Genomic DNA, 67,896 nt, shown 5'->3' on the forward strand with positions numbered 1-67,896 from the left:
GTGGGGTGGACAACCCCCTAACCACCCCTCTACCCCAGTCTGGTGGGGTGGACAACCCCCTAACCACCCCTCTACCCCAGTCTGGTGGGGTGGACAACCCCCTAACCACCCCTCCCTAACCACCCCTCTACCCCAGTCTGGTGGGGTGGACAACCCCCTAACCACCCCTCTACCCCAGTCTGGTGGGGTGAACAACCCCCAAACCACCCCTTTACCCCAGTCTGGTGGGGTGGACAACCCTCAAACCACCCCTCTACCCCAGTCTGGTGGGTTGGACAACCCCCTAACCACCCCTCTCCTACAGTCTGGTGGGTGGACAACCCCCTAACCACCCCTCTACCCCAGTCTGGTGGGGTGGACAACCCCCTAACCACCCCTCTACCCCAGTCTGGTGGGGTGGACAACCCCCTAACCACCCCTGTCCTACAGTTTGGTGGGGTGGACAACCCCCTAACCACCCCTCTACCCCAGTCTGGTGGGGTGGACAACCCCCTAACCACCCCTCTACCCCAGTCTGGTGGGGTGGACAACCCCCTAACCACCCCTCTCCTACAGTCTGGTAGGGTGGACAACCTCCTAACCATCCCTCTACCCCAGTCCCCTCAACCCCAGTCTGGTGGGGTGGACATCCCCCTAACCACTCCTCTACCCCAGTCCCCTCAACCCCAGTCTGGTGGGGTGGATAACCCCCTAATCAGCTCTCTCCCCCAGTCCCCTCAACCTCAGTCTGGTGGGGTGGACAACCCCCTAACCACTCCTCTCCTACAGTCTGGTGGGGTGGACAACCCCCTAATCAGCCCTCTCCCCCAGTCCCCTCAACCCCAGTCTGGTGGGGTGTGTGTGAGCGGCCTCGTCTAAGTTTTCAACAGTGTGAGAGTTGAGGGGGGAGAGGAGGGGCAGGCTGTACCCCTCTGAATATATTAGACCAATCTGCTGGTGGGGGCCACCTTCCATGGGTACGAGAGGCATTGTGCCCTAGAGTCAGAGCAATGACTTTATATGAGTGGGCAAAGCCATCGGTCACTATGTGAAGACTCAATAGCACATTGGTGTTTTGCAGGTACTATTTAATGAAGCTGCCAGTTGAGGACTTGTGAGGCATCTGTTCCTCAAACTAGACACTCTAATGTACTTGTCATCTTGCTCAGTTGTGCACCGGGGCCTCCCACTCCTCTTTCTATTCTGGTTAGGGCCAGTTTGTGCTGTTCTGTGAAGGGAGTAGTACACAGAATTGTACCAGATCTTCACTTTCTTGGCAATTTCTCGCATGGAATAGCCTTATTTCACAGAACAAGAATAGACTGACAAGTTTCAGAAGAAAGTTATTTGCTTCTGGACATCTTGAGCCTGTAATCGAACCCACAAGTGCTGATGCTCCTGATACTCAACTAGTCTAAAGAAGGACAGTTAGATTGCTTCTTTAATCAGGACAACAGTTTTCAGCTCTGCTAACAACATTTCAGAAGGGTTTTCTAATGATCAATTAGCCTTTTAAAATTATAAACTTGGATTAGCTAGCACAACGTGCCATTGGGAACACAGGAGTGCTGTTTGCTGATAATGGGCCTCTGTTCACCTATGTAGATATTTCAGAAAAAATCAGCCGTTTCCAGCTACAATAGTCATTTACAACATTAACAATGTCTACACTGTATTTCTGATCAATTTTATGTTATTTTAATGGACAAAAAATGGGCTTAACAAACTATGGTTTTAGTAAGTCGGTTAGGACATCTACTTTGTGCATGACACAAGTAATTTTTCCAACAATTGTTTACAGAGATTATTTCACTTTCACACTGTATCACAATTCCAATGGGTCAGAGGTTTACATACACTAAGTTGACTGTGCCTTTAAACAGCTTGGAAAATTCCAGAAAATGATGTCATGGCTTTAGAAGCTTCTGATAGGCTAATTTACCTAATTTGAGTCAATTGGAGGTGTACCTGTGGATGTATTTCAAGGCCTACCTTCACACTCAGTGCCTCTTTGCTTGACAAATCAAAAATGGTAGATCTCCACAAGTCTGGTTCATCATTGGGAGCAATTTCCAATTTCTCATACCGCTCATGAAGGAGACGCGTTCTGTTTCCTAGAGATGAACGTACTTTGGTGCGAGAAGTGCAAATCAATCCCAGAACAACAGCGAAGGACCTTGTAAAGATTCTGGAGGAAACAGGTACAAAAGTATCTATATCCACAGTAAAACAAGTCCTATATCGAAAGGCCGCTCAGCAAGGAAGAAGCCACTGCTCCAAAACCGCCAGAAAAAAGCCAGACTACGGTTTGCAACTGCACATGGGGACAAAGATCATACTTTTTGGAGAAATGTCCTCTAGTCTGATGAAACAAAAATAGAACCGTTTGGCCATAATGACCATCATTATGTTTGGAGGAAAAAGGGGAGGCTTGCAAGCCGAAGAACACCATCCCAACCGTGAAGCACGGGGGTGGCAGCATCATGTTGTGGGGGTGCTTTGCTGCAGGAGGCACAGGTGCACTTCACAAAATAGATGGCATCATTAGGAAGGAAAATTATGTGGATATATTGAAGCAACATCTCAAGACATCAGTCAGGAAGTTAAAGCTTGGTCGCAAATGGGTCTTCCAAATGGACAATGACCCCAAGCATACTTCCAAAGTTGTGGCAAAATTACTTAAGGACAACAAAGTCAATGTATTGGAGTGATCATCACAAAGCCCTGACCTCAATCCTATAGGACATTTGTGGGCAGAACTGAAAAAGTATGTGCTAGCAAGGAGGACTACAAACATGACTCAGTTACACCAGCTCTGTCAGGAGGCATGGGTCAAAATTCACCCAACATATTGTAGGAAGCTTGTGGAAGGCTACCCAAAACGTTTGACCCAAGTTAAACAATTTAAAGGCAATGTTACCAAATACTAATTGAGTGTATGTAAACTTCTGACCCACTGGGAATGTGATGAAAGAAATTATCCTAACTGACCTAAGACAGGATTTTTTTACTAGGATTAAATGTCAGGAATTGTGAAAAACTGGGTTTAAATGTATTTGGCTAAGGTGCATGTAAACTTCTGACTTCAACTGAATATGTATATATATATCCCCTAGTCTATTGCATTTGGATATTGGTTTATTGTCAAAATGCATAAGTCTGAATTGAGTTATTGTTTTAAACCGGCCATGCCTGCCTCCTTTATGACCAATTATTATGACTATTCCTTATCCGTAATGAACGGAACACACCTATACAACAGGTATTGATGATAGCCTTATGAACATCACAGTGTAGAGTCATAGGGCCATGACGTTGCAAAAGCCAGACAAGAGAAGTGTGTCTCTGAGTGAGTCTGGGATTGTGTGTCTGTGTTTTCCCAGAGGTGTAATTTCGGGGGTCCCAGCTGACTGCCCTTCCTCTAGACGTCCCGTCCCACACCTAGAGGTCAGGGGTTGGGGGTGGGGTGGGGCACAGACACACACACAGGCTGTTTGTGCTGACCTGTGTCTGTGTGCAGACTGAGGGGATCACTGCACTGGGAGATAAGGGTTCGTGTGTGCCCCCCCCCCCCCCCCCCCCCCCCCCCCCACATACACACAAATGCACACACACGCAGGCCAACCACAGGACTGATGGTAGGAGATGGGAGAAACACACATGCAGCGACAGTGACATAGGTTCTTAGGTTCACCTAAGAAAAAAAGAGGGGGGTCCTTATGCACATCCCTGCAATCATTACCCACTGCGCGTGCACACACACACTGCATCATCACCCTGTCATCAGCGCTGCTTTACTAGCATATTGAACTGATAGCAATACTATCTTACTGCATTTATGTGTTCAGTCCAAAGTGTGGTTTCAGTATCATTTTAACCACATAACAGCACTGAACAATTGAAAGAGCCACATATCATCTAACCCATTGTCTTTGTGTCCGCACAGATCAACGTGTGAGAGTGAAAGATCGAAGGTCGCTTGTTTGGACCAACCGGATCACATGAGACCTTGTGGAGTGCTCCCATTGGTTCACCTTAGAAAAAAAAGGGGGGGGGGGGGGGGGGTCCTTTGACTTCAAGCTCGCTATAAAGATTCATAGAATGTGGATTATGATGGCCATGCAAAACTGGACAAAATAACAATGCAGAAGTTGCTTCTACAATATTGACATTGACTTTGTACACTCACTTCAGTTCTTCACAGCTGACTGTTGCTCTCTGAAGACATTCTAGATTGGAAAGCAATTAGCAATGATCATTTGTTTTGCTTTTAAGCTGATATTTTCCTGAGGTGTGCATGATATATGATTTATGCTGTGTACAGCTATAATATAACTGAAATAGATCAATAAAAGTGGTTTGTTTTCTGAAAGTATTTTGTATCTATTTGGTTTGGTTTTTTCAATGTCCAATTATGTTTTGACTGGTGGCTATATTTGATAGTCATCATATGATCATCATCTCCCAAGAGACACAGGGCCTACAGAAAATATTCACATCTTTACTTCTTCCACATTTTGTTGTGTTACAGCCTGCATTTCAAATGGATTACATCGAGATTTTTGTTTCACTGGCGTACACACAATACCCCATAATGTCAAAGTGGAATTGTTTTTAGAATTTGTTACAAATAATGAAAAGCTGAAATATCTTGTGTCAATAAGTATCCCTAAGTAAGTTCAGGAGTAAAAATGTCCCTAAGTCACATAAGCACAAGTATTCACACACCTAAGTCACCTTTAGCAGTGATTACAACTGTGAGTCTTTTTGGTTATGTCTCTAAGAGCTTTGCACACCGGGATGGTACAATATTTTCCCCTTTTTTTGTAAAAAAAAATCTTCAAGCCCTGTCAAGTTGGTTGCTGATCAGTGCTAGACAACCATTTTCCAGTCTTGCCATAGATTTTAACACCGATTTTAGTCAAACTGTAACTAGACCAACATTCAATGTAGTCTTGGTAAACAACTCCAGTGTACAGTATGTTTTGCCTTGTGTTTTAGGTAATTGTGCTGTGAATTTGTCTCCTAGGGTCTGTTGGAAAGTAGACTGAACCAAGTTTTACTCTAGGATTTTTCCTGTAGCTCTATTCCGTTCTTTTTATACAAAAAAAACCCTCTGTTGTCCTTACCGATGACAAGCATACCCATAACATGATGAATCCACCACCTTGTTTGAAAAAATGAAGAGTTGTACTCAGTGATGTGTTGTGTTGAATTTGCCCCAAACATACCACTTTGTATAAGCACAAAAAGTAAACCTCTTTGCCACATTTTTTGCAGTGATACTTTAGTGCCTTATTGCAAAAAAGATGCATGTTTTGTAATATTTGTATTCTGTACAGGCTTCCCTCTTTTCCCTGTCATGTATATGAGTATTGTGGAATAACAACAATGTGGTTGATCAATCCTGAGTATTCTCCTACCCCAGCTATTAAATTCTAACTGTTTTAAAATCACCATTGGCCTCATGGTGAAATCACTGAGCAATTTCCTTCCTTTCCGCCAACTGAGTTAGGAAGGCCGCCTGTATCTTTGTAGTGACTGGGTGAATTGATACACCATCCAAAGTACAATTAATAACTGCACTATGCTCAACTGAGTATTCAATGTCTGCTTTTTTTTTTACCCATTTACCCAGCGAACCATTGGAAAACCTCCCTGGTCTTTGTGGTTGAATCTGTGCTTGAAATTCACTGCTCGACTGAGGGACCTTACAGATAATTGTACAGAGAAGGTGTAGTTATTCATAAATCATGTTCAACACTAATATTAATACACCGAATCCATGCAATTTATGTGAATTGTTAGGCACAATTTCACTCCTGAACTTATTTAGGGTTAACAAAGAGGTTGAATACTTACAGATTCAAGACATTTCAGCTTTTCATTTTTAATTAATTTGTAAACATTTCTAAAAACATAATTCCACTTTGACATCATGGGGTATTGTGTGCAGGCCAGTGACATAAAATCTAAATCTAATCCATTTTAAATTCAGGCTCTAACACAACAAAATGTGTAAGGTCAAGGGGTGTGAATACTTTCTGAAGGCACTGTACATATTATGCAAATATTGTGATGCAAAGAAAACCACTTCCTGATTCGAATTCAAATTCCACTTCACACATCATATACAATAGACCCAATCTAGGAAACAGTGAGTTCTACATCCAGTAGAACCCATCTTCTTTCCAAAGCCATGAAGAATGAGCAGATCATAGAAATGAACAAAGAATCTCAATGAATGAAAGGAATAGTATAATGTCTCTGGAACTGGCTCTGGCAGTCCAGTAGGCTTTGCAGGCATTACACAGTGTGCCACCCCCAGGGGAGCCTCAGTGAGCTGGGTGACTGCCCACACAGAGTCCATGCTGAGCAAGGGTGGCATCACCACAGAACAGGGATGGACGTGCTGTCTCTGGCCAAGAACCATCTCAATTTATATTTGCCTGTGCTAATATTAGGCTATTTTTTATAGCTTATTATAGTAGTGCACACTATCATGGTACCTAGGGCTCCCAAGTGGCACAGCGGTCTAAGGCACTGTATCTCAGTGCAAGATGCGGTTCGAATCCAGGTTGTATCACATCTGGCCGTGATTGGCCCGTAGGGCAGCGCACAATTAGCCCAGCGTCATACGGTGTAGGCGGTCATTGTAGATAATAATTAGTTCTTAACTGACTTGCCTAGTTAAATAAAAATAAATTTAAAAAACCTATGGAGCACAAGCACACACAAAACAAAGCATGGTTGATGAATATATTCTACTGAAACGATCTGAACGTTTTTATTGGAATCAGAAATGAAAGTTTATTTAAAGCTTGAAGATTATTTGACTGACATTTCATTTGTAGGCTACTGTAAGGGAAATAACGTGCTAGAATCATAAGGTCATAAAATGACCACAATTTGCAATTGGGGAATATGGTTTGGAAAGTCTAATTGACGACTTTAGGCTACAAATTGATTTACCAACGATACAATTGCTGATTTAGGGGGAATCATGTAATTGATTGTACATTTAAAATGTATTTTTTTGTGGTAAGCCTGACTTTCAAAAATGGTCGGCCTAGGGCTACTGTCCAGTTTAAATGCCAACATTGTACTCATATACTCAAGCCAGGCCTACAATTTATGCCATTTTGGCGAAAAAATAATCAAATTCGGATTATTATATAATCGGTCAAATGTGTATAAAAACTTTAGAAGAATATTGTACTACGTTTTTATAGCTCGTTGATGTTATCGCTACAACTGGCGTTAATTATTTTGTAATAACAAGGTTCAGGCTAATGTTATATCAACTTTGAAATTCAAAATATTGTTAGATATATATGTATACAAAAAGTAATACATTTATCAGTAAAAACAAATCAAGCTCATGAAAATATTTAAGCATCAAAGTCTTATTTTAAACAGTGCTGAAATTGTATTCATTGGCTGGAAAAATTATGCTCCCATAAAGGATCACATTTATTTTAACGTTGTCATAATTTGTCACATATTTCAAGAGCAAGTTTGATCAATTGCAAGACACCAAATCTTCATAGTCAATCAAATAGTAGCATGTCAAACAAAACGTCAAACAAACTAAACGAATACGTTTATTAAAAACGAATAATGAGAAGGATAAGATAAATATCTGAGAGCATGGTTATTATTGTCTAAATGACCAAATACATTTCAATTGGTGCAAGAAACAAAAGCTAAATGTGAGGTCATTTATATATATCATCTTGGCGTTTACTGAAATCACAATTCATATTCCATACCTTAATGTAGTTCTGTAGCCACTGACAATAGCCTGTGTTGACCATGCACATACTGTACATGAATATACCCTCCCCAGTGCTGTTGTCTGACACAAACATCCATCTAATTAGTTAACCTCATTATTATAAGACAGCTCAACACCAAACACTGAGCTTGCCCACCTCAATAACCCTCGAGCTAGTGTGGCCTATTAGCCTATACGTTGCAGGCTGCTAAAGAAGCCGTGTTTATATTTCAGTCAATTCAAATCCTCGAATAGACTACAGATGTTGTTCTCAGAAATGCAAGTACATCAAATAAAAACACATAGTGCGCATAAGACAAATTCATCATTTGGCCTGGATGTATACATTAAAAATGAATCTTCCTCCTTCTAACTGTATGATTAAATGTTTATCTTAGCCTACATGTAATACAGAAAGCGCACACAGCCACATGAACTGCAGATTTATAAAATACACCCCTCAAAAAATCATCCCATTGGACTTGGGCTCTCCCACTGTTGGAATCCACAGAGCTGGACTCTTCCATCCCTGCATCAAGTTCCGTTACGTATGAGCTCACTTTCGGTACATCAGGAAGCCAATGGGGAGCCTTGTGTGTCTTTGGTTTCCTTGGTGTGCCTGATTAACATAATCACCATAACAACGATAGTAACGGGTCTTTTAACGTGGAGTGATAAGGTGGATTGACTATGCATAAAACATCTTACATCCAATGCAGTATTCTGTGCACAGTGATGGTTCTGTAGGAATATTCAAATACAGTATTGCATATACACTGAACAAAAATATAAATGCAACATGTAAAGTGCTGGTCCCATGTTTCATGAGCTGAACTGCACATGTACATAGCCCACCTATAATTTTGCACAAATTTGTTTACATTCCTGTTAGTGAGCATTTTTCCTTTGCCAAGATAATCCATCCACCTGACAGGTGTGCCATATCAAGAACCTCATTAAACAGCATGATCATTACCCAGGTGCACCTTGTGCTGGGGACAATAAAAGGCCACTAAAATGTGCAGTTGTCACACAACACAATGCCACAGACGTCTCAAGGTTTATGAGAGCGTGCAATTGGCAAGATGATTGCAGGAATGTCCATCAGATCTGTTGCCAGAGAATTTGTATTTCTCTACCATAATGTCATTTTAAAGGTTTTGACAGTATGCCCAACCGGCCTCACAACCAAAGACCACGTGTAACCATGACAGCCCAGGACCTCCACATCCGTCTTCTTCAACTGTGATATGGCCTGAGACCAGCCACCTGGACAACTGATTAAACTGTGGGTTTGTAACACCGAAGAATTTCTGCACAAACTGTCAGAAACCGTCTCAGGGAAGCTCATCTGCATGCTCGACGGCCTCACCAGGGTCTTGACCTGACTGCAGTTCGGCATAGTAACCAACTTCAGTGGGCAAATGCTCACCTTCGATGGCAACTGGCCCACTGGAGAAGTGTGCTCTTCACGGATGAATCCTGACTGGTTTTCTGATCTACACCCCTACCTTTTAAAAATATATATTTGACCAACAGATGCATATCTGTATTCCCAGGCATGAAATCCATAGATTAGGGCCTAATGAGTTTATTTCAATTGACTGATTTCATTCTAAAAACTGTAGCTCAGTAACATCTTTGAAATTGTTTTATTTTGTGTTTGCATGTCTGTTCAATGTATAAGTTATTGCTCCTGATGATAGCCCCTCAAGGCATAAATCAAGTCCTGTTGCCTTGTAGTGTATCATAAACTGTCAGATGCACCTGACAGATTCCGATACAATTCTATCATTTGCTTGTTGTAACCTACCTCTACAGTGCATTTGGAAAGTATTCAGAAAGTATCCAGAAAATCTTGCTTCTCGTGGTCTGAGAATCATTTAGGTGCCTTTTGGCAAACTCCAAGCAGGCTGTCATGTGCCTTTTACTGAAGAGTGGCTTCCGTCTGGCCGCTCTACCATAAAGGTCTGATTGGTAGAGTGCTCAGAGATGTTTGTCCTTCTGGAAGGTTCTCCCATCTCCACAGAGGAATTTTGGAGCTCTGTCAGAGTGATCATCGGGTTCTTGGTCACCTCCCTGACCATTTCCCTTCTCCTCTGATTGCTCAGTTTGGCCAGGCGGTCAGCTCTAGGAAGAGTCTTGGTGATTCCAAACTTCTTCCACTTAAGAATGATGGAGGCCACTGTGTTCTTGGGTTCCTTCAATGCTGCATAAATGTGTTGGTACCCATCCCCAGTTCTGAGCCTCGACACATTCCTGTCTCAGAGCTCTATGGACAATTCCTTCAACATTATGGCTTGGTTTTTGCTCTGACATGCACTGTCAACTGTGGGACCGTATATATTCCAAATAACGTCCAATCAACCGAATTTACCACAGGTGGACTCGAATCAAGTTTTAGAAACATCAAGGATGATCAATGGAAACAGGATGCACCTGAGCTCCATTTTGGCAAAGGGTCTGAACACTTATGTAAATAAGGTATCCGTTTTTAATTTTTAATACATTTGCAAAAAAAACTAAAAACCTGTTTTCACTGTGTCATTATGGGGTTTTGTGTGTAGATTGATGAGGAAATTGTTTTATTTAATACATTTCAGAATAAAGCTGCCCGAATGCACTGTATATACTGAAACGCATCCTTTAATGACAGCAAATTCATTTATTTTCCCACCTCTTACTCCCATTCAGAGGTGAGTACGGTTGTGGATGCTCCCAATGATTTCTACTGCAGTTGTTTCTATGGGTTTTAGTAAGCATGGTGCCATGGAATGGTTAAACAGGCAGAATGGTTCAACAGTGTGAGTTATTTGAATAAACGATCATTGTTTTTCCCCTCTACCTGGCACTCCGCCAAGTACCTATGGCAACCACATCTTGTATCTCTTACTTTCCATACCCATCTCCTTTCACCCCACATCAGCCCACTTCCACTTCCGTTATACACACACGTTAACGGTTTTAAACGCATGTCAATTGTAAAGTCTTTTTCGTTACGTGTCAGACCAGCTGTCACCATTGGTGTCCGCTAATGGGGATCCTAATAAATCAAATCTTCTGTTAGGATGACGGGTGCTCAATGTAGACTTAAGATTGGTTGGAGGCCAAGGTGGCCCACCACTCACTATTTATGTATTTTATTTAACCAGGCAAGTCAGCTAAGAACAAATTCTTATTTTCAATGATGGCCTAGGAACAGTGGGTTAACTGCAGAACGACTGATTTTTACTTTGTCAGCTCGGGGATTCGATCTTGCAACCTTTTGGTTACTTGTCCAACGCTCTAACCACTAGGATACCTGCCGCCCCACTATTAAGTTCAAGAGGAAGGAACAGGTGTCTCAGTCTAATGTGGCTTCGTCGCCTTGTCTCATCTGCACTGATGTGAAACAGGAGAAATCTGGTGTCGGCCGCATAGACCATATTGCCTTCACCTTTACACAACACAGATTCAGGTTGTGTTTTGACCCGGAATCAAGGCTGATGTTTACCAAACTAAAATGACACAACATCCATTCATATGACACAGTGCACAGGTATGGGTTTGAATTAAGAAATTATGAAATTAAGACATGATTGGTCAATACTCTCAAAACACCCTCCTCTCTGTGATCATCTCCAATATTACCTGAAAGGGACTGGGTAGGTTTTCACCACAATAGTACACCTTCAGAATCCTTCTATAGAAGGAGAGGCTACTTGAGACTATAAGGACCCAGGTGTGTGTAAGGCAGGGCAGGACCAAGGAAGCACAAGGCCATCACCATACTAAAACATATTTGCTATAATGGTGTTGCACTGCCATCTACAGAAGGTTCCATTCTGAACTTGATTGCTCTGGGTATGATGAAACCAAGATACGGGATCCCACCAGTTTAGCAGTCATATAGCGCTCTCTTGTGGCCACCACAGTTTGTCTTCCTTGCAGTTTAAAATTATGTACATGATGTTCAGATCATTTTAATGTCACCTTTTTTTCAATAATAAATAAGATCGATTTGTTTTGTATTTGCTTAGTAAATCAGGTGGCTGAGATTATTTTCTTTCGACTGAGGTGGGGGATCAGTTTTTCCTTCCCATCCATTTGATTTTTAGGATTGGAAATGAAAAATGAATTCCACTGACATGGTACAAAGGTAAGAGAAACAGAAGACAGCTGTAGCTTTAGGGTGTATGACAACAGCTTTATTTCAGAGATTTCACAATTCTCTTCAGAAGAACACCGTCAATCAAGACTGTACACATATTCCATGTATAGTTCCATAAATCATGTTGGCACAAATCATGGACATTCATAAAACGGTTAAGTTCATCAATGCACTAAAAACAACAGCTAAGGGTTATGTCTGTGCAGTCACATGTATGAATACTGTTTGCAGGTCTGATCAAGTGGAACAAATATGGACTTAGTCACGTCACATTTGCAACCAAGCGCTCTTTATTTTTTATTTCACCTTTAATTTAACCAGGTAGGCCAGTTGAGAACAAGTTCATTTACAACTGCGACCTGGCCAAGATAAAGCAAAGCAGTTCGACACATACAACAACACAGAGTTACACATGGTATAAACAAACATACAGTCAATAATACAGTAGAAAATATATGTACAGTGTGTGCAAATGTAGAAGAGAGGCAATAAAAAGGCCCTAGAGGTGAAAAATAATTACAATTTAGCATTAATACTGGATTGATAGATGTGCAGATGATGATGTGCAAGTAGAGATACTGGGGTGCAAAAGAGCAAGAGGGTAAATAATAATATGGGGATGAGGAAGTTTGGTGTGCTATTTACAGATGGCTGTGTACAGGTACAGTGATCGGTAAGCTGCTCTGACAGCTGATACTTAAAACTAGTGAGGGAGATATAAGTCTCCAGCTTCAGTGATTTTTACAATTAGTTCCGGTCATTGGCAGCAGAGAACTGGAAGGAAAGGCGGCCAAAGTAAGTGTTGGCTTTGGGGATGACCAGTGAAAATATACCCGCTGGAGCGCCTATGGGTGGGTGTTGCTATGGTGACCAGTGAGCTGAGATAAGGTGGGGCTTTACCTAGCAAAGACTTGTAGATGACCTGGAGCCAGTGGGTTTGGCGACGAGTCTGTAGTGAGGGCCAGCCAACGAGAGCATACAGGTCACAGTGGTGGGCAGTATATGGGGCTTTGGTGACAAAACGGATGGCACTGTGATAGACTACATCCAGATTGCTGATTAGAGTGTTGGGGGCTATTTTGTAAATTACATCGCTGAAGTCGAGGATCGATAGGATAGTCAGAACTTACCATAATGCAGCACAGAACACTCCACAAAACCTCAGCCGGGCTAGGTAGGCTCAAAGGTAGTACAATATAGTTGTCCACGGACAAAGATCTAGGGTCAGTTTCACACTTTCTCCCACTAATAATCAAGGTTAGGATTTGGGGAAGTTAAGCTGATCCTAGATCTGTGCCTATGGGACATCTTCAACCTGGAGCAGGCACAGTAGCTACCAGTACCATGTATACAGGACACCAATGCAAAACTATGTTGTAAAGAGACTAAGAATGCAAGCATCACAAAATAATTACACTCAGAAAAGCTGTACAAAGTGGGGGAAGGAAGTCTGTTGCCTTTTCTGTGAGGTGTTGACTTTTATAGCTTCCCTGTGAGGTCATGCTCCCCAATCCTGGACCTGAAAGGCCACTGTGCATGCTGTCCTCGACCTCAAACTGGGCTCCAAGTGAACTACTCTGAAGGAAGGTTGTGCTTTAATCACAGCTTGCACTGAATGATATCACCTGAACCTTATCAGGTGTGCATCCTAATAGTGCTGAAACAATTGATCAACTGCAAATGTCAACCCTGGTAAATAATATACAAATACATTCATAGTTCTGAACATTAATGACAGCCAGCATGCATAGTGCTCTTACAGAAGCAGAATGAGGAAGTGCTGGGGCCTAGGGATACTCACGAGGAGCCAACCGTTGAAATAGATTACAGCAGCTCCAACCTTCTTTATCTATACTGAACAAAAACAGAAATGCAACATACAACAACGTCAAATATTGTATTGAGTTACAGTTCATATCAGTCAATTAAAATAAATTCATTAGGCCCTAAATCGATGGATTTCATATGACTGGGCAGGTGCAGCCATGGGTGGGGAGCCAGGGCCCACATGGGTGGGGAGCCAGGGCCCACATGGGTGGGGAGCCAGGGCCACATGGGTGGGGAGCCAGGGGCCACATGGGTGGGGAGCCAGGGGCCACATGGGTGGGGAGCCAGGCCCACATGGGTGGGGAGCCATGGCCCACATGTGTGGAGGCCAGGCCCAGTCAATCAGAATGAGTTTTTCCCCACAAAATGGCTTTATTAAAAGACAGAAAACAATTTCCTCATCAATCTACACACAAAACCCCATAATGACACAGTGAAAACAGGTTTTTAGTTTTTTTTGCAAATGTATTAAAAATGAAAAACGGATACCTTATTTACATAAGTGTTCAGACCCTTTGCCAAAATGGAGCTCAGGTGCATCCTGTTTCCATTAATCATCCTTCAGATGTTTCTACAACTTGATTGGAGTCCACCTGTGGTAAATTCAATTGATTGGACATAATTTGGAAAGGCACACACCTGTCTATATAAGATCCCACAGTTGACAGTGCATGTCAGAGCAAAAACCAAGCCATGAGGTTGGAAGAATTGTCCAAAGAGCTCTGAGACAGGATGGTGTCGAGGCACAGATCTGGGGAAGGGTACCAAAACATTTCTGCAGCATTGAAGGTCCCCCAAGAACACAGTGTCCTCCATCATTCTTAAGTGGAAAAAGTTTGGAACCACCAAGACTCTTGCTAGAGCTGACCACCCGGCCAAATTGAGCAATGCCTCCCTGACCAAGGAGAAGGGCATTGGTCAGGGAGGCACATGGCAGCCCACTTGGAGTTTGCCAAAAGGCATACTTATTTATGTAAATGTGATAGTGTTTAATTTTTTATAAATTAGCAAAAAGGTCTAAAAACCTGTGTTTGCTTTGTCATTATGGGTTATTGTGTGTAGATGAGGAAAAATAAAAATTTAATCAATTTTAAAATAAGACTGTGACTTAACAAAATGTGAAAAGTCAAGGGGTCTGAATACTTCTGAATGAACTATAAGGATATAGTACATATTGGGTGTTAAGTTAACCCATGCCTGTCTGTTAACCCATGCCTGTCATTCTACAGGTGTGCATAATTCCAGGTTAGTAGGTTAGTGAATAAAAACATCAAACGGCAACAGCTGCGTATGGTCAGCCGCGGTATTCATTGCCCACTGAGTATACAACACATTAGGAACACCTTCCTAATATTGCGTTGCACCCCCCTTTGCGGTCAGAAGAGCTTCGATTAATCTGGGATTGGACTACAAGGTTTCAAAAGGGTTCCACAGGGATGCCGGTCCATGTTGATTCCAATGCTTCCCACAGTTGTGCCAAGTTGGCTGGATGTGCTTTGGGTGGTGGACCATTCTTGATGCACACAGGAAAATGTTGAGCGTGAAAAATCGTGCATGTGACAAATAACATTTGATTTGATTTTGAATCGTCTAAAGGCTTAAAAATCCTTCTTTAACCAGTCTCCTCCCCTCTATCTGTCACGATCGTTATAAGGAGTGGACCAAAGTGCAGCGTGGTTTGGGTTCATAAAATGTATTTTAAATGTGAACCAGCAACAAAACAATAAAGAGTAACAAACAAATGAACGTACAGCCTTGTAGGGCTCAAAAGCAACAATACAAAAACAAGATCCCACAAACAACAGGTGGGAAAAGGCTGCCTAAGTATGATCCCCTATCAGAGACAACGATAGACAGCTGCCTCTGATTGGGAACCATACCCGGCCAACAAAGAAAAAGAAAACATAGAATACACATATAAATAATAAATTAGAACACCCCCCAGTCACGCCCTGACCTACTCCACCATAGTAAATAAAGGCTTTCTATGGTCAGGACATGACACTATCTACAATGATTGACGTGCATTTAATATGAGACATCAAAAAGGAATCATCGTTTTCATCTGGTCTGTCTATGTCATGGAAAGAGAAGGTATCCCAAATGTTTTGAACACTCACCATATATTTCCTCTGAGAACTTCACTGTGCCAAATAATGGTCTTAATATCCATCTTCTCTGGTCATAAATGTGATTATTTACAATGACCTTGTAAATCCTTTGGTATAAGTCATAAAAAAAACTGCAGTCAAACAAAACTAAGTCTGATAGGGGAACATTGTCATTTGACAAACAATTGAAATTCAACTCATATGGAAGGTAAGGAAATAGACTGGAATAAGTCATTTGTTTACCAATTCAAATCCAACTCATATGGAAGGTAAGGAAATAGACTGGAATAGGTCATCTGATTGTCACGTTCTGACCTTAATTTCCTTTGTTTTGTCTTTATTTAGTATGGTCAGGGCGTGAGTTGGGGTGGGCAGTCTGTGTGTGTTTTTCTATGTTGGGGTTTTGAGTTCAGCTGAGTATGGTTCTCAATCAGAGGCAAGTGTCGTTAGTTGTCTCTGATTGAGAATCATACGTAGGTAGCCTGGGTTTAACATTTGAGTTGTGGGTGTTTGTTTCCGTGTGAGTGTTTGTTGCCACACGGTACTGTTTCGGTTTTCATTCACGTTTATTGTTTTGTATTTCAGTGTTCAGTTCGGTTCAATTAAAAACTCATCATGAACACTTACCACGCTGCGCTTTGGTCCGATCCTTCTTCCACCTCTGAATGCCGTTACACTGATCCAGATCCATGTAGTGGGTATAGAAGGTCACCACCCCCTTTCAAATATGTTCACCTTTTCCAGCATTATTTACACTGTAACTTACAATATCCAAGTGAATTTTTTTGGGGGGGAGGGGATTAATTCAAATTAAAAACACTAATACACTCTGTTTGGATAAGTGAACACCCCTGAGTTAATACATGGTGGGTGGAACCACCTTTAGCTTGAATTACAGCCATGATTCTCTTTGAATATGTCTCCACTAACTTTGCACACCTAGACTGTGCAATATTTGCCCATTCTTCCTTGCAGAATTGTTCAAGCTCAGTCAAATTGCATGGTGACCACTCATGGACTTCACTCTTCAAGTCATTCCACAGATTCTCTATGGGATTTAGGTCGGGGCTCTGACTAGTTCACTCAAGGACATTCACCTTCTTGTCCTTCAGCCACCGTACTGTTGCTTTGGCTCATTGTCATGTTGAAACGTGAACCATCATCCCATTTTCAACTTCCTGGCAGAGGGCTGCAGGTTCTCCTCAAGAATCTATTGGTATTTTGCATGGTGTTCTTTGGGTGGAAAGATGTATTGGGTTTTCGCCAAACATATCATTTTGGGTTCAGTCCAAAAAGTTAAATTTTGGTCTCATCTGACCACAGCACCTTTTGCCACTTGGCCTAAGAGTTTTTTTCTTGCCACCCTCCCATAGACCCCAGATTTGTGGAGTACTTGTGATATTGTGGTCACATGCACACATTGACCAGTCTTTGCCATAAAGTCCTGAAGCTCCTTCAAAGTCACCTTTGTCTTCCTGGTAGTCTCCTTGCCCGGTCATCCAGTTTGGAGGAACACACTGATCTATACAGGGTCTGGGTGGTGCCATGCCCCTTCCATTTCTTAATAATGGTCCTAACAGTGATCCAGTTTGGAGGAACACACTGATCTATACAGGGTCTGAGTGGTGCCATGCCCCTTCCATTTCTTAATAATGGTCCTAACAGTGATCCGAGGGACAAAGCCTTTGAAATCCTTTTATATCCACCCTCTGACTTGTGCCTTTCCACAAATGTTTCATTTGAAAGTACCTTTCCGCCCGTAGTGGATTCTTTGCTTTGAATTGCACTACTGAGCAGTGGAGTCCTCTATGAACTACTGCTTTTATTCTGAACTAATCAAAGTCACTACAATTGATTACAGAAGCAAGAAAGGCCTCTAACGGTAGCTAACCCCGTTCCGTACACATTTGTACAACTGCAGTAATGGAAACTAAAAATGGGGCTGTAGCGACTGTGTTGGCATCCGGGTTGTGAACTATGTTTATATTCAAACGTTGATTGACATGGTAACAGCCAACAGTATTGGAGAAGTTTTAAAAATTGACCCCTGACACTGTACATTAAATGGTGACATGTCACTACGTAATGTACGGCATGCATTATTACCCTCATTGTGTCGTACAGCCTCTTTCCACCAGGTGTAGCGCTTCTCACGCAGATTAAAAACAAGAAATGATCAATGGTGAGTGTAATGGGGAGCGTAAAGTGAATTACTCGTGAGTTCATCGATTGTTAAATTCAAATCAATTGTCATTTTTTGGCCACCATGACTCAAAAGTCGTGACAGCCGTTAAATTAAGTTTAATGAAGAACTTTAGCGCAGCCCCAAAAACCTGATTCAAATTCGACAGAAGCCTTCAAATAGGTATGTAATGAGACATTATATAAACTCTTTATAGTGTTTTAATTACATTTTAGAGGTGACAAGTTGGACAGGTGGGGTGAAAAAAGCTGTTTCCCCACACAACGTATCTCCCCTGTTAGGTTCTTATTTTTCAGAGTACATACTGTAACTCACGGACACTAGAGAAGCTTAAGCAAGTTGAATTCTTCCCATAGGTTTGACACCGCTGTATTCAGACAAAAGACATGGCTTCCCCCGTGGTGTTATTCATAACCCACTTTGGGTTGAGTCTCCTCATCTCTTAACATTGCATCCTTCTTGCTAAGCAGGGAACTAAGTGATATGCGCCTTCAACGGTTTCTCCCCTTATCAGTACTGTCCCATGCAATTGTTTTCCCTGCACTCAGCACATTCCAAGCTTAGTTGTCTTACTACAGAGAACCATTAACTTCTCACTTCTTTATATACTATGTGTCTGATCTGTCATGTCTTTAATATCTCAATGTTCAAAGTTACCCCGTATCCAACCTTTCACTCAGTAGCTTTCGCTTCCCCACCCACCATTTAAAAAGACTCAGCGGAGCTCCATTTCTGCCGTCAACCATGCAGAGACGGGCAGCATGAAGGTCTTGTGCTTTACAATGGTATTCACATTACAGTTGACCTGGAAGTATTACGCTTTTGGGGTGCTAAAAAAAAGGTTAAATGTACGGAAGAGAGTACAAAAGTTTGTTAGCTACCATTATATTGTTTTTTCTCGTCTCGATTGGTCAAAGGTAATGCAACAGCAGGGGAGTGCCAGTGCTTTTCAAATGGCAATGCGTTCTCCACACTATAGTCCTCAAGAACATACTCAAGAAAACACCCTCGGAGAACAAACTCGGAGCATGAGAATGTGGAGCGAAGTAGTATGTGTATTGAGAAACACAGAGACAGAGATACAGGGAAGGGTGATAGAGGGACAGGATTCATGTCAGAATGATAGTAGGCTACCTTACATTTAATTATACAGTAGCCAGGCACTACCCCGGTACAGCGTCTTCAAACCGTCCTCACGAGAGATCCGCACAAACAGACTGTGTGTGTGTGCTCTCAGGGGGTAGGGCTAGATATCTTACATCTCCTTGGGCGTGATTGCCACCCTGGCTCGTACCATATCCAGTGGGTAGGTGAGCATGGCAGCTGTGGTACCGGCCATGGAGCCCACAAGTAACCTTGGCACAGGCGGCAGGGCTCTGGAACACAGTAGACATATTACATGCTAAGGGGGGGACTTCCAGTGTGTTCCACAGGGCCTCGGAGGACCCTAATCTCAATCATCAATCACATGTATTTCATACAGCCCTTCTTACATCAGCAGTTGTCATGAAGTGTTTTACAGATACTCAGCCTAAAACCCCAAAGAGCAGGCAATGCAGATGTAGAAGCACAGTGGATGGGAAAAACTCTCTACAAGGCAGGAACCTAGGAAAAAACCTAGGCTCTGGACTAGATGAGTTACGATATGGATGGATACTCGCTTGCCTTGGAAGCCGCTGTATCCTCCCACTAGTCTCTTGTACTGGTCATGGGCACAGAACTGGAAAGCAGGGTAGGGGATGACCCGTACCACGGTGGCAGAGTTGCCCCTCCACAGGCTGAGGAAGCCATCCTCCTAATAGTCTCTTGTACTGGTCATGGGCACAGAACTGGATAGCAGCATAGGCGATGACCCGTACCATGGTGGCAGAGTTGCTCCTCCACAGGCTGAGGAAGCCATCCTCCAGGTAGGTCTGGTAAACCAACCTGTACGCCTCCTGGAGGTAGTGCATATATCATGGGGTTAATAGTCATCATCATCACAAACGTGAATCATCAATCAAAGGTATTTTATACAATACAAGGGTCAAACAACTCACCTTGGCAGAGAATCTTGCTGAGGACACTATAATGAAGGAAATAAATAGACAAAAATGTATGACAAAAATAAATAATTGAAGGCTGACTATTCAGCATGTGAGAAGTGTGACTGCCTACAGTGGAAGATGATCTTGGTTCTATCCAACGGGGCCACAGCGGATTTGGCCAAAGCTCCAACTAAGGTCCCGGAGAGGAGTGGACCTTGTCTGGGGCTTCAGGCCCTGCACAGACAGATGGACGGACAGAGAGCAGGAGGGGACAAACATGACCGAAATTGTCAATAAATTGATAACTACAAATAAAAAAAACATGTACATCATACATTAGTAGTCAATGTATGTATAAGTAGTGAAACTCATTCGACTGAGGTGGTGGAAATGCACGATTTAACGAGATCAAAAACGTTTCCCTGTCTGGGAGTTCCTTTATTCATTCAAAACAAAATGTTGTTAATGAATTAGGTTAACATGACATATAAAAAAAACACGCATTGTAACTCTACAAGTCCAAACACATTCAGGCTGTTACATTGATTTATGCCAAGCCTGCATGCCACCCTCCCTTTTATAATGTAGTTATCCATCTAACTTCATATCCCTACATGCATGACTGCAGGTCACGCCTGCCCTGGTTCCACAGACTCTCCCTAGCTGAACCAAGTCTCGTTTGAGTCGCAGTAGATCAATAAGCTTGGCTTGCAGAAGAATAATATAAAATGGCCGACATCGGCCCACTCAGCTCATGCAGAACAAATTAGAAACAGCTAATCATACAGGTCTATTGTTAGAGGAGCAAACAGTTTGAGGAAAAAACGATTTGTTCACCACACAGGCTTTGACACACAGGACTGATGGGAATACTGTTATAACATCTAATGATGTGCCAGCCAGCAGAGAGATAGAGAGAGAAAAAACAAAAGAAGAGCTGGGGGAGGCTGTGTGTCCAGTTGACTAGACTGGCTCAGTTCATCCCACTCCTCCTCTCCTCATTCACTCCATTCCTGAGATGTCTCGCACAGCAGCCAATATAAAAGACAAAAAAAACACTCACATTGCTATGGAAGAAAAGTTTAAAAACATGTCAAAGGATAACCCAGCCTTTGTCAGTGTGGGTTTGTGTGTGCGCAGGGCTGGCTGGGTGACTTTCTAACTGTTAAACCAAAACCACAAGTTATTGCTGATACATCTGGGTTCCACAGAAGAAATGAGGAAGGGGAGCAGCAGTGACAATAGTTTCTGCTAAAGAAACCATCAGAGCACTGAGTTTAATGGTGTTATAAGTGACACCACTAAAAGACAGACTACTAGTCTGTGTGGGCTACGGAGTGAAGCTACACAAGAGAGACTATTGACTGAAAGTCGTCTGACCTCAAATCAGAGAGAGAAATCACATGCTTCCGCCGTGGCAAAGCGGGACACAAAGAGCTGAGAGAAAACGTAAAAGACTGGAAACAAGGAAGAGACATTCCAACGAAAGAGAGACATGTTCATGCTGTTGAGCAAGAGAAAGTGTGAGGGTTCATTTCTTTACTCTCAAATGAGGAGAGACCAACTTATCAAACAGGTCAGAGTGATACCTAAACTAAATCTTTATTCACTTATTAATAAGGGAGCAGGTGAATACAACACACACATATAAAGTGAATCAATTGAGTCTCTACGATAATGATGGCTGGTCGACGAATCACCCTCCGATGATTCGCCGAGAGCCTCGAGACAAAAGTACTCCCGCCTACTATGTACCTTCCTGGGGTTACTGAATTGCTACTGATGCTTCATTCCAAGATTAACAACAAAGCTGAAGCCGCTGCATCCGTTGCTTCATCAGGACAAAACATGGAAATGGACAGAACAATACGAGGAAGCATTCGTGAAAACCAAGGAAACACTCATGAGATCTGAAGCAGACCCACTTCAAGCCATCATCGCCCATCCAACTAGCTTGTGATGCTAATCCCTATGGTGTGGGAGCGGTGGTGTCCTATAAGATAATTACTTTACCCATGGAGGAAGTTTTGGTTGTGGCTCTGTGCACACATAACACATTATCGAAGATAGACAAAGGACAGAGACAAATACAAGCAATTTGTGAGCGATCAATGGTTCATCTGTACACTATTCACAAAATAACACTATCAACTAGAATGTTAGCTGCAAGCTATATCATGCCTTCCGGTGAAGAGAAGCTGATCGCATCGAGGACATTGAACAAAGAAGAAAGGAAAACACACACAGATGCAACAAGAAGCCCTAGCCATTGTTTTTGGAGTGCACAAGTTTCACGAGTATCTGAATGAAAATAAATCCACCCTGCTTACAGATCATCCGCTGACGAGCATCTTCGGACCGCACACTCAGATTCCTTCACTTGCTGACAGCAGAAAGCTGGAGGAGGGCTTTCTTGTTGTCAGTACACCCCTACGACACCAAGCACCGCAAGTCAGAACTGCACTGCAACACAGATGGACTTTCCAGGTTACCACCGCCTGTGGTCAAGCCAAGGTCACTCCAAGTGGACAATCGACTCGTTAGCGACAACGGACCGCAACTAGAGAAATGGCCACGTCCCTACAGGTGAATGGTGTACAGAACGTCAGGTCCAGACCGTATCATCCATCTACCAACGGGCTGGCGGAGAGGTTCGTACAGACCATGAAACAGGTCTTAAAAGCGCCTCAAGTTCAAAGGACACTGCACCAATGCTTGAACAGCTTCCTGCTATCCTACAGGAACACGCTGCATGCAGCCACCAAGTCTTCGCCTGTGTCGCTACTCATGAAGAGAGAGCTACGTACAAGTGTCAACCTATTCAAGCCTCGCAAAGAAGGCAGTACAACATCAACAGAAGAGTCACGCCAAACGTTGTGAACTGCGAGCCAAACACAGGATCTTTTGATCCTGGAGGAACAGTCTCAGCTAGGAACTACCTCAACGGACCAAGCTGGGTTCCTGCTACAGTCATTGCTCAGACTGGTCCTGTGTCCTACATTGTTTAGACAACAGAGGACATCACATATGGAAAAGGCAAACAGATCAGATACTGTTGAATAAACCCACAACGACAGAACCACCAGTTGTGAGTGGTCCAGAACTGTCACTGGATGACATTCTGACCAAGCAGTTGTCATGTCTTTACTATCATTAAACTGAAGACTTGTGGGTTTTTATCAAAGATTCTCTGTAATTAGTATTACGTGATTGGACTGATTAATCATGTAACCGTAATTAACTAGGAAGTCGGGGCACCAAGGAAAAATATTCAGATTACAAGGTTATAATTTCCTAATATAACCTTTCAGACATTTTCATATCTGATCCATTGTCTTCTGATTAATTAATTATTTACTTTACCTCACGTTAGTCTCATTCCAAATGTCGTAAATTGTTGGTTATCTGCACAAACCCAGTCTTCACTATGAGTCATTCATCCATACATAAATTGTCTTAAATTATTTATTTTTTACTAACTAAGTAATTCACAGAAATGCATAAACAAACAAACAAGGTAAATGTGGTTACAAGAAATGATAGGAGAATGTGCCCTTGTGGGCTAAACCGGCATGGCAGCTTGTTAGACAAAAGGGGAAGTGGGGGTCGACTTAGAAGTCACTACAGAGTGATAATTATAACAATTGAAATGCTAATCCTTTGCACATGAACGCACACTCATTCAGGAACAATTTCTCTCTCTCTCTCTCTCTCTCTGGGATAGTTCAGAGTGACATTCATTTGTTATAGAATAGATGTTTTGGCGGTTGTCGTTCTTCACGTTCAATGATACCGAATTCCTAGCAGCAGACTAGTAATTAATATCAAAGACTTGTTCTTATTCTGTCGGGTATCGATAGTCTAAGAGTTTAACCACGTAGTATGGTTAAAAGATTCAGCAATGTTCTACAACCTTTGTCCTCCCCTAATGGAGAAAAATATGGTCTGGTGATAATTTCTCAAAGTTGGATTTTATTCGGAATGGTAGAAAAGGGCTGTCCCAGGACGCCTGATCCTAACTGGGCTCAGGGGCGGTCCTCTGATTTAGTTAACTCCAATCCCCTTTTTGAGGTTTCCTTCATTAAAGAGTCCAAAATCATATTACACAATTTTACAAACAGTATCATACTTGTTCATCTTATACAACAATTAGATGTAAACCTCATATCTGAGGCTATTATATAAACATCGTTATGGTAATGTGGTCACACCGTCTCCCATGAGCTTCCCCAAGTTGTGAGAAACGGACCAGTTCATAGCTGGATTCTTCACCGATCTTTTATACTTTCCCCCGGAACATGACATTTTTCGTACCTCAAGTTCTGTGAGGTGGAAGGAATTGCTTTGTTCTCTATGAAAATGTACTCTGCCTCTTATACTATGTGGCCATGTGGCAGGGTCTTCTCAGGAATTTACGACCTCTCTGACCACAGCAACCTAGTTGAAGGAGGCAAGGGGGAGGCAGGGAGAGGGGGATGGGGCTTGCTATACCCAAAGAGGCCAACGCCATGACACAGTCATCACCTAGGGGCTCACGGTCACATTCTAAGGACAGTGACTCAGCTGCACCCACACAGGCTACTCACATGCCTATGCCTGTGTCAACCTCACAGTTGACAGACATTGTTATCGCCGTTACCCTACGAGAGATAGGCGGGCACACCTAAATGTTTATAAAAAGTTGCACATTTACTAAAAATACAAAACTTAGATATCACATTTACATAAGTGTTCAGGGCCTTTACTCAGTACTTTGTTGGAGCACCTTTGGCAGTGATTACAGCCCAGAGTCTTCTTGGGTATGACACTACAAGCTTGGCACACCTGTATTTGGGGAGTTTCTCCCATTCTTCTCTGCAGATCCTCTCAAGCTCTATCAGGTTGGATGGGGAGCGTCGCTGTACAGCTGTTTTTAGGTCTCCACAGAGATGTTTGATCAAGTCCGGGCTCTGACTGGGCTACTCAAGGACATTGAGAGACTTGTCCCAAAGCCACTCCTGCGTTGTCTTGGCTGTGTGCTTAGGGTCATTGTCCTGTTGGAAGGTAAACCTTCACCCCAGTCTGAGATCCTGAGCAGGTTTTCATCAATGATCTCTGTACTTTGCTACGTTCATCTTTCCCTCAATCCTGACTAGTCTCCCAGTCCCTGCTGCTGAAAACATACCCACAGCATGGTGCTGCCCCCACCATGCTTCACCGTAGGGATGGTGCAAGGTTTCCTCCAGACTTGACGCTTGGCATTCAGGCTAAACAGTTCAGTTTCATGGTCAGAGTCCTTTAGGTGCATTTTGGCAAACTTCAAGTAGGCTGTCATGTTCCTTTTATGGGGGAGTTGCTTCCCTCTGGCCACTAACATAAAGGCCTGATTGGTGGAGTGCTGCAGAGATGGTTGTCTTTCTGGGAGGTTCTGCCATCTCCACAGAGGAACTCTGGAGCTTCGTCAGAGTGACCATCAGATTCTTGGTCACCTGCCTGACCAAGGCCCTTCTCCCCCGATTGCTCAGTATGGCTGTGCGGCCAGCTGTAGGAAGAGTCTTCTCTTCCTACAGAAGTTCCAAACTTCTTCCAATTAAGAATGATGGATGCCACTGCGTTCTTAGGCACCTTCAATGCTGCAGAAATGCTTTGGTATCCTTCCCTGGATCGGTCGCTCGACACAATCCTGTCTCGGAGCTCTACGGACAATTCCTTTGACCTCATGGCTTGGTTTTTGATCTGACATGCACTGTCAACTGTGGGACCTTTTATATAAACAGGTGTGTGCCTTTTCAAAAAATGTCCAATCAATTGAATACATTGAGACATTTTGATGATCTGTTTAGATTTTTGTGCTTAGAGATGTGGAAATGTACCACTGTTGTTCTGCGCCGTTATTTGCCTGTTTGTGGCCCGCCTGTTAGCTTGCACGATTCTTTCCATTCTCCTTAGACTTCTCATCAACAAGCTGTTTTCGCCGAAAAGACTGCGGCTGACTGGATGTTTTGTTTGTCACTCCATTCTTGGTAAACCCCAGACCCTGTTGTGTGTGTGAAAATCCCAGGAGGCCAGCCATTTCTGAGATACTGGAACCGACGCGCCTAGCACCAATGATCATACCACACTCAAAGTCTCTTAGGTCACTGGTTTTGCCCATTCTAATATTCAATCCAACAGTAACTGAATGCCTCAAAGCCTGCTTTATATTGCAAGCCACAGCCACGTGACTCACTGTCTGAAGGAACAAATCATGTCATAAACGGGGTGGTGTACCATTGGCCACTGAGTGTATATCATACTTTATATGTTTATACTTTACAAACATACATTTTCATTGTAGTTCTCAATCTGTAGTAGAAAACTCAGTTTAAAATCTATAGGTTTAGCAAACGGTTAAGTGATTATCAATTTAGAGCAGTTGAATAAAGAAATAGTCAAATGTATTTTAACAAATGAGAAGACAATCATATCAACAGTAATGTGAGCATTGCATTTTGAAAATAAATTACTTTATTTGAACATGTATTGTAATGTGATGATGAAACTCTTTTCAAGTTTGGTGAAAAAAGTGCCTATGATTGTGTTATACTTATTCAATTGAAAATGTGCTTAGCACTTTGAAACAATTGCCTTTTTGATGATCCGTTTTGTACTAAACTTTGCGAAAATGTACCACATTTTTGTATTGCACCAAAGCAATTGGAAAAAACTTTGTATTTCCAGTTTTGTATTTTCAAATAGTGACACAATTTGCATGCAAAACATGTAAACAATGGCCAACCTTAACTGAACTACAGACCAAATGTTGTCCCACCCCATCAGCTGGCACATTTTCCAAGCACCTCCAACTGATTGCGAGGGAACATGCTTCGGATGACAACCTTTGGTGATTGTTTACATATTGTGTATCACGTGCAATGTGTCAGGAGATTGAAAATACATGAGATAGAACCTACCGGCACCGCAAAAAGTCAGGCAAACAATACTTTACAGTGGATATGTTATCTCCACTTCCTACCGTCTTAAGGACCAACAGCACAAACAGCAGGTAAAGCAAGAGTAATATTTTATTCAACATTCTGGCTTGTAGAGACTATTTGCAATCTATTTGAATAATTCTGAGAACTTGGATTGTAAATTACTGAAGACAATAGCGGACGAGATTGCCACGTATTTAATTTATAATTGATTTATTTCACCTTTATTTAACCAGGTAGGCCAGTTGAGAACAAGTTCTCATTTACAACTGCGACCTGGCCAAGATAAAGCAAAGCTGTCATGTTCTGACCCTAGTTATTGTGTTAATTGTTTGTTTTAGTTGGTCAGGACGTGAGTTGGGTGGGCATTCTATGTTTTGTGTGTCTAGGTTGTTTTTCTGTGTTCGGCCTAGTATGGTTCTCAATCAGAGGCAGGTGTCGTTAGTTGTCTCTGATTGAGAATCATACTTAGGTAGCCTGGGTTTCACTGTTTGTTTGTGGGTGATTGTTTCCGTGTCTGTGTTTTACACCACACGGTACTGTTTTCGGTTTTGGTTATTCACGTTACGTTTATTGTTTTTGTATGTAGTGTTCAGTTTGTGTTTAAATAAACAACCATGGACACTTACCACGCTGCATATTGGTCCTCCGATCCTTCTCGCCTCTCCTCTTCCGACGAAGAGGAGGAAAACCATTACAAAAGCAGTTACTAGAAAGTGGACGGAAGCAAAAGTTATTCCCCTACCTAAGAATAGTAAAAAAAACTTTACTGGTGCAAATAGCCAACCAATCAGCCTGTTACCGACCCTTAGTAAGCTTTTGGGAAAAAATGTTTTTTGACCAGATGCAATGCAATTTCACAGTAAACAAATTGACAACAGACTTTCAGCACGCTTATAGGGAAGGATATTCAACAAGCACAGTACTTACACAAATTACTGATGATTGGCTGAGAAGAATTGATGATAAAAAGATTGTGGGGTCTGTTTTGTTTGACTTCAGTGCAGCTTTTGACATTATCGATGATAGTCTGTTGCTGGAGAAACGTATGTGTTATGGCTTTACACCCCGTGCTGTATTGTGGATAAAGAGTTACCTGTCTACATGAACACAGAGGGTGTTCTTTAATGGAAGCCTCTCCAACAAAATCCAGATAGAATCAGGAATTCCCCAGGGCAGCTGCCTAGGCCCCTTACTTTTTCAATCTTTACTAACAACATGCCACTGTCTTTGAGTAAAGCCACTGTGTCTATGTACAGTACCAGTCAAAAGCTGACACACCTACTCATTCAAAGGTTTCTTTAATTCTGTAGAATAATAGTGAAGACATCAAAAATATGAAATAACACATATGGAATCATGTAGTAACCAAAAAAAGTGTTCAACAAATCAAAATATATTTTAGATTCTTCAAAGTAGCCACCATTTGCCTTGATGACAGCTTTGCACACACTTGGCATTCTCTCAACTAGCTTCACCTGGAATGCTTTCCCATCAGTTTTGAAGGAGTTCCCACATATGCTGAGCACTTGTTGGCTGCTTATCCTTCACTCTGTGGTCCAACTCACCCCAAACCATCTCAATTGTGTATCCCCCTTTCCCTTTCCCTAAACATAAAATAAAGATGTTTATCTGTCTTTCTGTGACCATCGATAACTTCAGAACAAATGTGACTACAAATACAAAGTTGCCAATTTCTTTGTAATTGTTACTAACAAGCGAAGGAAAAAAATATGATTCAATGAAAAAAATATAAATACAGTAGCCTATATGCTACATAGAGCTATATATATTTCAATGATATTGAAATCAATTTCATGTTCATTCAATTGAGTTTTATTTAGCTATTTGTATGCTACTGTCTAATTTTTGCCTCAATATATTCCATGATGTGTAACGGGTGCAATGATGTGCCAAATCTTGATTTAGTGCATTATTATAGGGTAAGCATTAGAGTAAGCCACCTCAATATTTGTAGCCATAGGTGATAATATATCTCTAGGAGCTGATCCGTCGTCAGTATTGTGGAATAGGAATAATTATAATGTTAAGGTAAGATTTGAAAGGGGGAACACTGATCCGAGAGCAGCACTGCCTTTCTTTCAATTCTATCAGAACGTTCTTTCTGCGTGGTGTGTTTTGGGAAAATGCATGTTACATCTTCGGCTGTTGTATGAAGATGCATCTTTAAAAACACTCATAAGCCTAAATTCAATCGCAATCGGGAAACTGGGCCCTGGGCCGGTGTCAGATCTGCCTTTAAATTTTTTTAATTTTTATTAACAACAAATCAATACAGAAAGTACATGGGGAACACAAGTATATATAATAAATAATATACAAAGGACAATTGGGCTAGGGGGTTCAATATCACATTACACAAGTACCTTAAGGGACTTGCACTTATAATTCTAACAGCGTTGTTGTTAGTAGAGTATTAATTGTCTTAAAATAGTTCCATTTCTATTTGTAAGGTAAGAAAATGTGTTGTTTTGTTTGTACATTTACATTTGTGAATATGAAATTTAGCCAAAACAACAAATGAAATTAATTACATAAAATTGTTTAAACTTATCTCTCTCTATCTATTGGTATAAAAAAAAGTCCAAGCAGTACATCTCTCCACAATAGTGTAAAATGTCTTGCCAGTTTCCTTACATGAATACAATGCCAAAAAAAGATGCAACACCATTTCTGGGTGGTCATTACAAAAGATACAATTTGAATTCGTTTTTTTCTTTAAACTTCTTCATATAGTGGTTGGCAGGATAATATTTATGAATAATTTTAAGTGCCAGATCTGACTGCCTATCGAATCAGACTGACCGTCGTGCCGATCTGCATCACAAACAAACGTTTTGTAAGCTGATTCGCTGATTCTCTCCCTTAACTCCGCCCCATAGTTACTGTTGCTAAGACGAATCCGGGCGTGTGAGATCACGGGAGAAGGGAAGTGTGCCGCAAGCTAGCAGCTAATCTGATGGCTAGTATCGGTAGCTAGCTAGTACCAATGATTTTTGACGGTACGCATGGCTGAGGCTCTCTGAATCTATCCAATCACTGCTCTCATGCTGACAAGTAGACAATGGACCTGATCGGACAGCTCAGAGCCTCTGCTCTTTTCTGTCCATAAGAAACAATTGGATTAGTGGAAGAGGCAGGGCAGGCCAGGAACAAGGAAGAAGGGTGTGGTCAGCAGGGCATCCACCGAGGCTGAATGCCCTAAGGTTTTTATCAGAACGGTTGTAGGTTAGTTTCGCCTTTTTGCTTTTCCCGACATGAGTTTGTGGTGTTTTGTTTTAAAAATAGAGGTAAAAAATCAAAGAAAAAAATAGGAAAAAATAGGAATAAAAGAATGTCATTAAAATTATAGCTCACAGCTGTGCATGGGGAGAGGGGTCGGGGTGCTAAGGAGTGCATTCACATATATCTACACATTTTCACATATCAAATCAAATCAAATTATTTATATAGCCCTTCGTACATCAGCTGATATCTCAAAGTGCTGTACAGAAACCCAGCCTAAAACCCCAAACAGCAAGCAATGCAGGTGTAGAAGCACGGTGGCTAGGAAAAACTCCCTAGAAAGGCCAAAACCTAGGAAGAAACCTAGAGAGGAACCAGGCTATGTGGGGTGGCCAGTCCTCTTCTGGCTGTGCCGGGTGGAGATTATAACAGAACATGGCCAAGATGTTCAAATGTTCATAAATGACCAGCATGGTCGAATAATAATAAGGCAAAACAGTTGAAACTGGAGCAGCAGCACAGTCAGGTGGACTGGGGACAGCAAGGAGTCATCATGTCAGGTATTCCTGGGGCATGGTCCTAGGGCTCAGGTCCTCCGAGAGAGAGAAAGAAAGAGAGAATTAGAGCGAGCATATGTGGGATGGCCAGTCCTCTTCTGGCTGTGCTGGGTGGAGATTATAGCAGAACATGGCCAAGATGTTCAAATGTTCATAAATGACCAGCATGGTCGAATAATAATAAGGCAGAACAGTTGAAACTGGAGCAGCAGCACGGCCAGGTGGACTGGGGACAGCAAGGAGTCATCATGTCAGGTAGTCCTGGGGCATGGTCCTAGGGCTCAGGTCCTCCAAGAGAGAGAAAGAAAGAGAGAAGGAGAGAATTAGAGAACGCACACTTAGATTCACACAGGACACCGAATAGGACAGGAGAAGTACTTCAGATATAACAAACTGGCCCTAGCCCCCCGACACATAAACTACTGCAGCATAAATACTGGATGCTGAGACAGGATGGGTCAGGAGACACTGTGGCCCCATCCGAGGACACCCCCGGACAGGGCCAAACAGGAAGGATATAACCCCACCCACTTTGCCAAAGCACAGCCCCCACACCACTAGAGGGATATCTTCAACCACCAACTTACCATCCTGAGACAAGGCTGAGTATAGCCCACAAAGACCTCCGCCACAGCACAACCCAAGGGGGTTGTCTGCGCCAACCCAGACAGGATGACCACATCAGTGAATCAACCCACTCAGGTGACGCACCCCCTCCAGGGACGGCATGAGAGAGCCCCAGTAAGCCAGTGACTCAGCCCCTGTAATAGGGTTAGAGGCAGAGAATCTCAGTGGAAATAGGGGAACTGGCCAGGCAGAGACAGCAAGGGCGGTTTGTTGCTCCAGAGCCTTTCCGTTCACCTTCCCACTCCTGGGCCAGACTACACTCAATCATATGACCCACTGAAGAGATGAGTCTTCAGTAGAGACTTGAAGGTTGAGACCGAGTTTGCGTCTCTGACATGTGTAGGCAGACCGTTCCATAAAAATGGAGCTCTATAGGAGAAAGCCCTGCCTCCAGCTGTTTGCTTAGAAATTCTAGGGACAATTAGGAGGCCTGCGTCTTGTGACCGTAGCGTACGTGTAGGTATGTACGGCAGGACCAAATCAGAGAGATAGGTAGGAGCAAGCCCATGTAATGCTTTGTAGGTTAGCAGTAAAACCTTGAAATCAGCCCTTGCTTTTACAGGAAGCCAGTGTAGAGAGGCTAGCACTGGAGTAAAATGATCAAATGTTTTGGTTCTAGTCAGGATTCTAGCAGCCGTATTTAGCAATAACTGAAGTTTATTTAGTGCTTTATCCGGGTAGCCGGAAAGTAGAGCATTGCAGTAGTCTAACCTAGAAGTGACAAAAGCATGGATTAATTTTTCTGCATCATTTTTGGACAGAAAGTTTCTGATTTTTGCAATGTTACGTAGATGGAAAAAAGCTGTCCTTAAAATAGTCTTGATATGTTCTTCAAAAGAGAGATCGGGGTCCAGAGTAACGCCGAGGTCCTTCACAGTTTTATTTGAGACGACTGTACAACCATTAAGATTAATTGTCAGATTCAACAGAAGATCTCTTTGTTTCTTGGGACCTAGAACAAGCATCTCTGTTTTGTCTGAGTTTAAAAGTAGAAAGTTTGCAGCCATCCACTTCCTTATGTCTGAAACACATGCTTCTAGCAAGGGCAATTTTGGGGCTTCACCATGTTTCATTGAAATGTATAGCTGTGTCATCCGCATAGCAGTGAAAGTTAACATTATATTTTCGAATAGCATCCCCAAGAGGTAAAATATATAGTGAAAACAATAGTGGTCCTAAAACGGAACCTTGAGGAACACCGAAATTTACAGTTGATTTGTCAGAGGACAAACCATTCACAGAGACAAACTGATATCTTTCCGACAGATAAGATCTAAACCAGGCCAGAACTTGTCCGTGTAGACCAATTTGGGTTTCCAATCTCTCCAAAAGAATGTGGTGATCGATGGTATCAAAAGCAGCACTAAGGTCTAGGAGCACGAGGACAGATGCAGAGCCTCGGTCCGATGCCATTAAAATGTAATTTACCACCTTCACAAGTGCCGTCTCAGTGCTATGATGGGGTCTAAAACCAGACTGAAGCATTTCGTATACATTGTTTGTCTTCAGGAAGGCAGTGAGTTGTTGCGCAACAGCCTTTTCTAAAATTTTTGAGAGGAATGGAAGATTCGATATAGGCCGATAGTTTTTTATATTTTCTGGGTCAAGGTTTGGCTTTTTCAAGAGAGGCTTTATTACTGCCACTTTTAGTGAGTTTGGTACACATCCGGTGGATAGAGAGCCGTTTATTATGTTCAACATAGGAGGGCCAAGCACAGGAAGCAGCTCTTTCAGTAGTTTAGTTGGAATAGGGTCCAGTATGCAGCTTGAAGGTTTAGAGGCCATGATTATTTTCATCATTGTGTCAAGAGATATAGTACTAAAACACTTGAGCGTCTCTCTTGATCCTAGGTGCTGGCAGAGTTGTGCAGACTCAGGACAACTGAGCTTTGAAGGAATACGCAGATTTAAGGAGGAGTCCGTAATTTGCTTTCTAATAATCATAATCTTTTCCTCAAAGAAGTTCATGAATTTATCACTGCTAAAGTGAAAGTCATCCTCTCTTGGGGAATGCTGCTTTTTAGTTAGCTTTGGGACAGTATCAAAAAGGAATTTCGGATTGTTCTTATTTTCCTCAATTAAGTTAGAAAAATAGGATAATCGAGCAGCAGTAAGGGCTCTTCGGTACTGCACAGTACTGTCTTTCCAAGCTAGTCGGAAGACTTCCAGTTTGGTGTGGCGCCATTTCCGTTCCAATTTTCTAGAAGCTTGCTTCAGAGATCGGGTATTTTCTGTGTACCAGGGAGCTAGTTTCTTATGAGAAATGTTTTTAGTTTTTAGGGGTGCAACTGCATCTAGGGTATTGCGCAAGGTTAAATTGAGTTCCTCAGTTAGGTGGTTAACTGATTTTTGTCCTCTGGCGTCCTTGGGTAGACAGAAGGAATCTGGAAGGACATCAAGGAATCTTTGTGTTGTCTGTGAATTTATAGCACGACTTTTGATGATCCTTGGTTGGGGTCTGAGCAGATTATTTGTTGCAATTGCAAACGTAATAAAATGGTGGTCCGATAGTCCAGGATTATGAGGAAAAACATTAAGATCCACAACATTTATTCCATGGGACAGAACTAGGTCCAGCGTATGACTGTGACAGTGAGTGGGTCCAGAGACATGTTGGACAAAACCCACTGAGTCGATGATGGCTCCGAAAGCCTTTTGGAGTGGGTCTGTGGACTTTTCCATGTGAATATTAAAGTCACCAAAGATTAGAATATTATCTGCTATGACTACAAGGTCCGATAGGAATTCAGGGAACTCAGTGAGGAACGCTGTATATGGCCCAGGAGGCCTGTAAACAGTAGCTATAAAAAGTGACTGAGTAGGCTGCATAGATTTCATGACTAGAAGCTCAAAAGACGAAAACGTCATCATTTTTTTTTTTTGTAAATTGAAATTTGCTATCGTAAATGTTAGCAACACCTCCGCCTTTGCGGGATGCACGGGGGATATGGTCACTAGTGTAGCCAGGAGGTGAGGCCTCATTTAACACAGTAAATTCATCAGGCTTAAGCCATGTTTCAGTCAGGCCAATCACATCAAGATTATGATCAGTGATTAGTTCATTGACTATAATTGCCTTTGAAGTAAGGGATCTAACATTAAGTAGCCCTATTTTGAGATGTGAGGTATCATGATCTCTTTCAATAATGACAGGAATGGAGGTGGTCTTTATCCTAGTGAGATTGCTAAGGCGAACACCGCCATGTTTAGTTTTGCCCAACCAAATCAAATCAAATCAAATTTTATTTGTCACATACACATGGATAGCACATGTTAATGCGAGTGTAGCGAAATGCTTGGGACCTAGGTCGAGGCACAGACACGGTCTCAATGGTGATAGCTGAGCTGACTACACTGACTGTGCTAGTGGCAGACTCCACTATGCTGGCAGGCTGGCTAACAGCCTGCTGCCTGGCCTGCACCCTATTTCATTGTGGAGCTAGAGGAGTTAGAGCCCTGTCTATGTTGGTAGATAAAATGAGAGCACCCCTCCAGCTAGGATGGAGTCCGTCACTCCTCAGCAGGTCAGGCTTGGTCCTGTTTGTGGGTGAGTCCCAGAAAGAGGGCCAATTATCTACAAATTCTATCTTTTGGGAGGGGCAGAAAACAGTTTTCAACCAGCGATTGAGTTGTGAGACTCTGCTGTAGAGCTCATCACTCCCCCTAACTGGGAGGGGGCCAGAGACAATTACTTGATGCCGACACATCTTTCTAGCTGATTTACACGCAGAAGCTATGTTGCGCTTGGTGATCTCTGACTGTTTCATCCTAACATCGTTGGTGCCGACGTGGATAACAATATCTCTATACTCTCTACACTCGCCAGTTTTAGCTTTAGCCAGCACCATCTTCAGATTAGCCTTAACGTCGGTAGCCCTGCCCCCCGGTAAACAGTGTATGATCGCTGGATGATTCGTTTTAAGTCTAATACTGCGGGTAATGGAGTCGCCAATGACTAGAGTTTTCAATTTGTCAGAGCTAATGGTGGGAAGCTTCGGCGTCTCAGACCCCTTCCGACCCGCTGCTTAATGGGGAAAACCGGTTGAAAGTTTCTGTCGGCTGAATGAGCGACACCGGTTGAGCGTTCCTACAGCATTTCCTTCCAGAAACCGTGAGAAAGTTGTCCGGCTGCGGGGACTGTGCCAGGGGATTTATACTACTATCTGTACTTACTGGTGGCACTAACGCGGTTTCATCCTTTCCTACACTGAAATTACCCTTGCCTAGCGATTGCGTCTGAAGCTGGGCTTGTAGCACAGCTATCCTCGCCGTAAGGCGAGTACAGCGACTGCAATTAGAAGGCATCATGTTAATGTTACTACTTAGCTTCGGCTGTTGGAGGTCCTGACGAATCGTGTCCAGATAAAGCGTCCGGAGTGAAAAAGTTGAGGAAAAAAGGAAGCTATTTGCTAGGTTCTTCAGGGGTGGGTTCGGGAGAGTTAATCTCTCATGCTGTTGACCAAAGATGCATATTTATGCGGCTGGAATACGCCCCTAGGAGAAACGGGGTGTGGTTTCGGCTAACGTTGTTTAGGGGGAAAAAGACACAGCTGGCAATGGTGAGTCAACAGTGTGCTCTGCTAACTAGCTAGCAACCTATTTTACTGTATAAAATCTGCTTGATTTGGTTTGTATTTATTTTACTTTTACATTTCGAATAAACTAGACTCCGTCTACTGGGCTAGCTAGCTACATTAACAACAAGGAGAAAATGTGTGTTTGTACATGATGTTCCAAGTTAGAAGTTGTGAACTTGTTTATGAAAGTTTGCAAGCTTAATATGGATTTTACCCATATCAAAGTATACAATCTGGAATAATAAAGACATAAAATACAAAAACAAGCCTTTATTTTTCCAGAACTGGTTTGACAACAACATTATTTGGGTTAAACAATTATTGAATAATGATGGACAACTATATGAGTATCCAGAATTTATGCCAACACACGATGTTACATTCACTCCTGAGGATTATCAAATTGTTATTAGAGCTGTCCTGAAAGGTGTTAGAGCTGTCCCTGAAGGTGTTGTTAGAGCTGTCCCTAAAGGTGCTGTTAGAGCTGTCCCTAAAGGTGCTGTTAGAGCTGTCCCTAAAGGTGCTGTTCTTCTTTTAGGAGAATATAACAATACTCCAAGTGCAACTGTTGAGGATTTTGTAGCCTCAATACAATTAGAAGGAATTTACATTTTAAACTATAAATGTAATAACATGTATATAAGGAAACTATGTCAATGTGTTACTATTCCCTCTGCTAAAATGTACTGGAATTCAGCCCTAGGACAAGTGAACTGGAACAATGTCTCGTTGTTGTCTGGTAAATATCATATATCTAATAAGGTGAAAGAAGTATCATAACTCATTCATAGAATCTACCCTGTAAAGACTTTATTATATACAGATTTAAAATAGCTATTAATAACAAATGTGTATTTTGTGGTTGTGACCCAGAAACTCTTGATCATATATTTTGGGACTGTTCTTATGTCAGAAGATTTTATTTGAAAAGAAACGACTATTAATGTTAATCTGAGAGACTCTGATATTATGTTTTATTTTGAACCAAATGATATGGACCCTGATTTAACTTTCATTTGTTACAAAAATACCTGCTACAAAAATAACTATCAAAGCAGATTTGACAGTATTGAGTATTGAGCTTTATGGTTTCAGAAAATATTGTGTCACAGCGCTGTGGGATACCTGTACAGGCTTCATACATTTCCTTTGGATCAGGGGTCAAACTCATTCCATGGAGGGCATATGCAGCGTTCCAATCAACTGGGAACTTGGACAAAACAAGCTCCAACTGGGGGAAAAAAATTGATTTGAATGGTCATCCAACTCCACAAATTTCTTCTTTCTAGATCTCTGACCTGAAGATCACTGACGTCATCATTTGACCTTGTATTTTTCTGAGATCCCAGTTGTTTTGAACACAGCAATAGTGCCTACAGGTTTTTGTTTTTTCCTTTCAATTAAAGCTTAAACAACAAGGTGAGGGGAGTTATTTACTAATTAGTTACCTTGATTTACCAATCAAGTACAGGGGAGGAGTGAACCTGCAGACATTCAGCACTCCGATGAAATAATTTTGACACGTGCCTTGGATGGTAAGATGAAACGGCTCAATATCATCATCTGCCAGCCTTTGGGCTACTAGCTAGCTAGCTAGCTGGTTGATAATCAAATACACTTTTACACAAGCGTTGATCTCTTACCTTGTCAATATCATCATCTGCCAGCCTTTGGGCTACTAGCTAGCTAGCTGGTTGATAATCAAATAAACTTTTGCACAAGCGTTGATCTCTTCCCTTGTCGATATCCCCGCACCATCTGTGGATCCCACCGAATAAAATATTCAGTTGACAGCCTGCCTCCACCCCAGGGTCTAAGGTTATTTGAGGTTAGTGATGGCGATAGAACTGATTCTGCACCCCAAAATAGCAGGGTTAGCTACAGTTGAAGTCGGAAGTTTACACACACTTAGGTTGGAGTCACTTGTTTTTAAACCACTCCACACATTTCTTGTTAACAAACTATAGTTTTGGCAAGTCGGTTAGGACACTACTTTGTGCATGACACAAGTAATTTGTCCAACAATTGTTTACAGAGACAGATTATTTCACTTACAATTCACTGTATCACAATTCCAGTGGGTCAGAAATGTACATACACTAAGTTGACTGTGCCTTTAAACAGCTTGGAAAATTCCAGAAAATGATGTCATGGCTTTAGAAGCTTCTGATAGGCTACTTGACATCATTTTTTGTCAATTGGAGGTGTACCTGTGGATGTATTTCAAGACCAACATTCAAACTCAGTGCCTCTTTGCTTGACATCATGGGAAAATCAAACCTGACTCAGTTACACCAGCTCTGTCAGAAGGAATGGGCCAAAATTCACCCAACTTATTGTGGCAAGCTTCCGGAAGGCTACCTGAAACGTTTGACCCAAGTTAAACAATTTAAAGGCAACGCTACCAAATACTAATTGAGTGTATGTAAACTTCTGACCCACTGGGAATGTGATGAAATAAATAAAAGCTGAAGTAAATCATTCTCTCTACTATTATTCTGACATTTCACATTCTTAAAATAAAGTGGTGATCCTAACTGACTTAAAACAGGGGATTTTTACTAGGATTAAATGTCAGGAATTGTGAAAAACTGAGTTCAAATGTATTTGGCTAAGATGTATGTAAACTTCCGACTTCAACTGTATCTTTCACGTCGATGTTCAATCTGTCCACGTTTTGCAAACAAAACTCTTGAAAGTGAATCACTTTCGTGTCATTAACATCTTTAGATCCTGGAGGCACTGTCTGTGACGTCTGTTTCATGGCCCAAACTATGACTTTAGTAAGTTGCACCTTCCATGTTGTTTGTATTTGCTGTGACTGACACTTTTCGTAGCAAGGACGAATGCAGTGGGATTGTGGGAAATGAAGTCAGTGGGAGGTGACGCATGCTTTACTACATTGTCATTGCTTGGATGGTCCGTTTGAGGGGCTTTTTGGTGGGAATTTCTTTGAGTCTTCTATGAATTTTGCAAGTAACTAAACATGCAACAAATATTGTAATTTACGAAAGCGGGCACACATAGTTATATAAAAAAGTTAATATTATTTATGCAGATTCTAATCAATGTTCACAACAAACAGTGCAAGGTCTTCCTTTATAGTTTAGCAAGTGTGTTAGTGATGGGCTGGAGCAAAAGCCTGCACACCATATAAGCTCTTCTGGACCAGTGTCCTATATAGAGATGAAGTTCATGCATACATATATCATGTATGTATTATCCCTAATCTGATATTGTCCCTGGCCGCTGGGCAACCCCTCGACACCCCCTATCGATCGGCCACAGAGGGGCGCCACTGGTCATTTTAGGACGTTTTGTAACTACGGACACCTGGGAACCCAATGTGAGTCAATGAGAGAGCTCTGCAGAAAACTACGGAGTGGCTGCCCATTGTGACTCGCTTGTGGGCGTGCTGGCAGCATATGGCAGCCTTATCGGTTGTGCGTCAAGAATTCAGTATAGCGAGTTTGTATCAAAGTCTGCTTATTAAATGGGTAAATAGTTACATAGTAATAGGCTCTAAAATGCTCTGGTGACAAACAAACTTTGCTGCCCAGTTTGCAATCGTGCACATGGCTGGGAGAACCTATTGAAGTAAATAAATACATGTCTAAAAATGCATGGTAATAACTACATGTATATACGACTGGCATCCTTGGCACAAAGTTTTATTCTACGCAATACATAGGCTTCATTAATGTCATTCAAACTGTTTTGAGTTTGATACAACTGGCTCTGACAGCTGAGATTCATAGCTAGGTTCTGAACTAACATGTATACTGTAACGACCCTGGGTTTATAAGCGCGGATATCAACTCTGCCGCTCGAACGTGCTTTTGCGGTGGACTTCGGGCTAGAAGGTCGAGGGTTCGAGACCTGCTCCCTGCTGTTTCATTACAATACCAAACGTCTTAGAGTCCATACACAGATCGGCTACATATCCGTAGACATACAGGCAATTTTATCCTCCACTGCACAATAAGCAGGAAATTGGTTTAGCTAGCTATGTTACTTATATCTGCATTGCATGACAAATATCAGCAAGGGCAAGCTTGCAAAATGGTACATGTCATTTGCAGTAAATGCCTTAGCTAGATTATTTATATCCACTGTTTCACAAGACGACAGCCTGGTTTGCTCGTTGTTTCAGGAGTCCCTAAAACATTTAACGACCATAATTACAATTTCAATTTCATACTCATGTCACAACACCCATAAAGCTAGCCTGTTAGTTAGTCAGCTAGCTTGCTAAATCGCAATTTTCGTAAATGAACTTTGACAAGAAAATATGCATAATCGTTTGTCTCTACATTAACTAACATATTCCTCTCAACATGATTCGTTATGACGTTATAATCACATTTGCTTCCATCCTAGTATTGTTGTCAGCCACCTTTGCTGAAGAAAGTCTCCAGCCTTGGGTCGCATAGCGTCACATTCGTCATGGGAACCACTCGATATGATTGGCAATCGCCCAGCCGTCTCCGCCGGTGATTTGCATAACAGTGTATAACAGTGTATATGTTTCATTTGGCCCCATCAACACCTGGTAACCCTGTGCACATATAGGCCCAACTCCGCGGATAATCTCTCCCTCCAGCAGGTGGTGTTTCGCCCATCAAGCAATACGTTTTGTATGACGAGTTTCAACAAAAAAAGAAACGGCTTATTTGCTACATGAGTTTTATTTGATCGAATATAAATTTATTTTGTTACGAGTGTACTGCTGTAGGACACGTGACTCCCAGGAAACAGAAAAAAACACAATCGGAGTTGTCTCGATGGTAATGCATATTCATGACTAGTCGCACAGCGTCTCTGTCCATTGAATAAATGCGGCTGACGTCAACCCGTACCGAATATTTAAAAGGTGTTACAATAATGAGATGTATCCACCAATCCAAAGTCAAAGCCTAAACTGGACAGCCCGCTTTGTGGATAACGACCCCACTATTAGGGCGGAGAGACATGTCATCTTTTTAGTATATCCATCATCTTTGTCAATGACAATTTACCCAATTTAACCACTACATTCACAAGTCAGAGAGCATAACCGATCTTAGATCAGCGCCCTGGAGCAAACTATCGCTGAACAGCGGCAGTCGTGTGATAGCGACTGTTGCTTTTGTTAGCAAAATGGCGACAAGCGGAGAAGCCCCGGAATCTTGGTATCTGGCTCTGCTCGGCTTTGCGGAACATTTTCGCACCTCAAGTCCCCCCAAGATCCGTCTCTGCGTCCACTGTCTGCAGGCGGTGTTCCAGTTTAAGCCGCCGCAGAGGGTCGAAGCCCGAACTCATCTCCAACTGGGCTCGGTACTCTACCACCACACCAAGAACACGGAACTCGCCCGGAGCCACTTGGAGAAAGCGGTGAGCATTCCCTAGGAAACTTCCTGGATATTGTGGAGGGGAAAGTAAAGGCCGCAGTTATGGCAAAGCGGTCTGTGTGTTGCAGATCAGAAAAGTGAACCAACGTTGTTGATTTCATCAGTAAGAATATTACATTAATTGTTAGGACATCAACATTCCATGTACAAAACGGATGATTGAAACTAACTTTCGCACTCTGTTTTCTTCCACAGTGGTTCATATCACAACAAGTATCCTTTTGCATTAGAATGGTTGTGTGTGTGAGTATGCCTCTAACGCAGTAGTTCTCAAACGTCTCCTCGGGGGACGCCCCGGTCGTTCCATTTATTTGATATGTAGAACAGCTAATTCAACTTGTTAATGAATCATCAAACCCTTGACTAGGTGAATCAGGTGAGCTAGTTCAGGCCTACGACAACATAGTGAAACATCTGGCGTTCCCCGAGGAGGGGATAGACTGTTTATATGGTTGTTGTTGTTGTTGTGAGCCACTGAGTCAATAAGCATCGTTGTATAAATACTATCTCAGGGATGTGTAACTCCAGTCCTGGGGGGCCTGACTTATGTCACACTTTTCCCCAGCTAACCCAGCTGACTTCAATAATCAACTAATCATGATTTTCAGTTTAGAATGCAGATAGTTTAATCAACTGTGTTTGCTAGGGATGGGGAAATGATGTCACGCTGTACTTTCGTGGCTCATGTTGCGTAAAATGCTGCCACCACTTCCGCACTGAGTTCTTGAAAAGACAAGGCTGAGAAGCAAGGGACTTTTTGGTGGTTCGAGGCCCGGGGTTTTGAATATGGAGGATGGGGAAGGGAGGTTGATAGGGGTCAAGTACAAGGGGGAAAACCTGATACAAGAGAGGAGGTTGAGAGAGAGAAGTACATACATGGGAAATCATGCTACAGCAGTTCAGAAGGTGGCATTGACAAGAGGAAGATGGGGACAGGGTCAAGGGAACAAGGAAAAACATTGGGGAAAGAGTAGATGGGTGTACAAAAATGGAAACCATACTTTTAGTAGCTCAGAAAGTGAAACTGATGAGTGACATGGAGTTGAAGAGAGCGAGGATAAAGTTTTAAAAAATAAAATGGAGGAGAGGAGCTGCAAGGGTTGGAGGTTGATGTGTCTGTGAAAGAAAATGAATGGTTCCTGCCCAGTGGGAGTGAGATTGTTGGAGAGATCCTTGCCTTCTGGCTGATAACATATGTGGTGTCAGGTTGGAAAAGAGTTTGGTGACCGAGTCAGTGAAAGGAACTTAAAGTTTTATTCTGTCCAGAGGGAACGGGCGCTCGTCACCACGCACCTGGGGACAACCGTGACCTGCTTTGCTCTCTGGGAGTGCGGAGCGTTGAAAGGAGTGATACCTGGTGAAGTGTTAAGGAGGATCAACTGAAATGGAAGATTCCCGGTGTCTGATACCGGCCGTTTAGTGCGTCCCAGGCTCCGTGGAGAGTGTGAAACGGAAGACACTGATGTGAGAAGTGTGCAGTCCGGGCATGAGACAAAGGAATGTGTGGTATCGGTGGAAAAAGGTGTGTGTGTGTAACTGTAGGGGTACCCATGGTGCTGGAGATCAGAAGGGTCCTGTGAGAGAGGGGCAGGTTGAGGTTGCCAGGATCAGAGTATTACAGAAGTTGTCGTATGTTGAGTTAGTGAAGAGAGGAAGATAGGATCCCTTGCCCTGAACCCAAGAGGCCCCCCTTTGAGTAGGCAGACACCAATAGAGAGTGATGGGAATAATGTGCTTCAGAAAGGTTGGTTTCTTCCCTTTCAAAGCTGTGGTTGTCAACTGTAGCGCAGAAATTGAACGTGAATCTCAGAAGATAGATGTGGTGACAACTGCAGAGAAGAATACTCGGGTGTAGATTTTACTGCAGAAGAGTTACAAGGTGTGTTAAACGATAGTGTCCCCTCCTCCAAGGCTATTTGTCTCCACTTTTCCCTGGCCCTTTTCCCCACAAAGTTGAATGAATTCACACTCCAGAAGAGTAGGTGGAAACACAGGGCTACATAGAAATGTAATCTGGCCTCATACTCCAGAAGAGTAGGTGAAAACACATGGCTAAGTAGAAATGTAATCTGGTCTCATACTCCAATATAGTAGGTTGCGGTGTATGCACCTCTCGGTTGCAGTCCGCCAATACATATTTAAAGAGAGGTTTGCTAACCTCTGATCTAACTGGAGAAGTGTTGACCTTGCTTTCAATTATTTATTTTTTAATCTTCATTGATTGTAGTGTTGTTGTGCAGATTGCAGAGAAACATTTTTTTTCCTTTACAAATAATACCAGATCCCTCAGTTTGAAGATGTCAAATTTGAGGCTGCAAGTCTTCTGTCAGAGCTCTATTGCCAACAGGTAAGGGAAGTGTTATCCTTGGCACCCTGTTGCCTTCCTTCACCTTGCACTAGGCCATTTCCTGCATTTAAAAAGTTCTGTTCACATGTTTGTCTTTGCGATTTTATTTGTTCATCCTTTCTGTAGTCATTCAACCTTTTTTCAAGACGATGTCATACTCATGTCAAAATGTCATACTCATTCATTTTACTTTTTGGCTGTTATGTCATCACAAAATAAGCTTGATCAGTAATCCTTGCATTGTCTTTTCCCTCATTGAGCTGCTTTTGCATGTAAGTGAACTCTGAAACTAAGATAAAGTAGCATATGGTAGTTTAGAAAACACTTTTGATTGTAGGTTTTGGTATTGTAGTAAAAGTGATTTTCTCTGGTCTGTTTTTAGAATCTGGTTGACTCTGCAAAGCCCTTGCTGCGGAAGGCCATTCAGATCTCCCAACAGACTCCCTACTGGCACTGCAGATTACTCTTCCAACTGGCGGTACGTCAATCTAACAACTAAACCTGTACGTTTTGAAATAACCTCTATTTAGTTCCTTCAGAAAGTATTCACACCCCTTGACTTATTCCACATTTTGTTGTTACAGCCTGAATTCAAAATGGAATAAAACAAAAAACATTATCACACATCTACACACAACACCCCATAATGACAAAGTAAAAAAAATACAAAAAGTTTTTAAATGCTTGCTAATTTATAGAAAATGAAATGCAGGTCTCACGTTAGAACCACCTTTGGCAGCTATTACAGATGTGAGTCTTTCTGGGTAAGTCTTTAAGAGCTTTGGACACCTGGATTGTATAATATTTGCAAAAATCCTTCAAGCTCTGTCAAGTTGTGTTTTGATCTTAGCTTGACAGCCATTTTCAAGTCTTCCCATAGATTTTCAAGTAGATTTAACTAGGTCACTCAGGAACATTCAATGTCGTCTTAGTAAGCAACTCCTTGTGTTTTAGGTTATTGACCTGCTGAAAGGTGAATTTGTCTCCCAGTGTCTGCTGGAAAGCCGACTGAACCAGATTTTCCTCTAGGATTTTGCCTGTGCTTAGCGCTATTCTGTTTGTTTTTATCCCAGAACACTCGCTTGTCCTTGCCGATGACAAGCATACCCATAACATAATGCAGCCACCACCATGCTTGAAAATCTGAAGTGGTAGTCAGTGATGTCCTATTGGATTTGCCCCAAACATAACGCTTTGTATTCAGGACATGAAGTTAATTTCTTTGCAACATTTTTTTGTCTCTACAGTTTTATACCAAACAAACGCAACATGTAAAGTGTTGGTTTCATGAGCTGAAAAAAATAAGCTTATTGCTCTCAAATTTTGTGCACAATGCTTCCGGTTTAGCAAGTGGCCATCCTTAAGACACAAATGTATGCACCGACGCTGCACAAATGTCAACCTGCTGTCTCCATTCGCTGGGGAAAGGAGACATTGGGTTTGGATAGGAAGGGAAGGGGAGTGACCTTTGGTCGTGTAAAATGTTTTGTCAGTTTTCTCTTATTTTTGCAAATGCTTGGTCTGTTCACACATTTTTCCTTTCAATATTTTAGATGGCTAATAATAGTAATATTGGAAATAGGTAGGCCTAATCCTATAAAGTTTTTTTTATCTTGGAATACTAAGAAGATGCATAATATTGTCAAGGGTCTTCTCCCAGTTGGAAAAAGCTAACAGCAAAGGTAGTATTTTTTTTTACACGACCCATTTACTCATTAAAGATCAGTCAAGGCTACAAAACTCCAGGTTCAGTCAGGTTTTCCACTCAGACTCTAACTCCAACTCCATAGCCGGAGGGGTTGCACTTTTGGTTAGTAAAATCATACATTTCTCTACTGTTATTTCAGACACCATTATTTTTCTCGTATTGAGTATTACTTTATTGATCGTAAGTTACTTCCAAATGTCACCGCTTCTGATTATTTACCCATTGTAATTTCTGACCATGGACCTTTAGCCCTCGACACAGTCCTATCAGGACAAACCCGTACTCCTCTCTGGAGATTTAATTATCTTCTCCTGTCTGATTGTAGACTTCTGTAAAGTTATCTCTACTTCTATTGATCATTTTATTTTTTCAAATCATACAAGCTCAACCTCTCATTCTCTTTTATGGGAATCACTTAAGGCCTTATTTTTCTCATTTAAACAAAACTCAGGAAGCTAAACTAGAAGAACTCTAGAGCCATCCTTCACTTAGACCACTAAAATGCCTTGACGCCTTCTCCAGAGCTGTAAAAGCAATGGTTGAACTTACAATCTGAATTCAATCTCTTGTCCACTACAGATGCAGAACGGTTACTATTGCGTTCACGTGGTACCTAGTATGAACATGGCGACAGGGCAAGTCGTCTGCTCGCACACCAATTTAAAAGGCTGCGCTTCTACCCGTCCGATTCCCCAAATTAAAGATTCCTTTCATAGCTTGATTTCTGATACTACTGGGATCAATGACACCTTCAAATGTTTATTCCTCCCTGGCCTGTATATGTCTACATTTCCATCAGATTCTGCCAATATGACTACATTTCTGTCTTAACTGGAGATGCCCTTGATTCTCCTCTCAGCCTTGAGGTTCATCTATCAAGTTGATGCAGAGCAGTAAGGCTCCAGGGCTGATGGGTTTCCAACTTCTTTAAGAAATTCTATACCAAGTTAGCCCCTTTAATTTTGTCTATGTATAATGAATCACTTTAAAGTGGCTCACTGCCACCTACCCTAACATCCCTTAAAGGGAAAGACCCTACTTCCTGTTCTTCATTTAGGCACCTAAGCCTCAATGTGGATGTAAAGGTGCTAGAGGGGTCTGGGAGTAAGTAGTCTTACCAGGACTCTTATCACAGGAAAAAACAGCCTTTTATAAAGGATTATTTGCTGCTGTTAAAAAAAATCTGGATCATTCCTGCAGTGCTCCAGCAGACAGACTTGCCTTTTCAGTTTAAGCTCTCTTTTCTCAAATACCTTGGAGTGAATGTAACTTGTTCATTTCATTCATTTCATTTCATTCATAACTTGTTCATTTCATTCCCTGCAAACTTTGCTCCCCTGCTTACGCAAATGAAATCTGATTTTCAGAGCTGTGGTAGCTTACCACTGTCACTTATAGGAAGGGTTGATGCTGTAAAAATGAACAGTTTACCAAAATTCCTTTATCGATTTCAATCTACCCCATTTTTTATTTTTTTTTTATTAAGAATTAAAAAATGTTTTTGTTTTTTAAAAGTCAATCAGACTGTTACCACATTTATCTGGGGAGGAAAGGTACCCAGAGTTAGATCTTTACTTCAGAGATGCAAGGTTAGTGGAGGGCTGGCACTGCCCAACTTTTTACACTATTACCAGGCAGCCAACATAATTGCCATTCTGGTTACAAGTTCCAGATACCCCTTGCTGCCACCTAGAGGCACATTCTGGTATTTCTGCTTCTCTTCCTGCTTTACTCTGCTCTTCTCTCCCAGCATCCCCTTCTGGCTATACTGGCAATCCTGTAGTGCTTTCCACATTTAAGATTTGGTACCAGTTTTGACAGCATTTTAAAATTCTCCTCTGCATCTACTATGGGCCTTATTGATAAGAGTCACTTATTCTCTGCTTCCCTAATAGATAATAGCTTTCCTTTTCCAGTGAGAGAGCATTAAGTCCTTCCAAGGCTTTTAAATGTAAATGACATTGTTCTAGTTTTCCCAACCTGGCCTCTAAATACTCTTTGCCTCCATCTCACTTTTTCCGTTACCATCAAATTAGGCATTGTGTCTCCTCCCAATTTTCTGGCTTCCCTGCTCCACCCCCTTGCCAACCCTGGGATGGCTTATTGCCTCTATTACCTCGACAGAGAGCAGTCATTTCTCAGATGTATCTGTGTATTATGTAATTGGACAAACACACCACCAACAACTAAATCTGCTTGGGTACGGGAAATGGTTGTTGAATTTACACAGCAGTGGTGGGATGAAGCTATTGATAGAGTAGAGCTCCACTACATCTTGTGCTCGGCCTCATACAATTTTAAGGTTTTACATAGAGTGCATCCATCCACCTGACAGGTGTGGCACATCAAGAAGCTGATTAAACAGCATGATCATTACTCAGGTGTACCTTGTGCTGGGGACAATAAAAGGCCGCTCTAAAATGTACAGTTTAATCACACAACACAATGCTACAGATGTCTGAAGTTTTGAGAGCGTGTGCAATTGGCATGCTGACTGCATGAGCTGCAGAGCTGCTGTAAAACAGTTTTTCTTTCAGTATACTCTAGTGCCTTATTGCAAACAGGATGCATGTTTTGGATTTTTTTCTTCTGTCATTTAGCTTAGTATTGTGGAGTAACTACAATGTTGTTGATCCATCCTCAGTTTTCTCCTATCACAACCGTTAAAATCACCAAAATCACTCATAGTGAAGTCCCTGAGCGGTTTCTTTCCTCTCCGGCAACTGCGTTAGGAAGGACGCCTGTATTTTTATAGTGACTGGGTGTATTGACACACCATCCAAAGTGTAATGAATAACTTCACCATGCTCAAAGGGATATTCAATGTCTTAATATTTCTACCAATAGGTTCCTTTCTTTGCACGGCATTGGGAACCTCCTGGTCTTTGGTTGAATCTTTTTGAAATTCACTGCTCGACTGAGGGACCTTACAGATAATTGCATGTGCGGGGTACAGAGATGAGGTAGTCATTCAAAAAAAATCATGTTAAACATTGTACACAGTGAGTCCATGTGACTGAACATGTTTAGGCTTGCCATAACAATGTAAATGGAACCCATTTTAAGTTCATGCTGTAACACAACTAAATGTGGAACATGTAAAGGGGTGTGAATACTTTCTGAAGGAACTGTACTTTTATATATTGATCATTAGTTACTTTGCTCAATGGTCCTGTTTTTCTTCCCCTCAGCAACTGCACACGCTGGAGAAGGATCTAGTGTCAGCCTGTGACCTCCTGGGGGTCGGGGCAGAGTATGCCCGGGTAGTGGGCTCCGAGTACACCAGGTAGTGTATCATGGTACAACATAAGTTGAACCATTTTGAGCAGTTTTCGTCACGCCCGTACATTGTCAAGGTGTTTTACTGCTCTGATGACTAGTAGTCTGGTTATACGATGTTACTGAACCTTGTTTTCTATCCTCCCGCACAGAGCCCTCTTTCTTTTGAGCAAAGGAATGGTAAGTTGAAAAACATACTGATCATCTCAAGATTCTTTCATGATGATGAATTCAAATTAAGTAATGATCATTTTTCTAACGTAAATTCAATATTAAATTCTGCTGGAGGCACTTGGACCATTGCTTCCTGAACTGTTTTAATGAAAGTCTCGATGCCCACCTAATAAACAAAACAAATGTTATTTTGTGCTGTTTAATTAAAGGGATAGTCCACCCCTATCCACTAATTCCTAAGATTAACAGTGTTAAATAACACAATGTTCCTTTTTTTTAAGGAAAGTGAAATGTCACCCTGTGTGTTTGTCTAAAGCTGCTGCTGATGGAGAGGAAGCTGGGGGAGGTGCACCCCCTGTTGACTCTGTGTGGGACCATCGTGGAGAACTGGCAGGGAAACCCCATCCAGAAGGAGTCCCTCAGGGTGTTCTTCCTGGTTCTGCAGGTCACACACTACCTGGACGCTGGACAGGTACAGAATCAGTATCGCCTTCTATTCGCCAAGAGCATTTACACATACAGGATAGACTCTATATCACACACACAGTTGAAGTCAGAAGTTTACATACACCTTAGCCAAATACATTTACACTCAGTTTTTCACAATTCCTGACATTTAATCCTGGTAAAAATTTGCTGTCATAGGTCAGTTAGGATCACCACTATTTTCAGAATGGTGAAATGTCAGAATAATTTTAAAGAGAATGATTTATTTCAGCTTGTATTTCATCACATTCCCAGTGGGTCAGAAGTTTACTTACTAATTCAGTGTATTTGGTAGCATTGCCTTTAAATTGTTTATCTTGGGTCAAATGTTTCGGTAGCCTTCCACAAGCTTCCCACAATAAGTTTGGTGAATTTTGGCCCATTCCTCCTGACAGAGCTGGTGTGACTGAGTCAGGTTTGTAGTCCTCCTTGCTCATGCATGCCTTTTCAGTTCTGCACATACATTTTGTATAGGATCGAGGTCAGGGCTTTGTGATGGCCACTCCAATACCTTGACTTTGTTGTCCTTAAGCCATTTTGCCACAACTTTGGAAGTATGCTTGTGGTCATTGTCCATTTGAAAGACCCATTTGTGACCAATCTTTAACTGATGTCTTGAGTTGTTTCTTCAATATATCCACATAATTTTATTTCCTCATGATGCCATAAATTTTGTGAACTGCACCAGTCCCTCCTGCAGAAAAGCACCCCCACAACATGATGCTGCCACCCCCGTGCTTTAAATAAGCATGCCCCATTCAAGAAATTTAGAACCAGGAACAGATATAGCCCTTGGTTCTCTCCTGACCTGACTGCCCTTAACCAACACAAAAACATCCTGTGGCGTTCTGCATTAGCATCGAACTGCCCCCGTGATATGCAACTTTTCAGGGAAGCTAGAAACCAATATACACAGGCAGTTAGAAAAGCCAGTGCTAGCTTTTTCAAGCAGAAATTTGCTTCCTGCAACACAAACTCAAAAAGGTTCTGGGACACTGTAAAGTCCAAGGAGAATAAGAACACCTCCTCCCAGCTGCCCACTGCACTGAAGATAGGAAACACTGTCACCACTGATAAATTCACTATAATTGAGAATTTCAATAAGCATTTTTCTATGGCTGGCCATGCTTTCCACCTGGCTACCCCTACCCCAGTCAACAGCATTGCACCCCCCCACAGCAACTCACCCAAGCCTTCCCTATTTTTCCTTCTCCCAAATCCAGTCAGCTGATGTTCTGAAAGAGCTGCAAAATCTGGACCCCTACAAATCAGCCGGGCTAGACAATCTGGACCTTTTCTTTCTAAAATTATCTGCCGAAATTGTTGCCACCCCTATTACTAGCTTGTTCAACCTCTCTTTCGTGTCGTCTGAGATTCCCAAAGATTGGAAAGCGGGGATACTCTTGACCCAAACTGCTACAGACCTATATCTATCCTACCCTGCCTTTCTAAGGCCTTCGAAAGCCAAGTCAACAAACAGATTACCGACCATTTCGAATTCCACCATACCTTCTCTGCTATGCAATCTGGTTTCAGAGCTGGTCATGGGTGCACCTCAGCCACGCTCAAGGTCCTAAACGATATCTTATAACCACCATCGATAAGAAACAATACTGGCCAAGGCTTATGACTCTGTCAATCACCACATCCTCATCGACAGACTTATAATTGCCTTCGTTTCTCAAATGATTGCCTCGCCTGGTTCACCAACTACTTCTCTGATAGAGTTCAGTGTGTCAAATCGGAGGGTCTGTTGTCCGGGCCTCTGGCAGTTTCTATGGGGGTGCCACAGGGTTCAATTCTTGGATCAACTCTCTTCTCTGTATATATCAATGATGTCGCTCTTGTTGCTGGTGAGTCTCTGATCCACCTCTACACAGACGACACCATTCTGTATACTTCTGGCCCTTCTTTGGACACTGTGTAAACAACCCTCCAGGCGAGCTTCAATGGCATACAACTCTCCTTCCGTGGCCTCACTACTCTGGACGACTCTGACTTAGAATATGTGGACAACTACAAATACCTAGGTGTCTGGACTGTAAACTCCTTCCAGACTCACATCAAACATATCCAATCCAAAGTTAAATCTAGAATTGGCACCCTATTTCGCAACAAAGCATCCTTCACTCATGCTGCCAAACATACCCTTGCATAACTGACCATCCTACCAATCCTCGACTTCGGTGATGTAATTTACAAAATAGCCTCTAATACCCTACTCAATAAATTGGATGCAGTCTATCACAGTGCCATCCGTTTTGTCACCAAAGCCCATATACTACCTGCCACTGCGACCTGTATGCTCTCGTTGGCTGGCCCTCGCTTCATACTTGTCGCCAATCCCACTGGCTCCATGTCATCTACAAGACCCTGCTAGGTAATGTCCCCCCCTTATCTCAGTTCGCTGGTCACCATAGCAGCACCCACCTGTAGCACGCACTCCAGCAGGCATATCTCTCTGGTCACCCCCAAAACCAATTCTTCCTTTGGCCACCTCTCCTTCCAGTTCTCTGCTGCCAATGACTGGAACGAACTACAAAAATCTCAAACTGGAAACGCTTATCTCCCTCAATAGCTTTTAGCACCAGCTGTCAGAGCAGCTCACTGATTACTGCACCTGTACATAGCCCATCTATAATTTAGCCCAAACAACTACCTCTCCCCCTACTGTATTTATTTATTTTGCTCCTTTGCACCCCATTATTTCTCTCTACTTTGCACATTCTTCCACTGCAAATCTACCATTCCAGTGTTTTACTTGCTATATTGTATTTACTTTGCCACCATGGCCTTTTTTTTGCCTTTACCTCACTTATCTCACCTCACTTGCTCACATCGTATATAGACTTATTGTTCTACTATATTATTGACTGTGTTTGTTTTTACTCCATGTGTATCTCTGTGTTGTATGTGTCGAACTGCTTCGCTTTATCCTGGCCAGGTCGCAATTGTAAATGAGAACTTGTTCTCAACTTGCCTACCTGGTTAAATAAAGGTGAAATTAAAAAAATGGTTGGGATGGTGTTCTTCAGGTTGCAAGCCTCCCACATTTTCCTACAATGTTGGACATCATGGTCAAACAGTTCTATTTTTGTTTCATCAGACCAGAGGATATTCCTCCAAAAAAGTACGATCTTTGTCCCCATGTGCAGTTGCAAACCGTAGTCTGCTTTTTTATGGCGGTTTTGGAGCAGTGTCTTCTTCCTTACTGAGCGGCCATTCAGGTTATGTCGATATAGGACTCGTTTAACTGTGGATATATATACTTTTGTACCAGCATCTTCACAAGGTCCTTTGCTGTTGTTCTTGGATTGATTTGCACTTTTCACACCGAAGTATGTTCATCTCTAAGAGAAAGAACACATCTCCTTCCTGAGCGGTATGATAGCTGCGTGGTCCCATGGTGTTTATACTTGCGTACTATTGTTTGTACAGATGAACGTTGTACCTTCAGGCTTTTGGAAATTGCTCCCAAAGATGAACCAGACTTGTGGAGGTCTACAAAAAAATGTTTAGGTCTTGGCTGATTTTTGATTTTCCCATGATTTCAAGCAAAGAGGCACTGAGTTTGAAGGTAGGCCTTGAAATACATCCACAGGTACACCTCCAATTGACTCAAATGATGTCAATTAGCCTATCAGAAGCTTCTAAAGCCATGATGACATTTTTTTTAAATTTTCCAAGCTGTTTAAAGGCACAGTCAACTTAGTCTGTAATCTTCTGACCCACTGGAATTGTGATACAGTGAAATAATCTGTCTGTAAACAATTGTTGGAAAAATTACTTGTGTCATGCACAAAGTAGATGTCCTAACCGACTTGCCAAAACTATAGTTTGTTATCAAAAAATGTGTGTTGTGGTTGAAAAACGAGTTTTAATTAACTCCAACCTAAGCGTATGTAAACTTCCGACTTCAACTGTGTGTGTGTGTATATCTATATCAGGAATTCACACGCTCTAGGTACAGTAGCTATATACACTTAACAGACAGGGTATGGCCTGAGTAATCATCGCAAAGGCCTGCTTTCTGTATTTGAGTGTGGTCACTAGTCACAAAATATAAGGGCCTGTTATTGAAACCTGTTTGAAATGGGACTTAATCAACACGACAGGAATTGTGAGCAATAAGCACACAGAGATTAAGTTATAATACAACGCTCAGGCATTATTTCATATGTAGCCCCACTTGTAAAGGCACATAACAGATGTGATGAATACATTGTATTTGGGCTGATAGGTGAAGAGTGTGAAGCCGTGTCTGAAGCAGCTGCAGCAGTGCATCCAGACCATCTCTACACTCCACGACGATGAGATCCTACCCAGTAACCCTGCCGACCTGTTCCACTGGCTGCCCAAGGAGCACATGTGTGTCCTCGTCTACCTGGTGGGATACAGACACTGCACATGACGTTTGACCTCTATGGGTCATATTGTTGTCACTACATATGTTAAAGGGGACTTTCTCCCACAGGTGACAGTCATGCACTCCATGCAAGCAGGCTACCTGGAGAAGGCCCAGAAATACACAGACAAAGCTCTCATGCAGCTGGAAAAGCTCAAAAGTAAGTCCTGGGAATCCTCACCTATAGAGGTAATTTAATAGGATCTTTGTGGTCCTCTGAACCATACCGTCTCTCAACAGCTCCCAGTGCTTTTTTTCATTCAGCAGCAGTAGTAGTATTCATGTGTTTGTTGTTATTGATTGTATTGTTGTGTTTTCTAGTGCTGGACTCCAGCCCCATCCTCTCCACGTTCCAAGTCATCCTACTGGAGCACATCATCATGTGTCGACTCGTCACTGGTCACAAGGCCACGGCACTGCAGGAGGTATGGAACTAACATTCATTCATGTATACAGAGCGCTAGACTGAAGCGCACGTGACCTGCTTGATTTTTCATCTTCCCCCTATTCTCAGATCTCTCAGGTGTGTCAGCTGTGCGCTCAGTCCCCAAGGTTGTTCACCAACCACGCATCCCAGCTACACACCCTGCTAGTGAGTATCAGTCATTTCTCAAGCCTTTTAATGTGATTTCTTGTATCTATACGTTATAAATGGTAGTCATTGTGTCCTGTTTTTCTGTGTTGTGCCAATCACATCCCTTATCATGCTTGTGGTCTGTTCCAGGGTCTGTACTGCATCTCCGTGAACTGCATGGATAACGCAGAGGCGCAGTTCACTGCTGCCCTGCGGGTGAGTGACGTGAGTGTGTCTAAGATACCTATTGGCAACATTTAGTAACCTCTTATATTTCTTGGTGTGTTTACTGAAATACTTGTTTCACTCTTCCAGCTGACGACGCATCAGGAGCTGTGGGCGTTCATCGTGACCAACTTGGCCAGCGTCTACATTAGGGAAGGCAACAGGCACCAGGAGGTCAGAGGGCATCAGCTGCATTCAGAATCGCATGGTTGTAGGGATGAATGGCACTTCTTGACTTGGGTCTAATGTCCCTTTTTTGTTATAACAGCTTTATAGCCTGTTGGAGAGGATAAACCCAGATCACAACTTCCCTGTCAGGTAAGAGAATGTGTTTATGTATTTTGGCAGCTCCAAGTGCAATCTTGCCATGTTTGAGTCTAAATGGACCTCTCTACCCCTCCTGTTCCAGCTCTCATTGTCTGCGAGCAGCAGCTTTCTACATCCGTGGACTGCTCTCCTTCTTCCAGGGACGATACAATGAGGCCAAGTAAGTTCACCTATGACTCTCCAGACATTGTAGCAACAATTTGTTTATGTTTCCAATACATGACATACAAATAATACCTTTGAATACTTGCTCAGTTGGGAAGAAAGCCTAAGAGCACAACTGTGAAGCCTAAACAAATGTGCGTACGACTGTGTCCCATTAGGCGGTTCCTGAGGGAGACTCTGAAGATGTCCAATGCTGAAGACCTGAATCGTCTGACCGCATGCTCTCTGGTCCTATTGGGCCATATCTTCTATGTGCTGGGGAACCACCGGGTGAGATCACAGGGCACTCCAGGGTTTTCTAGCAGTGTTTCCCAGACCACATAAGAGCAATGCTAGGAGGTGTGATTGAATCTGAACCATGCATTTGGTGCTGTGTTTCCTCCAGGAGAGCAACAACATGGTTGTTCCAGCTATGCAGTTGGCCAGCAAGATCCCCGACATGTCAGTCCAGCTCTGGTCCTCAGCTCTGCTCAAGGGTAAGATGACGTGTGTGTGTGTGTGTGTGTGTGTGTGTGGTACTGACTGGGACTGTTTTCCTCCCTGTAGATCTAAACAAGGCGTGTGGGAACACGATAGATGCCCACGAGGCAGCTCAGATGCACCAGAACTTCTCCCAGCAGCTCCTGCAGGACCACATCGCTGCCTGCAGTCTCCCTGAGCACAACCTCATCAGTGTAAGGATCCATCAATCAGGCTATCAATATGTATATAATTCATGCACAGCCTTCTAAAGCATAACTTCATTAGAACTCATCAGTCAATATCAGTTAGTCATCATACGTCAATATTTTTGTACTGCACCATGGTGAATATTTATCCACCCAAAATGTCCAACATCTACACTACTGGTCAAAAGTTTTACAACACCTACTCATTCAAGGGTTTTTCTTTATTTTGATTATTTTCTACATTGTAGAATAATAGTGAAGACATCAAAACTATGAAATACTACATGATTCCATATGTGTTAACCACAGTGTGTTAAACAAATCAAAATATATTTGAGATTCTTCAAACATCCACCCTTTGCCTTGATGACAGTTAGATAGCGCTTGATGGTTTTTGAGACTGCACTTGAAGGTACTTTCAATGTTCTTGAAATGTTCCGTATTGACTGCCCTTCATGTCTTAAAGTAATGATGGACTGTTTCTCTTTTCTTATTTGAGCTGCCATAATGTGGACTTGGTCTTTTACCAAATAGGGCTATCTTCTGTATACTAACCTTACCTTGTCACAACACAACTGATTGGCTCAAACGCATTAAGAATGAAATTCCACAAATAAACATTTAAAACCTCTTATGGCTGAGATCCCGTTAACAGGATCGACTTAACAGCCAGTGAAATTGCAGGGCGCCAAATTCAAACAAATCTAATAATTACAATTCCTCAAACATACAAGTATTATACACCATTTTAAAGATAAACTTGTTGATAATCCCACCACAGTGTCCGATTTCAAAAAGGCTTTACGACGAAAGCACACCATGCGATTGTTAGGTCTGCACCTAGTCACAGAAAAACACAGCCATTTTTCCAGCCAAAGAGAGGAGTCACAAAGCAGAAAGAGAGAAAATGAATCACTAACCTTTGATCTTCATCAGATGACACTCATAGGACTTTGTTACACAATACATGTATGTTTTGTTTGATAAAGTTAATATTTATATCCAAAAATCTCAGTTTATATTGGCACGTTATGTTCAGTAATGTTTTGCTTCCAAAACATCCGGTGATTTTGCAGAGAGCCACATCAATTTACAGAATTACTCATAATAAACATTGCTAAAAGATACAAGTGTTATGCATGGAACTTTAGATACACTTCTTCTTAATGCAACCGCTGTGTCAGATTGCAAAAAAACTTTACGGAAAAAGCAAACCATGCAATAATCTGAGTACAGCGCTCAGGCATCAAAACAAGCCATACAGATACCCGCCATGTTGTGGAGTCAACAAAGTCAGAAATAGCATTATAAATATTGACTTTGCTCTTCATCAGAATGCACTCCCAGGAATCCCAGTTCCACAGTAAATGTTTGTTTTGTTCAATGAAGTCCATTTATGTCTAAATACCTCCTTTTTGTTTGCGTTTAGTTCACAAATCCAAATTCATGAGGGGCGAGCACTAGGTCCAGACAAAGTCAAAAAGTTCCGTTACAGTTCGTAGAAACATGTCAAATGATGTATAGAATCAATCTTTAGGGTGTTTTAAACGTAAATCTTCAATAATGTTCCAACAGGACAATTCCTTTGTATTTAGAAATGCAAAATGGAACGCAGCTCGCTCTCACGGCCGCGCGCATGACTTGGCTCAAGGCCTTCCCACCTCTTACTCAATCAGCTCTTATTCTCTCCTTCACAGTAGAAGCCTGAAACAAGGTTCTAATGACTGACATCTAGTGGAAGCCTTAGGAAGTGCAAGTGTAAACTTGGTCCAATATCTTGGATAGGCAAAGAGTTGAACTACAAACCTCAGATTTCCCACTTCCTGGTTGGATTTTGTCTCAGGTTTTTGCCTGCCATATGAGTTCTGTTATACTCAGACACCATTCAAACAGTTTTAGAAACTTCAGAGTGTTTTCTATCCAAATCTACTAATAATATGCATATCTTAGCTTCTGGGCCTGAGTAGCAGGCAGTTTACTCTGGGCACCTTATTCACCCAAGCTACTCAATACCGCCCCCCCAGCCATAAGAAGTTTTAACAAGTCACCCCTGTTAATTGAAATGCATTCCAGGTGACTACCTCATGAAACTGGTTGAGAGAATGCCAAGAGTGTGCAAAGCTGTCAAGGCAAAGGGTGGCTACTTTGAAGAATCTCAAATATAAACTCTATTTTGATTTAACACTTTTTTTGGGTTACTACATGATTCCATAAGTGTTACTTCATAGTTTTGATGTATTCATTATTATTATTGTACAATGTAGAACATAGTAAAAATAAAAACCCTTAAATGAGTAGTTCTAAAACTTTTGACTAGTAATGTACATGCACAGCTAGAGGAATTAATGTGAGACGGTGAGCTGATGGACTGAATGTTGTTGCAGTGGACGGATGGACCACCTCCAGTGGGCCAGTTTCAGGCACAGAACGGACCCACTACCAGCCTGGCCAGCCTGCTCTGAGCACCACCACGCCATGACCGGCTGAGAGGGGAAGGGACCGGCTGAGAGGGGAAGGGACCGGCTGAGAGGGGAAGGGACCGGCTGAGAGGGGAAGGGACCGGCTGAGAGGGGAAGGGACCGGCTGAGAGGGGAAGGGACCGGTAGGAGGATAGAAGTGAAGGGAAAGAAAAGAAGAGGGAGACTCGTAATGCTGCTGATCTGCATACAGCCGGTCTGTTTGAACATTGTTGTTACCATGCCAACGAGAAGCGCTAACTAATGCTGAAATGGAATACTACAGAGAGAGAGAACCTCAGACTGCCACCGGACATTTAATGAAAGTAGAGTACCTTGTAGAGTTGAAACCTCACATCTAATCTTTATTTTTTCTCAAGTTTTTACTGATATCCACATGGCAGTCAAAGCTAGCTTTTTGGTCTAGCCGGTGGTGTGTATGGTTGACTTTGAATTGCTGACAACAAGGGTTCCGTAGAAGGTTTTTACACACAGAGAGAAAAGACACCGCCCCTACCCCAAGTTCAAAGCAGAACAATAAACCAGTGAGAAGACAGTCACTGGAGCGAGAGAACTTTAAAAAATGGTTAGGTCCTACACAACAGTCCTAGTGGGCAATAAAGGCATTGGATTGGGTGAATATTTTAGTCGTTTTTATTATTATTTTATTAGTTTTTACTCAACTTTTTAATGGCAGCGGTGTTGGCACCCCCCTTTTTTCGCATCTAAAAAGTTTTGTCCGCCTGAACTCTCCTACAGTACCCATTGCAGCCAGAGGGGGGCACTGCAGTCATATTTGAGAAACCTGTTGGTGAAATGGCAAAGGACACTTTTTTTTTAGTTGTATTTTATGAAACCGTTTTTAAATGGTGATAGGTTTTTCAAGAATACCACAATTCTTATTCACTGTGTAATTATGTGACAGTCACTTTTTTCTTTGGTGTTTCACAATGCTGATTCTTATTTTCCAGACTTACAAACCATTTTGCAATGACACCTATGTGTTGTAAATATTAACCATTTATTTTACCAAATGAATCATTTATTAGATTTTGTAAAGTTTAACTATTTATATACCAGGTTTGACAATATATTAGTTTCACTTTTCTTTCTTTATGCAGATATGTTTTTGTAATATGGCATGTAAACATTTAGACTTTTTCCCCGTTGTGCATTTTGCTGTTTCTTATGAATTATTGAAACATGTAGAAGCTAGGTTTGGTCAGTTGTGGAGCAAACTGCTCGAGCTACGACAGCCTTATCAAGTCTTTCATACTGTGGGGTTATTATGGGTTGGTTATTTTCTTTGCTGGTATTGTTTTAAATAATTCAACACGTTATCAAGAAAAGTCTCAAATAGAATTGCTAAAAGGAAATTGAGTTATTTTGCATTGATTTAAAAAAAAAAATGTTTAAATGCTGATCTGAACACTCCAACATACAAACGTTACCTTCAACTTTTCTTTTGAGACCAAATAAATAGGCTATTACAGAGCATTGGTCCTGATTTGATTTGAGACAACAGATCATCTAACCGCTCTGTTCAACTCATGTAACAGACACCTTGACCCCAATCCTATGAGAATTGGCTTTACACAACACTTAAAATGCTCATTTTCACATTTTTGCTTGAGGGCACATTTATGCCCACAATGTAGGCTGTAAGAGATGTGTGGAAATGGCTGAAGGCCAGGCAATGGTGCTTTGAAAGGAATTATTATTAAGAACATTGTTTCTGCATTGGAAATGTCTCTTCCCCTCTATACCCCTTCCTGAGAGAACGGTAAAACCAAAAGTCTAATTGTGTGTAGTAACCAAGGTTTGAATTACACGTTTAAAAAAGTTGGCCAGACCAATCTTCACATTCTTAACCATTTGAGGTTTCCATGTTAATATTGTGAAGCTTATGGGAGAGCCCAGCCCTTCAATGGTCTTGATTTTTGTCCTCCAGACATTGATCAAACCTAAATGAATAATGATGTGAACAGAAATAAATTTATAGAAGTCCCAGTGGCCCTGTCCCAGTGTGGCGTGCGATCTGTATCTGAGGTTGTACACATAATTCTACTTCTTATTCCATATGAAACTAGTCTAACCTTGACTCAGGTCCTTCATTCCTCAACCTCTTTCACAAAATGCAAGTTTCTCCCTCAGACCTTCTCCAATGTGTTTTGAGAAGGTAGAATCAATGACTCAAGGAAAGACATGAGCTTTATTCAATGGTTGCTACCACAGGGAAGTTGGTAGAAGTCCATATTATCATCCCCTAATGGATTGGGCATTGGTCCAGTAAGCGGCGGCGAAAGGTTGCTGGTTCGAATACCCGAGCCGTCAAGGTGAAAAATCTGTCGGTGTCCTTGAGTGAGGCACTTAACTCTAATTTGCTCCAGTGACAACATACTACTATGGCTAGGGTTGTGGTGGCATACACTGATCCTACATATGTAGTTAGAGGCGTCTTCTACCTCGAGCGGACATGAGCCAGTTACTGAGAACGGTCCTTCAGAGACTTGTCACATAATTCTCTTTATGTCTGACTTGCCGAGACACTGACACCACAGTGGAAGGTAGAAAGTGCACTTAACCGCAGGTCTAGGATCTGACTACCCCTGATCTAAATCTTAACTGTTAGGGAGATGACAAGACATGAATGAGACAATGTCTGCAGTAGTCTTCTATAGTAATATTCTACTCTTTGCTCCTAGCCCTCAATGACCATAATGCTGGTTGTACACAGGAAAGGCCAGGCAAACGGAGAGAAAAGAATGGAATCAAATAAAATCTTATTTGTCACGTGTGCCGAATACAACAGCATTTCACCTTACTGTGAAATGCTTACTTACAAGCCCTTAACCAACAATGCAGTTCAATAAATGGAGTTAAGAAAATATTTACTAAATAATCTAAAGTGAAAAATCAAATACCGAAATAATAACAAGGCTATATATACAGGGGGTACCGGTAACGAGTCAATGTGCGGGGGTACAGGTTAGTCGAGGTCATTTGTACATGTACGTAGGGGTAAAGTGACTATGCATAGATAATGTAAAGGGTGGGATCAATGTAAATAATCTGGGTGGCCATGTTATTAATTGTTCATCAGTCTTATGGCTTGGGGGTAGAAGCTGTTAAGGAGCCTTTTGGACTTAGACTTGGCGCTCCGGTACCACTTGCCGTGCAGTAGCAGAGAGAACAGGCTATGACTTGGGTGACTGGAGTCTACATTTTTTGGTCCTTCCTCTGACACCGCCTAGTATATACAGTTGAAGTCGGAAGTTTACATACACTTAGGTTGGAGTCATTAAAACCAGTTTTTCAACCACTCCACATTTCTTGTTAACAAACTATAGTTTTGGCAAGTCGGTTAGGATATCAACTTTGTGCATGACAAATGCAATTTTTCCAACAATTGTTTACAGACATTATTTCACTTCTAATTCACTGTATCACAATTCCAGTGGGTCAGAAGTATACATACACTAAGTTGACTGTGCCTTTAAACAGCTTGGAAAATTCCAGAAAATTATGTCATGGCTTTAGAAGCTTCTGATAGGCTATTTGACATAATTTGAGTCAATTGGAGGTGTACCTGTGGATGTATTTCAAGGCCTACCTTCAAACTCAGTGCCTCTTTGCTTGACATCAAAAATGGTAGACCTCCACAAGTCTGGTTCATCCTTGGGAGCAACTTCCAAACGCCTGAAGGTACCACGTTCATCTGTACAAACAATAGTACACAAGTATAAAGACCATGGGGCCATGTACTATTGTTTGTACAGACGAGCGTGGTGCCTTCAAGCGTTTGGAAATTGCTCCCAAGGATGAACCAGACTTGTGGTCTTGGCTGATTTCTTTTGATTTTCCCATGATGTCAAGCAAAGAGGAACAGAGTTTGAAGGTAGGCCTTGAAATACATCGACAGGTACACCTCCAATTGACTCAAATGATGTCAATTAGCCTATCAGAAGCTTCTAAAGCCATGACATAATTTTCTGGAATTTTCCAAGCTGTTTATAGTCAACTTAGTGTATGTAAATTTCTGACCCACTGGAATTGTGATAGTCAAGTGTAAGTGAAATAATCTCTCTGTAAACAATTGTTGTACAAATGACTTGTGTCATGCACAAAGTAAATGTCCTAACTTGCCAAAAATATAGTTTCTTAACAAGAAATTTGTGGAGTGGTTGAAAAACGAGTTTTAATGTCTCCAACCTAAGTGTATGTAAACTTCCGACTTCAATTGTATGTAAGAATGCGGTTCATTGACTACAGCTCAGCATTCAACACCATCCTACCCTCCAAGCTCACCAACAAGCTGGAGGCCCTGGGCCTCAACCCCACCCTGTGCAATTGGGTCCGGGACTTTTTGACGGGCTGCCCCCAGATGGTGAAGGTAGGAAACAACATTTCCACCTCGCTGACCCTCAACACTGGGGCCCCACAAGGGTGCGTGCTCAGCCCCCTTCTGTACTCCCTGTTCACCCATGACTGCATGGCCATGCACGCCTCCAACTCAATCATCAAGCTTGCAGACGACACAACAGTAGTGGCCTTGATTACCAACAACGACGAGACCGCCTAAAGTAGGAGGTGAGGGCACTCTGCGTGTGGTGTCAGGTAAACAACCTCTCACTCAACAAAACAAAGGAGATGATTGTGGACTTCAGGAAACAGCAGAGGGAGCACCCCCCTACCCACAGAGGGGACAGCAGTGGAGAAAGTGGAACGTTTTCAGTTCCTCAGCATATACATCAACAACAAACTGAAATGGTCCACCCACACAGACAGTGTGGTGAAGAAGCAACAGCGCCTCCTCAACCTCAGGAGGCTGACAAAATTTGGCTTGTCACCCAAAACCTTGACTAACTTTTAGAGATCCACAATTGAGAGCATCCTGTCGGGCTGTATCACCGCCTGGTACGGGTGGTGTGGTGTACACAACGCATCACCGGGGGCAAACTACCTGCCCTCCATGACACCTATAGCACCCGATGTCACAGGAAGGCAAAAAAGATCATCAAAGACCACAACCATCCGAGCCACTGCCTGTTCACACCGCTACCATCCAGAAGGCGAGATCGGTAAAGGTGCATGAAAGCTGGGAGTGAGAGACTGAAGAACAGCTTCTATCTCAAGGCCATCAGACTGCTAAACAGCCACCACTAACTCAGAGAGGCTGCTGCCTACATGGAGACCCAATCACGGGCCACTTTAACAAATGGATCACTAGTCACTTTAATCAATGCCACTTTAAATAATGCAGCTTTAATAATGTTTACATATTTTACATTACTCAAATCATATGTATATACTGTATTTTATACCATCTATTGTATCTTGCCTATGTCGCTCGGCCATCACTCATCCATATATTTATATGTACATATTCTCATTCACCCCTTTTAGATTTGTGTGTATTCGGTAGTTGTTGGGGAACTGTTAGATTACTTGTTAGATAATACTGCACTGTCGGAGCCAGAAGCACAAGCATTTCGCTACACTCACATTAACATCTGCTAACCATGTGTATGTTACCAATAAGATTTGATTTAAACTAACATTACATTTACGTTTTAGTCATTTAGCAGATGCTCTTATCTAGAGCGATTTACAGGAGCAATTAGTGCCCTCGCTCAAGGGCACATCTGCTCAGGGATTCAAACCAGGGACTTTTTGGTTACTGGTCCAATGCTCTTATCGCTAGGCTACATGCCACCTTCATTAGATGTAAGAAGGGCTTTATAAATACATTTGATTGATTGATTAGGGAGGGGGGGGGGGAACACAAAACTGACCTCAGATCAGTTTATAAGGCAACTTTGTTGGGAAGAACAGCAGGACAATTAGCTGACAAAGCATTCACTTTAAGTTTCCCTTCTTGAGTATCCCTCCATAGATACTCCAAAGAGCAGGGGGACCGATCTCCCCTCTTCTCCCCCATCACCCATAACCTGAGTACTTTGGAGTAGGATGAAGTTCACACTGGTCTAAGGTCAGTATGGTTAGCATTTGGGCAGAGCAAGGTAAACTAATCTGATCCAATATCTGTTTGTAGAGGAAACCTAAAAACTCACATCTCCCCACTTCCCTCTCACACAGAGCATGCATTTAGGTGAGCTGTGGTCATTTCTCATTTGGAGATAAACTAGATTAGAAGACTGAAAATGAACATTACACCAAAGGTGGGGTCTCAGTCATATATGCCAATGGGCAGGCTATTCACGATGGTATGATATTGCTGACGTAGAGACAGTTTGTTTCTGTATTATCTTCTGACCTATTATGAAGAGAGAAGGGGATATGGCATCCATCACTGTGCATGTGAATAGGGCTACTCAGATCCATGCCTATGGCAACTGATCTGGGATCAGTTCTACATATTAAAGTTCTCAATATGGCCATTGTAGGCTGAAAAGCAAGTCGGATCCTGTTACAGGTATTGAAGGCAAGAAGCAACCACAAGACCTAGGGACCCTGGCATGGTGGTGCTGCTTTGCCCCTTGATGGTCAGTGGTTAAGATGTGCACTTACAAAACACAGGTTCCTCCCCTCAGACCTTCTCCTCCAATGTGTTTTGAGAAGGAGGTTGAGGAATCAAGGAAAGACATTTGAGATTTACCTCATGGTTGTGCTACCACAGGGACACTGAAGAAGTGGGTAGAAGTACCCCCATACTGAAACAGGTAATTTAATATGTGGATTGGGAATTGGGCCAGTGACCCCAGAAGCCCGCAGCAAAAGGTCGCTGGTTCGAATACCCGAGCCGTCAAGGTGAATCATCTGCTGTAAGACTATGGCTAGGGTTGTGGTTGCATACACCGATCCTACATACAGTGCCTTGCGAACGTATTCGGCCCCCTTGAACTTTGCGACCTTTTGCCACATTTCAGGCTTCAAACATAAAGATATAAAACTGTATTTTTTTGTGAAGAATCAACAACAAGTGGGACACAATCATGAAGTGGAACGACATTTATTGGATATTTCAAACTTTTTTAACAAATCAAAAACTGAAAAATTGGGCATGCAAAATTATTCAGCCCCCTTAAGTTAATACTTTGTAGCGCCACCTTTTGCTGCGATTACAGCTGTAAGTCGCTTGGGGTATGTCTCTATCAGTTTTGCACATCGAGAGACTGAAATTTTTTCCCATTCCTCCTTGCAAAACAGCTCAAGCTCAGTGAGGTTGGATGGAGAGCATTTGTGAACAGCAGTTTTCAGTTCTTTCCACAGATTCTCGATTGGATTCAGGTCTGGACTTTGACTTGGCCATTCGAACACCTGGATATGTTTATTTTTGAACCATTCCATTGTAGATTTTGCTTTATGTTTTGGATCATTGTCTTGTTGGAAGACAAATCTCTGTCCCAGTCTCAGGTCTTTTGCAGACTCCAGGTTTTCTTCCAGAATGGTCCTGTATTTGGCTCCATCCATCTTCCCATCAATTTTAACCATCTTCCCTGTCCCTGCTGAAGAAAAGCAGGCCCAAACCATGATGCTGCCACCACCATGTTTGACAGTGGGGATGGTGTGTTCAAGGTGATGAGCTGTGTTGCTTTTACGCCAAACATAACATTTTGCATTGTTGCCAAAAAGCTCAATTTTGGTTTCATCTGACCAAAGCACCTTCTTCCACATGTTTGGTGTGTCTCCCAGGTGGCTTGTGGCAAACTTTAAACGACACTTTTTATGGATATCTTTAAGAAATGGCTTTCTTCTTGCCACTCTTCCATAAAAGGCCAGATTTGTGCAATATACGACTGATTGTTGTCCTATGGACAGAGTCTCCCACCTCAGCTGTAGATCTCTGCAGTTCATCCAGAGTGATCATGGGCCTCTTGGCTGCATCTCTGATCAGTCTTCTCCTTGTATGAGCTGAAAGTTCAGAGGGGCGGCCAGGTCTTGGTAGATTTGCAGTGGTCTGATACTCCTTCCATTTCAATATTATCGCTTGCACAGTGCTCCTTGGGATGTTTAAAGCTTGGGAAATCTTTTTGTATCCAAATCCGGCTTTAAACTTCTTCACAACAGTATCTCGGACCTGCCTGGTGTGTTCCTTGTTCTTCATGATGCTCTCTGCGCTTTTAACGGACCTCTGAGACTATCACAGTGCAGGTGCATTTATACGGAGACTTGATTACACACAGGTGGATTGTATTTATCATCATTAGTCATTTAGGTCAACATTGGATCATTCAGAGATCCTCATTGAACTTCTGGAGAGTTTGCTGCACTGAAAGTAAAGGGGCTGAATAATTTTGCACGCCCAATTTTTCAGTTTTTGATTTGTTAAAAAAGTTTGAAATATCCACTAAATGTTGTTCCACTTCATGATTGTGCACCACTTGTTGTTGATTCTTCACAAAAAAAATACAGTTTTATGTCTTTATGTTTGAAGCCTGAAATGTGGCAAAAGGTCGCAAAGTTCAAGGGGGCCGAATACTTTCGCAAGGCACTGTATGTAGTTAGAGGAGTCTTCTACCTCAAGCGGACATGAGCCAGTTACTGAGATCGGTCCTTCCGAGACTTGTCTCTTTATGTCTGACTTGCCAAGGAGACTGTGACACCACGGCGTAAGGTAGAAAGTGCATTTAACCGCAGATCTAGGATCTGACTACCCTACCCCTGATCTAAATCTTAACTGTTAGGGAGATGACAAGATATCTGAACCTGTATCAGATTGTAGAGGCCACTTCTACCCCCTCAGACTGAAAGGGCAGGAGAAAAACACAAATACCCCCACATAGAATCTGCTTCATCTCAATGCACATGTGTACCCCCCCAATGGTTTTTCAAAGAATAGAGTGAAAAGAGATGAGCTTGGAAAGAGAGGAATAGAGAGAGAAGGAGAAGGAGGAGGGGGAGATATTCCAAGGCAATGCTGTAAGCGTGACACTAGCCACGGATACTTATTAGGTAATAGGTGTCTTAGCAAAGCTATGAAGAGGAAGCCACTTCCTGCCAAATAGTGAGTGGGGCTGATAGTGACTGGGACAGCTACTTTGTGCTTTGTTATAGTACTTAATGGGAATTAAGTTGAAGCTGTCATGTTGTTACTGGTGGCCATTACCTCATGCAGGGAGAGTAGAGAAGCCACAGTCCTGACCAAGCCACAGCCAAAGAAACGCAGTGTGAATCTGAAATTAGGACGTGGTTCTTTGTTCTCATCGATTGATCATTATAATGTGTTGTGGTTGATGAATATTTAGCAGAGAGCATTCATTCACATTGTCACGTCTTTATGAAAGACGCATAATGAATGTGGTCTGTTTTCTCACTAATGCTTACTGTAAATAGAGAGAACAACAGAGTGAGTTAGAGAGCGTGAGGGAGTCAGGGAATAAAAGGGGGCCATAGCATGAACAAACTTACATCACAAGCACAACACTTCCATTGTATTACTACATTTACAAACTTACAAGGGTATGGGAAATAAAGTTGTACGACAGGACAGCAGGTAGCTTAGCGGTTAAGGGCGTTGGGACAGTAACCGAATGGTCGCTGGTCCGAATCTGCCATTTAACGCTAATTGCTCCTGTAAGTCACTCTGGATAAAATGATCTGCTAAATGACAAAAAAATTTAATGACACGGCAGTGCTAGAAGGAGGGCTGAGAGTGTTAAAGAAACCCAGTTGCTGTCTGAAGAGAGTGGTATTC

The 67,896-nt window shown here is 42.2% G+C and overlaps 1 protein-coding gene across 10 annotated transcripts; it reads left to right on the forward strand.

Annotated features, from left to right (window-relative positions):
- The first annotated feature begins 40,837 nt into the window (after nucleotides 1–40,837).
- On the forward strand, nucleotides 40,838–60,257 carry LOC110508370 (MAU2 chromatid cohesion factor homolog). Of its 10 annotated transcripts, none has more exons than XM_021588848.2 (20): nucleotides 40,838–41,407; nucleotides 41,620–41,637; nucleotides 43,706–43,771; nucleotides 44,032–44,043; nucleotides 44,154–44,249; nucleotides 48,671–48,765; nucleotides 48,911–48,938; nucleotides 49,249–49,404; nucleotides 53,659–53,805; nucleotides 53,893–53,983; nucleotides 54,145–54,248; nucleotides 54,338–54,415; nucleotides 54,548–54,613; nucleotides 54,713–54,796; nucleotides 54,891–54,940; nucleotides 55,032–55,109; nucleotides 55,273–55,384; nucleotides 55,500–55,590; nucleotides 55,661–55,788; nucleotides 58,167–60,257. In XM_021588848.2, exons 1-20 carry the CDS (start codon nucleotides 41,174–41,176, stop codon nucleotides 58,242–58,244), a joined length of 1,812 nt encoding a protein of 603 aa, XP_021444523.1. In that variant the 5' UTR covers nucleotides 40,838–41,173; the 3' UTR covers nucleotides 58,245–60,257. The 10 variants fall into 10 exon arrangements, with proteins under 10 accessions (XP_021444523.1, XP_021444522.1, XP_021444525.1 ...); XM_021588847.2 differs by having other exon boundaries at nucleotides 40,844–41,407; nucleotides 54,548–54,622; XM_021588852.2 differs by having other exon boundaries at nucleotides 41,100–41,407; nucleotides 44,154–44,274; nucleotides 54,548–54,622.
- The last annotated feature ends 7,639 nt before the right edge of the window (nucleotides 60,258–67,896 follow it).

This window comes from Oncorhynchus mykiss, chromosome 28 (genome assembly GCF_013265735.2).
Source record: "Oncorhynchus mykiss isolate Arlee chromosome 28, USDA_OmykA_1.1, whole genome shotgun sequence".
Lineage (NCBI taxonomy): Eukaryota > Metazoa > Chordata > Actinopteri > Salmoniformes > Salmonidae > Oncorhynchus > Oncorhynchus mykiss.

What these genes read in the sequence shown, in the direction of transcription:
- LOC110508370 (XM_021588847.2), top strand. Translation starts at nt 41,174, where the DNA reads ATGGCGACAAGCGGAGAAGCCCCGGAATCTTGGTATCTGGCTCTGCTC. An exon ending in AAGGCAACAGGCACCAGGAG is followed by an intron (nt 54,797 to 54,890) that starts GTCAGAGGGCAT and finishes TTGTTATAACAG; the next exon opens with CTTTATAGCCTGTTGGAGAG. An exon ending in CTGAGCACAACCTCATCAGT is followed by an intron (nt 55,789 to 58,166) that starts GTAAGGATCCAT and finishes ATGTTGTTGCAG; the next exon opens with TGGACGGATGGACCACCTCC.